General features: G+C 46.5%; 1 protein-coding gene across 5 annotated transcripts; it reads right to left on the bottom strand.

The window, feature by feature from the left end:
- Positions 1–15,619: 15,619 nt before the first annotated feature.
- On the bottom strand, positions 15,620–64,939 carry WT1 (WT1 transcription factor). Of its 5 annotated transcripts, none has more exons than XM_027115692.1 (10): positions 64,099–64,939; positions 58,298–58,420; positions 57,751–57,853; positions 47,732–47,809; positions 46,630–46,680; positions 26,749–26,845; positions 24,207–24,357; positions 20,440–20,529; positions 19,733–19,825; positions 15,620–17,029 (listed from the first exon to the last, which is right to left on the bottom strand). In XM_027115692.1, the coding sequence occupies exons 1-10, from the start codon at positions 64,541–64,543 to the stop codon at positions 16,908–16,910; spliced, it is 1,353 nt and encodes a 450-aa protein (XP_026971493.1). In that variant the 5' UTR covers positions 64,544–64,939; the 3' UTR covers positions 15,620–16,907. The 5 variants fall into 5 exon arrangements, with proteins under 5 accessions (XP_026971493.1, XP_026971494.1, XP_026971496.1 ...); XM_027115693.1 differs by having other exon boundaries at positions 19,742–19,825; XM_027115695.1 differs by lacking the exon at positions 64,099–64,939 and adding an exon at positions 60,198–60,207 and having other exon boundaries at positions 19,742–19,825.
- Positions 64,940–71,694: the final 6,755 nt, after the last annotated feature.

The following is a 71,694-nucleotide window of genomic DNA, read 5'->3' as shown; positions in this document are numbered from 1 at the left end:
CTGCTACAGTAGGAAGAGGGAGAGCAGAAGGCTAGGAGAAAAATAAAGAGGTAATATTCCCAAAATAGCATCCTGCCACGTGTTACTGAGTACATACCATGAGCCAGTCACTGTTCTAGGTGCTAGTGATGTAGAGGGAACAAAATCTGCACAGAGGTTGTGTTTGTTTTCTGTTGCTGTTACAGGAAACTACCACAAACTTAGTGGCTTAAAACAACATAAATATTTTTATATTATACTTCTGAAGATCAGCTGTCCAAAATGGTCCTCACTAGGCTAAAATCAAGGCATCCTCAGGGCTACATTCCTTCTGGGAGCTCTAGGGGAAAATCTGCTTCTGTGCCATTTGCAGCTTCTAGAGGCTGCCCCTTGGCTCATGGCCCTATATCGCTCTGAGCTTTGCTTCCTTTATCGTATCTCCTTTTCTGATTCAGACTCTCCCGTCTCTTTTCCTATTTATATGTAAGGTTCACCTCAAAAATCCATTTTAATCTCCCCATTTAAAAATCCTTAACTTAGGGCTTCCCCGGTGGCGCAGTGGTTGAGAGTCCGCCTGCCGATGCAGGGGACATGGGTTCGTACCCCGGTCCGGGAAGATCCCACATGCCGCGGAGCGGCTGGGCCCGTGAGCCATGGCCGCTGAGCCTGCGCCTCCGGAGCCTGTGCTCCGCAGCGGGAGAGGCCACAACAGTGAGAGGCCCGCGTACCACACACACAAAAAAATCCTTAATCACATCAGCAAAATGTCTTTTGCAAGGAAACATATTCATAGGTTCTAGGGATTGAGACATCTTTGGGGAGCCATTATTCTGCCTACCATAGGACGTTTAAAGTCTAGCGTGGCATGGTAAGTGCAATAATAGGAGAAATGTGGGATTGTGTGAGGGGTCACAGGGGTAGCAGGCTTGGGGAATCAGGGAATGCTTCTCTGTTTAGGCTGAGACCTGGAGGATGAATAAGAGGGGTTTGGGAGAAATGGGAAGAGGAAGCTATAGAGGGAGGGATTCAAACAAAATTTAGAACAAAAGCTCAAAGATGAGAGAGAATAAAGTAGATTATTGGAGCTATGAGTTTTGGGGCAAGGTAAGGTTCAGGTGTTCAAAGCCCTAGTAAACCCCTGGGAAGTTTAGGCTTTATCCTAAGGGAACCAGGTGATGAGGTGAGATGACTTGCATTTTACACAAGTCCCTCTTGGCTGCTGAGCCAGTAGAGATTACAGGGAGCAAGACTGATGACGGAGAGAACAATTATGAGGTTGTTTTGATAATCCAGAGACAGATGATGGGGTTGGGGGCTGGGGACAAGTGGAAGCAGTGGAGAGAGGTTTAGATTTAGATTTAGGGCATCATGATTGATTGGATGTCGGATGGGGGCATAAAGAAGGAGGAGTCCAGGATGACTCCCAGGTTTCTGGCTGGAGCCACGTTGGAGCCACTGAGGAGGAGAAGGAGGAGGGTTGGGGAGGAAGGTGATGGGTTCTATTGTGAACATGTTGATTTGCTGATACCTGTGGGAGATCCAAGTGGAGATGCCTCGGAAGCAGCTGTGTCATTGGACGGTGGGGACTAAACGATCTATGGAAAGCACTTAGCCCAGTGCCTGGCACATAGTTAAGTGCTTAATAAATATGAAGTGTTGTTACTATTTTTTAGTTTTATATTCCGGTCTGCTCTATGTTTCAATAAACCATGCTCTGGGAGCCATCAGAGGGCGGGGTGGGGGGGACAAAAAGAAGGCAAATAAATGAGAGGAGAGCAAGGAAAAGGGTTATTCCATAGCTGTATTCGTGTCCGTGCTCTTATTCCGAATCCCTTGGATTAACAGATAAAGGATGGCAGTTTGCCTGCTGAAGTGGGGTTATCAATTAGCATGAACCAAATACAGAGAAAGCAAAACTACCCTGAGTGCACTTTCAGGAATTTGCCGATATCCCCTGGAGGAGGCAGGAGGGAAACTTGGGTCCATTGCTAGGATTAACTCCAGGCTGGTTTGTTTTTGATGGGGAGCTGGGTGGGCGTCAGAGGTGGGGCAGCCGTTTCTCGGCAATATCATCAGCAGCGACAAAAGCAATGAGTTGATTCTTTTCTTCACTCTGATTTCAATCTCATGTTGTCATCAAAGAGAGTTCTCCGTCTACACATCTGGGCACACAAGTACTTGTAAGAAGACTGGGGCAAATTCTCCTAGGGTTTTAATATTAATACTTTCCCCTCAGAGAGAGGAATTAATTAGTACTTGCCCCTCAGAGAGAGGAATTAATTTTCCTGGGCAAAAGTACCATTTGGTACAAGGGAAAGTATTGATTTATGAGGCACCAGAGGCAATTTATTTCCTTTAAATATTATCATTATGAACATAGCTACTTCATAAGAGAAAAATGGAATTCAAGGGACATTTACCTCCAAATAGTTACAGCATTTCCAATTCCTGTCCTGTCTTCATTGTCAATAGGATAACTTTGAAAGTTGTGAGCACAAGGTCAGACAATGCAATGAGAAATATCCAGGATCCAGCTGGGTGTTGTTTCAATATCTTTTATTTGTTGTTGGACTCCAACACTGGAAAAATATTAAAAGAATGCAGGATTCTACCACGTTTAGAGGTCTTTAAAACTAGACCAGAGACATTTAAATATCTTAAGAATCAAAGAAATGCAAAATCCAGTCAAGTGAAGTAACAGACTGGGAGGTATACAGACTTCTGAAAGTAGAGACAAGGGTTAGGCATTGTGTGACCTGAATCCAGGGGAGCCTGAGATACAGGACCAAAAATAAAGCTCACTGGGTCCCATCAGTCTCATGGAAAGTTCTGTAGTGAGCATCCAGGCTCAAACATACCAAAGGCAACCCCAAAAGTGTTTGGGATAATGAAATTGTTTCCTTGGAGGGTAAAAGCTTCCTTAATTCAAAAACTAGGGGGACTTTGAATACTTAAGTATAGACATGGCAAGAGAATCAAACAAAAAATACCAATATTTTTGTGTTAAGACATCTGTATGTATTTGGTGTTTAAAGTGTAATGCTTAAGAGAATTTGTTCTATCAAATTTGTATTTCAGATACAAGGCACAAATAAAATCCATTCTAGTGAATTTTCTTATATTTTCAGCTGCTGGACTCATTTTGTCTCACTAATCTTTCTTGGGTGCTTTCCTGAGATCAACGAGCTATATAATTATGTACAAATTATATACAAATAAGTGATATTTTGGATATATTTTCCTGTGCATCTTCCTCAATGAAGTATCTGTTCAAAACTTTTCTATTTTAGTATTTTGTGTTATGCCATTATCTCTTGTCTCTATATATCCTTGAATAGTCATTGCCAGTGTTGCCAATTCCTGTTAAATAGCAGTGGTAACGAGGGACATCCTTCCATCATGAAAGAGAATTTCTTGGGTTCTTCTACTTTGGCTTTTGCATTTAATTTTTTAAAAATATTATGGAATTTTTCAGCATGTACAACGGTAGAGAGAGAAGTACACTAAACCGCCACGTACTCAACAACCAGCCTCAACAATCTTTACCACATCTCCATTCTTATTTTATCTACTGACCCTACTCCAAACATTCTTTTCCCTTCCTCCTCCAAAAAGATGATGGGGCAAACTGGAGTATTTTTTTAACTGAGGTAAAATCAATGAAAGGTATTGATTTTAAGTGTACAATTTGATGACTTTTGATAAATGTATAACCCACATAATCAAAAGCTCAATAAAGATATAGAACATTCCTATCACCCTAGAAATTCCCTTATGCCCTCTTCCCCATTCTCCATAGGCAACCACAGTTCTGGTTTCTATCTATGAGTAATTTTGCCTTTTCTTGAACTTCATATAAAAGGAATCATGCAGTACATTCTCTTTTATTTCTGGCTTCTTTCATTCAAAATTTTTTGAGATTCATCCATTTTGCTGCACTGATCATTCATTCATTCTTTTTTTATTACCAAATAGCATTCCACTGTATGAATGTACCACAATTTATTTATTTATCCCTTCTCCTATTGATGAATCAACAGGAATCAAGAGGACAGATTCCATTTACTGAAAGTTACCAGGCATTGTGAGAAAGTTACCAGACATTGTGAGACCATTGTCCTTCCATGGTCTCTTTCATTTAATTTCTCAAACAACTCTTTGAAGTCTTGTTCCAATTTACTTCCTCTCAGCTCCAAATTCACCCTTCAGTACCTGCTTTGCAATGATAGACGGGATTCTTGATGTATTTCTTCTTCACACTAAGCACAGTGTTAAGCTTTGTCAGTAGAGGGCAATGGAGAGACATTACGGGAGGAAGAAGTTTTCCTGGTTTTGATGTGCTGTTTTGCCTTGCTTGTTGCTACTGCTCTGTGCATCTGCCCATGCATGTGTGGAGACGTCTAGTGGTGTTCTAGCCCACCCAGGGTGCCTAGTTCCTCAGCAACCTTGAGCCCTGTCCGGAGCCCAGTGACCACCTTGCTCTGGCCTTCCTGATGCAAGCACTCCAAGTGTTCCCCAGGCTCCCCAATCCCCTGTACATCTGCCCACCAGCCTCTGCTGGCCTGTGCCCCGGACAACTGTTTACCATGGCCTCCCAACATCAACACCATGAATTCCAGGCCAAGTGTCACCTGCCAGGAAGTAGACTCCCAACACCCTACTTCTCTTTGCCCACCCACCTTGGCTCACCTGTACGTGTGCTGTTTCCTACTGCCTGGCCACTGGAACAGCTCTGAGCCAAACAACCCAGCAGACCAGGTGGGCTCCACTCATACCTCCTCCAACGGAGTCTGAACCTCAGCCCCAGGAAGGCCGTGTTTGTCCTTCCTTGGGTAGTTGCCCTCAGCCCTGGGGTCCCCTTTAGGATTCTCTTTATATCTTTGTAATTAAGCACCTATCTGAGTTTAATACGTCTTTAGATTAAACCACCCCTGTTCAAATCACTATGTGGTTTCTGTCTCCTGATTGGACCCAGACTGATACAGGCCAGTTCTATTATTATTTCCTTTTGGAAGATAAGAGAATGAGATTGAGAGAAGCTGCATGACTGCTCAGGATCACATGAGGAGTACGGCGGCAGAGCTGGATACAAACTCGGGACTGTGGGCTCTAAAGCCTTGGATTTTCACCACTCTGCTCCACTAACTAGGAGTCAGTGTAAAGATACTACATGAGACAGAGCGATGGGCTCACATCCCCTCACCCCCTCCTCTCCCAGGCTTATATGTCCTGGGTGTTTCAGATTAAAACAAGAGCAAAAAATGCAAAAATGAGACCAGCTCCTAGAGGAAGATTTTCAAGAGTCAAGAATGTCATCTCGAGCTAATGGCCAAAATAAACACACAAGAATAGAAAAGGGAAAAAAATCTACTTAAAAATCACTTTTACACACTTTACATATGGTCAATATTCTTCTCCAAATACATTGGTTTTGAGGCTATTTGATTTTTGCCAATTTCCCCAGCTTTGTCTTATCTGCTAAAATGCCTCATTTTGCTGAAGAGAGCTGAAACCTCAGTTTCGGGTCTCGTCTGTATTTGTATTTGGCTCAAGGCAGCCAGATTTCTGGATGATGTATGTCCCATAAGCTCTCAGGGACTCTGGTCCCCACTGGGGTTGTGCTCAGAGGCAGCGTGTAACAGCTTCCATATTCCTGGAAATGAAGCCCCAGCCTTCCCTTACAGTTTCTCCCTTGGGGAACACAGCAATGTGAGTCCCAATTAGCCTCAAAATAACAAACCCCAGTACTAATGATCTTCCTTGAGGGCTGTTCTGGTCTTCCAGCTTTGGTAGGAAAAAAAAAAAAAGTCCTGTGCAAGGATTAACCATTTCCTGCTGATTAGATGCAGGGAACTCTAGACTATGAGTTACGATACCTGGATTTGAGTCCTGCCTCTGCCACTCATTATGTGGCCCTTTGTTTGTCTGCAAACAAGAAGATTGGATTCTAAGCTCCCTTCCAGTTCTGTGGTCCTTTGACTCAGAATCCTTTCAAGCCTATTTCATCACAGCAATTTAGATCATACTGGCTTCCATCATTGAGGGCTCTCAATGTGCCAGGCAAATTGCTAAGTACCTTAAATGCACTATCTCTTATGATACTCACAGCAAACCTATTATTATACACATGTTACAGATTCAGAGAGATTAGAGCATAGTGATAATACAGCCACAGCTGTGAGGTCTCTCCCCAGGTGGGTCACTGACTGCTCCCCTAACCTAACCAATGGGGTCCAGCAGAAGAAATGTAGGTAGATCGTCATTGATTTTTTTTTTTAAAGTTAGCATCAGCCTCAATTCTCTAAATGAAGATAAGGCAGGGGTGGGAGTAGTCAGGGCAATAGGGGAGGGAAAAAGACATTAACTAGCAGAGCCAGGTACTTTGTACACATAGTCTAGTTTAATCTTTACAACAACCCTATGAAGTGAGCTCGTTATTCTACTTCCACGACACAGATGAAGAAAACGAGGTTCAGAGAAGTCAAATAACTCGTGTACATTTGCCACCACTGGTCAGCAGCAAAGCTACAGTCTGAACGTGTTTTGTTTGACTCCTTCTATCACACTGCACTGGGACAACTGTTTGTGGCCACCGATTTCAGAGCCTGAGCAACTATACCCACAGTTATCAAGGCCGAGGCTATGGCAACTGACAATGAAATAACTGGTCAATTCCGTGAAAGGAAGAAAAATGTATTTCTTTAAAAAGTCAGTCCTTTCTTGACTTTGGCTGCACTGGGATCTCCAGGGTCTGAGGTCCAGCCCCTGCCCTGCAGGACCTCTTTCTGGACGAGTGCTGTCCCACCGACGAGAGAGGAAATCAAGGGCATGAACTGATCACAGGGGGGACTGACCCTAGGTTCTAAAGTGACAGAGGCTTTCGAATAGGCACATGGGAGGAAGTACAAGAACATAGGCAGGGACACAGGTCTCGCAAACCAAGCCATCTTCAAAACAGAAAGAATCAGATTGTTGTTCTATTTCTCTTTGACCTCATCCTTTAGGAGCAGATGTTGAAGAAGAACCACAAAGCAGGGCCTTCCTGGGAGAAGGGAATAACTGACTCTGAGTACAGAGAGACACGATGCCCAGACTCTACTGGGATGTAACTACACACCTACCACCCAGAGTAGCCTACAGCAGTGTGTATAAACTGGCTCTCTAAAAAACAAACTAACAAGAGCAGTCCTGCTTTGCAGCACTTGCCAATTTCCACGGTATAAACACTCCCAATTCAAGCTACTAATGTTTTGAAAACCAGCTTGCAAAAGTCCTACATATGTAACAGCTGGCTCTCACAAGGCAGTGGAAGCTAGCGCCATGCACCGCTGGGTAGCCAGCTCTGAGGATATACCATCTTGAAAAAGCAGGAGTCTTTTTGGACATGGCCCACTGCCTTCCTTCCCCACTATGGTTCCAGGTGTACCAAGATATTCGCAGTCCTTTTAATTCTTACAGTTCCTTCTGTCTAGGGTGTTCTTCCCCTTCTTTTCCTTCTAAGAAAGGAAGGAATGCATCCTTCATGTCCAGGCTGAAAAATATTGTCTGGTAAGCCTTCCCTAGCCTCTTTAGGCAAAGCTCATTCTCGATCCTCTGCCCACACCTGTATTATCTGCTTAAATTTCTGCTTCTCCTACTAGATTGTGAGGTCCCTTGGGGAGAGGGCCATGCTTGCTTCATCTCTGAACTAGGAGCCAGACACACAGGAGGCTCACAATATATGACTGCTAAATGAATGAAGTTACAAACTGATCTCTGATTTTAAGTTAGGCAGTGAATGACATCACTCCTTAACCTAGTTGAAATGTCCCTGTCTCCGGAAGGCCCATAAAAGCACTTCTACTGGTAGTGGTTGGACAACAGTGGCTAGCAGGGTATGTCTTTTCTCTAGCTGTGGGCAGGAAGTGTCCACTGCAGGGTAAGAGCTCCTTCTGGCCAATCTCAGCTCCGAAGGGATGTTCTGGGAAGACCCAAGCCACTACAGTTGGCCTTAAACTTTTTGGCAATCAGAAAAAGGTGGCGGATGAGGTAGATGTGAAGGCAAGAGCTTGATCCTTCTCTTAAGCTCCCCCCAAACCTATAAGCCTTCCACAAGGATGGACTGTGTCCTCTAAGATGTCCCCTCAGGACTGACACAAGAACCCCAGAGTCAGAAGGAAGAGCTAGACCGACCCTCTCAAACTGGGAGTTTCCAACCTGCAAGAGAGAAGTGGAGGGAGGGAATGAAAAGGGAGAGAGTGAGAGGGGAAGGATAAAGAATAAGAATGACCGCAGAGAGTAGTAACATTCCCTATATACACAGGTGATAAGAGCGGATAACAGCAATGACAACATTAAGAAAATAAAAACACTGCTGTCAAAATTTTTAGACCAGCTAACACAGAACTAAATAGGCAATAACTCGGGCTGATAAAAAGCAACAGGGCATCAACCACATAAACACCGGCCACTTCAATGCTTCTGTCTGTATCATGACGACACTGGTTTGTTGACACCACACCCATCCCCATGACCCCAGGCACCAGGAGCAGTGCCTGACTCACGGAGGGGGGAAGTTGTGCGGGGTTGATGCTGACGAGGAGCTTTTTGGGAAAGACAAGTTATCCTTGACTGGTTGCAGATGGCCCAGTGAAAAATGAAGTCTGCCAGCGGAGGCTGCCTTTATCAGCTGGAGAGGTTCAGCAGGGACGAGACTTCCCCATCCCCGGCCTGCCTGAACGAGCCTCCGGTTTCAGCACCATATCACAGGCTGTCCTAATGAATTCTTCTGACAGGCTGGAGCCTGCACGTATCTGCTTCTAGGACTGCATCCTGGCAGGCTGGGGCGTGGTACGGAACTCGCCTGGTGTTTGCATTCCGCCTCATGGAGTTGGCAAGGAACGCTTGCCACGGGGAAAGAGCTGTCAGATTCACCAGGACTGAATGCCCTGCCTAAACCAGCCATCCTGCCACTATCCTGGGCTCCCCTCACTGACTTCCAGTGGGCAGGGGGGTGCCCAGGAAAGGCCAAGAGGCTGCCCAGGGCATGCTAAGCCAGACACCCAGTGGGTGCCCACAGTATCAAAGACAAAATTATACGAACAAGCTGCTGTTTATTAACTAACTTCCCATTATGTGCCGAGCCCCACACCAAGGCACTTTGCCACATTTATCCTGTACAACTGTCCCATGAGGTCAGTGTTACACTCCCACCTTAGAGATGAGCAAACTGAGGTTTCAGTCCAGCTGTCCAGAGTCATGGGGCTAGTTAAGTGGCAGATCTGGGGAATGAAACTGAGTCTCATCTATCCACACAGCCTGTAATCCTAAAAGGACTAGTGTGGAGGGAAATAGGCAAAATGAAACAAACACCTGGAGATTCTGCAATAGCAGGTCAGATAAACCTGTCCTTTTTCATCCAGGGTTAGTAGCACCGTGATGACCGTAGTAAAATATTGATAAAATATGAATCTATCATTGGGGTTTGAAAAAACCCACACACTATAAATTCGTCTCAGAACCAGGAGTTTTTAATTGCTGCTGCTTTTGGTTTTTTGAGCTATTGTTCTTCTCGTTCAGTATACCAACCAAGGAGTGCGGAGCCAGCAAGGTGTTTCCGAAGACCCGAACTGGCCCCCAGACTGAGACCCACAGCTCTCCCGGTTCCTCGATACTGTACCTCTTGCTGACACACTCCATGTTTCCTACCTGAGCCAAGGCCTCTGAATACTTTCTTCCTCTCCTCTCACTTGGGAAGTTGAAACCAGCAGCAGGCATTTTGATGGGTTCAGAGAGGACCTTTATACGAAAGATGCCTCACGACACCTGGGCACGGGCCTGACATCTGATGAGGGTGGGTCCCAGCTATCCCTGTCTGATAGCCACCAGCTGGCCAGGGTGACTGACAGGTGGCGAGGTGACCTTGTGTCCCAGTCCCTTCAGTCTCCTGGAGGATCACAGAGACAACTGTGGGACAAGTGCAGCTGGGCAGTTGCTGACTACCTGACCCTCCTGGCTTTGCCCAGCGCGGCCCATGTCTCCTCTCTGCAGTGCAGCGGGCCACGGCTTGCTGGTGGGGTGGCCCAGGGCCAGTGCGGGCGAGAACCCAGGGACAGGCTCTGCCTCAGTCCTCCTTGAATGGCTTTGCCCTGCTCGATGCACAACTGGCTACCCTGCCTGAGCGTGTGGACTAAGCCCCTGTGGCATCCCCTTCCGTGGAGGTGAACAGTGCTGTTAATCTGAGCAAAAGCTGAGGTCCAAGTGTTTCAGGCCTCATGGTCTGAGCCTGTATCCCATTGCTGGGATGCTCTTGCCTCCTGGAGGGCATGCCCACCCCAAGGCCTCTTTCAACAATCCTCATGCTTTGCTTCAGGTCCTTCTAGACCTCTCCTGTTAGAGGTGAATGGAGGGACTCGCCAGGGGCGGGATCAGCCAGCTGAACTATTGTATCTTGCCACTAGCGGTTGGAATTTACTAGACACTTACAGGTGCAGGGAGGGTCTTCCAAGAGTCACAGCTCCTCAGCTGCTTCTCCCAGGGCCCAGGAGTCTCTGTCTAAAAACAGTGGCAGCTTGTCTCCATGGGACGGCATCAGGAATCTTCCTCAGAACGTGCTTTGTGCTGCCCACCCAGTGAACTCAAAGGCATCTTCATCAGGAGTCTACGAGAAGGGATGAACTCTGCCTCCCTCGGCCTGGTGCTAGGAGGAGGGCAGGTGCGGCCTCCCTGGACTTCTTTCCCCCATGAGACCTTTGTAAGCCCTTACCAAGGATCACTGTGCCCCTTCGCCCCTGCCAGGGGAGAAGGTCTGCTGCAGTGGGGACTGGAAGGAAGGCTGTGCCCACGGTGAGTGATAAAGGCCACTGAGATGGATCATTATATTTTATAGACCTCAGAAAAATTAGGACAAGAGACATCTGTGACAGGCTCCCTGGCCTTCTTCCTTTGGATGGTGAGGGCCCAGAGACATCTTAGAAAAATGGAGGCTGCCCGCGGAGACAAGGGGATAATCCTACCCATGGGACCCGTCAGGAGCTTCCCTCACCTCCACCGTCACTAGACGCCAGTAGCTTCCTCCTGTACCCGCTCCCTCTGACACCGAGCTCCTGGGGAAAGCAGGATGCTGCTTTTAAAAAGTATTCGTTGACCTTGAACTTTTAGATGTGTTTCTCAATTTTCCCCTTTTATCACTGTCCGGCTAACATTATGCTAGGTCATTTAAGTTCTGGTGTTTAATATAAAATATTGAATGAAAACATACTTTACGGGCTTCCCTGGTGGCGCAGTGGTTGGGAGTCCGCCTGCCGATGCAGGGGACACGGGTTCATGCCCCGGTCCGGGAAGATCCCACATGCCGCGGAGCGGCTGGGCCCGTGAGCCATGGCCGCTGAGCCTGCGCGTCCGGAGCCTGTGCTCCGCAACGGGAGAGGCCGCAACAGTGAGAGGCCCGCGTACCGCAAAAAAAAAAAAAAAAAACAAACCATACTTTACGAACAGGCTCTGCAACTGGAAACGGGAGGAGGGAACATTTTGCCAATCATGCCTATTCTTCCTCTGGACACCTGGCAAACACTCCTAGTATCCGAACAAGCCGGTGGGCAAGAAGGCGCCACTGTTGCCTTCTCTCGGCATTCCTGTTCCTCCTCCAGGCCAACATGCCCTGAGACGAGGGGGATAAATACTGTAAAATGAAGGGGTTGAGAGTGTGGGCTCTGAGTCAGAGTTGGGTTTGAATCTCTGCCATACGTGAGCTGTGAGACCCTGTGTGAGCTACTGCATAGGGTCTCAGTTTCTTTATCTGTAAACTGGGAACATTCTCAATAAGAGAATGCATGTACAATGGCACTGGTCTGTACATAAAGGTCCGAAAAATGGCCCCATTATTATCATTTGCATGTTAGCCCTTGAGCATCTCCCATTTGGGAAGGCCCTGGGTGCGTGTTAACAGAGCTGGGGTGGGTTCACATGGGGTGTCAGGCCCTGTCAGACAGAAGCCCCCTCTTCCTGACAGACCTCCCTGATATCTGCACTCCATCCCTCATCTGTCTCATCTTTCTTCGCAGAGTTGTCCCCCTCTTTCTACCCCTCCTTTCTTTCTCCTGGAGTCCAACTGCCTCCTCAGTGGCCCTCAGAATCCCTGCCGTGTCAGGCAATCCTTCTCGCCCAGTGTCAACGTCAATGCTCCCAGGATGCCGAGAAGGGGAGAAGCCACCTGTTTCAGCCAACCCACCTTCTACACTAATCTTAGCCCCTCCTCCTGGACCATCTCTCAATCATCCCTGCTCCATAAAACTATCTTGTTAACTCCTAAACTCACATTTGCTAACTTGGTCTGCCTTAGCTGCTTGTATCTGAGATCTGTCTGAGACTCCCACTCATAGCTAGCTGATTTTCACAGTGTGCTTAAAGGCACTGACTTCCCTGCATCTGCATCCTCAGGAGTTGTTCCTCATCCCCTCACGAGTCTCTGAAACAAAACTTTATTCAGGAGGTCCTGACTGCGTATGGCTGTCTGCTGGCTGGTCGGGTGGATCTCCAGCCCTCTGAGAGATGACCCTTCCCATGCTGCCTGGCTCGCTCTTTCCTTCTCAAGGCTGCTTGAAAAATGGAGAAAAGCCCAGAGCCCTCCACTGAAGCAGCTGCTTTCTCAGTGTAAGAAATCAGACCATGTGGTCATCAACATTGTATCATTTACATTTATTTATTAAGTTTTGTGTGGATTCCAATCATTTGAAATACAATAAAATAGTCACTAGAAGCAAAGACCTGAATAAAAAGGGCCGAGACCTTCATATTTTCTTGGGGATTTGTTTCCCTTACTGTAGTTCTTATACATTCACCTGTGAGAAGTTCCTATGAGCCACTCTGCCTGCTGCAAGCTTTTGAAGAAAAGTGCCCCTAGCTGGGAACCACTGTTCTGTTTACACACACACACACACACACACACACACCCTACACCTGTTCCTGACACACCTGTTAGTCCAAAATCAGTGATGCAAACACCCTGCAGGGAGGACAGGGCTCTGGAAGACATTGCCTTTTTCCTTTTCCCTTTGGTACCCAAAGAGCTAAGCAAGTGGCTCCTCGTAGGGACAAGACGTGGGGAATTCCTGCCTGGCTCACAGGGAGTAAATCCGCTCCAAGGCCACGAGGTTTCAGTTTGTGGGTGCTGGAAGGCACGCATCAGGGAGGGAGAGGTCTGCTGTGGAGATGTGACCTGAGTGAGGTGTGAGGATTGGATATGCAGGTGGGACCGTGTACCACCTGCTCCTTACCTGGGGGAGGGGGTCTCCCTTGCTTGGGGAAAGTCACTGACAGAGGACGGTCAGGCTGTTTTGGAAACAAAGCTCCTCACGGATGGACTCTCCTGCATACAGCTCTTCTGACTGCATTCAGCACCAATGTCCTGTCCCACAGCCCCGGGGCTCATCGCAGTGGGCCCGGGGCCATCTTCACGGCCGCTCTCTACAGGCTAAAAAGGTTCGGGACAGTCTCAGGAGTGTTAGGTGCAAAACTCATCAGTCACCTTATAGCAAGTATTTCTCGAGCTCAGCCGTTAGGTCTCTGTAAAGTGTCGTCCACAGACCAGCAGGGTGGGCATCGCCTGGGAGCGTGTTAGGAATGCAGTCTCAGGCCCCAGCCCAGAACTTCCGAATAGGAGTCTGTGATTCAACCAATTCCTCAGGGAATGTCCATCGATATTAAAGGTTGAGAAGTCCTCAGGGAAGTAACACAGGAAGGGAGACGATCCACTCCTCTAGAAGCTCACACATGGTTAGGAAGATATGACTTGTAGATATGAAACCATGGAGCAGAGTGCATGTCTATATCATCGAGCACGTTTTGGAAGAAAACTTGGATACAGAACTCCTAGACCAAGTCCTGCCTCAGCCACTACTTTCACTGAGCCTCAGCTTCCTCATCTGTACAGTGGGAATAATACTTGTCCTGTCTACCTTATAGGTAGATGGTCCTAGGTGGGAAAGCAAGATACCCATAAAAAATACTATTGAATGTTATGTACTCTAAGTGCTACAGAGGTACCGGGATGAGACAGTCTGGGAAGATCCACTGGGGGGCTGAAGGTGGCCTTTTAAAGATATTGGACCATACACTTTACTAAAGCAAGATGGAAAAATGTACATTTTGACCTTTGCACCTCATATAGACTCTAGCCTGAGCTACAGAGAGCTCCCTCTGACCAGCTTTCATCCTGACAATCTGCTCGTGGTCAACTCCACGGGTCTCAAAACACACACTCAATGCCACTGGGTGTGTTACAAAAGGCACAAAGCAAATAGATGTGGTCTCTGTGGGGAGACTGACAAGAGCCCTATTGCTGCAAACCTTAACCCTGGTTTGTAGTATATGGAAACGGATTTGTTTGTCATTCTGCATGAAGATGTCTGGACACTGCAAGAGGATGCAGGGGGGGAGGGGGGAGGTAAAGGAAATTAGCATGAGTTCTCAGGTAATCATTTTCCTAGATGATGCCTATGAAGCCTTGGCGATGTACTAGATGCTATCATGCTTTTCCCCCCCATTTAATCCTCACTACAACCCTATCAGACATTTAATCCTCACTACGACCCTATCAGACAGATAGGGACAAAAAGTCCCCGCTTCACACATAAGGAAACTGAGGACTTAGGATCTGAATCCAGGTTGGTCTGCTTTCCAAAGCCCATGACCTTAACTGCAAGCTAACCTGCTAAAGTAGTGTGAGAATCTCTGGGCTTCCTAGCGCAGATGAAACAATGTGACTGCTTTTGTTGTGAAACCTGGCTCGCTCTGACTCGCTGACGTTTGCCATGCTCATCCTGAGCTTCTCCAGAGAAATGCCGTCTTCTGGCAGGAAAAGATAAAAACTGCTGATACAAATGAGTCACTACACTGGCTATAATTAACAGTGATTCAAGAGCCAGATGCTAACCGAGAGGGGCCTCAGGACCTGACTTCTAGGCAGCCCAAACTTTGAGCTGCACTTCAACGCAGGAAAGTCTCTGTTGTGAGCTGCTGTCTGCTCAAGATACATTTTAAATGAAGAAATGAAGCCTGGAATGCACGCAAGCTCCCAGATAACGGAGTTGAGAGAGGCGGCACCAAATTAATCTCCTTATTTACAACTGAAAAACCATCCACCAGAACCAGAAAGAGAGTTTATAGTTTATAGATAACGTAGATCTTTGCCTTTCACACTCGGCTGCCCTGGAAAGTCTTAAGCCGTTTCCAACCTGCTGAGCTAATTTATAGCAACTACGATTGTAAATTGGGTTGTACTAGGTGTTCAGTTTATACTCTCCTGATTGCAGTGTATAGCAGTGAACTTTTCAAAAAAGACCAGTTATCATTTGCATCTCTCTACTCTCTTTTGCTGACCTGGAGCAAGCAGTGATGCAATGAGAGCCCGATGAAAATGACTCTGAAAATACAATTCCCCCCATGCCATCCACGTGGCATGATGACAGGTGAAGGTGGTGCTCTCTGGCTGCTTCTAGGACCAGTAATTACCACCTGAGGTTCAACGGAGAGAAATAACGAGTGGTCAGGACCTGGACAGACTTAAGCGGTCATTGGTGTCAGCGTCAGCATCTTACCTGTTTAAAAGAGGCTCAACTGTCCTCAAGATTTGTACGCAACACAGCTGATAGAATCTTACCACTTTCCTTTTGAATAGACTTTAATTGAGAGCGAAGTGAAAAATGCAGGTTACATTTTTAGTGTTACTTAGTGTTATATGTTGGAAGATCAACACCAAAACAGTGATGCATCTAACATTTATACATTTCCTAACTTTAGTTGTCAAAGAGCAAATCATTATCAGATATATATATTTACACAATAATTTCAAGCAACAGTAAATAATAAACTCCCTCCCTTAAAAAACAGAAACAAAACACACACATACACCCAACCACCTTTAAACAATGGATTTCCTCACACTAGTAAGTCTCATTTTTTTTCACATATACTTGTAGACCCAAAGTTACTTAAGTTACTAAAGAACAGTCTTATCAGTGGAGATCCCGGACCAGCCCTTATTTTCTTTTAGTCACTTTAATTTTTTACAACTTGAAGCCACATAACCAGTGTGGTCTGTATACTCTTAAGGACACCCCAAATGATAAAAATGAATTCCACTTCCTTTGTGTGAGGAGATATGTACATCTCTGAAGATGCATATGATTACAACTCAGGAAAGTCAAAAAGAAACACGAAAACAAAATCTCAGATCCTCAAGCACGGTTTCTTAAGAGCATTGTGCTAATGTTACATTGAATTAACTGAATGATAAAAGATTCTTTTAGATCTCTCTGCAGAGGTACTGGTTAGCTCTGATTCTTTTCTCAGCGGCTTGAAATGCTTGAGTTTTAAAAGTTGCCTGGTGGCGCCACATCCTGCTTTCCAGGTTAGCGGCCTGCCTAAGCTCCGGAATGTCGGACGGGACTCACCCCCAGTGCCTTGCCCTCTGATTTATTTCTTGCTGTTGCTGTTAGTAAATGGAAACCATGACAAAGTTTACATTAGCAGACACATCCACATGCCCTGGCCTATAAATATTCTATGATGGAAAAAGGTACAATGACTCCATTCCCCGTGAAAATGAGCGTAAAGGGAGAAGGGGCGGGGGGACCATTACCATCAACGGCTCTTCTTAACGGTGGAAAATCCAGACCAAATGGCAATGGGCTTTTAACTAACTGGACACTGACAGCCACTTCTCCAGAGCCTTATGAGTCAACTAAAAGTCGGCTAAGTAGAGACCAACTCCTCTGGGCAAACCTGGTAGGATCCAGTAGTACAGGCATCTTTCTCAGAAGCTGGATGAAGAAGATCAACCTCCGTTTCCTTCTTAGAGAGGCGAGTGAGGAGGAATGTTAAAGTCAGCTTTGAAAGTAGTTCACACACTGTCCTGCCCGAGACACAGAACGGTGCCTGGCGTGGACCCCTCAAAGCGCCAGCTGGAGTTTGCTTATGTTTCTCTGGTGCATGTTGTGATGGCGGACTAATTCGTCTGACCGGGCAAACTTTTTCTGACAACTGGGCCACCGACAGCTGAAGGGCTTTTCACCTGTTGACACAATGGCCAGTCAGAGACACTTGCGGTGGAGAGATGGGGCGCAAGTTCAAGCATTAAAGGCCCAAATTAAATCATCACGAGACACCCACTCCAGATTCTCTCTAACTCTTTCCCTAAGCTAACAAATCGGGCCCATCTCACAAGCAGCCTTGAAGTGGCAGCACCTCTGGGGCCTTAAGGATGAAAATACTGTGACAATTATAAAGTGTTATTGAGTCAGAAGGCTTGGGAAATGGGAGAGAAAGAAGGAGTCTAGCTGATGGAAATGTCTGGGCGATTCATATTTAATCAAGGGGGAAAAACATTTGGTAAAACCCCTGCCATTAGACTGTTTTGTGAACTGTGTCAATGTTTCCCCTTTGCTGTTTAAGGAGGGAATTGAGCTTAATTGGGAGGCAAGGGCCTCAGGATCATCACCCTGGATATTGTTGATTGATAGCCACCCAGTAGCGGAGCTGTGACTGTAGCTTTAATATCTCTGTCTGTATAGATATTCTGGATGGGCTGGGTGTTTTTTAAATGAATCACTGACATCAGTGCACATGGTATTTGCTTCTTTCACCTTAAAGGGTTACTCAGCATAATACCCATTATACAGAAGATTCTAACTGAGGCATGGTTTTGAGATTTTTAACAAGCTTGCCAAAAAATCGAGGCTTCTCCACCTAAGGAGGCCTCAGAAGATCCTCCCAAGCCTCATTTTGGAAGATAATCAGCATTTATGAATGCCTAGTACGTGCCGAGCCTTGTGCTGGGATATCACACACACACATATATGCATACACATATATTCAAATATATATATACATACACATATATACATACATATATATTCAAATATATATACATACATATATGCACACACACACATATATACATACACATATATTCAAATATATACATACATACATATATGCACACACACATATATACATACATATATATTCAAATATATACATACATACATATATACACACACACACACATATATATATAATTTCGTGTACTCCTTACAGCAGCCTGTAAGGCCAGCATTATTACCCCCACTCTACAGATGAAGCTGGACCTCTGGTGAGGGCAGACCCAGGCAAGACTTAAATCCAGGTCTGTCTGATTCCAAAGCCCACACACGTTGCTGCATCATACCTCGATGCATTGGACCTCGACATAATGGAAATACAGCCATAGCTTAATCCTAAGTAAAAATGTTGCAGGAGCCTCTTCCCGTACCACCTGGGGATGTTCTCAGGATATGGCTAGTCCCATATTGCGTTCTCTGAGAACTAGTGGATGGGGCAAGCACTGAGAAATGTCCCAGGAGAGGTGCTGTTCCAGGGTCAGAACTGGAGGCCAGTCAAATAGAGCATTAAACAATCTGCTGGTGACATAGGTCACTTTGTACATATACAGATATGCACTGGGTAGGGGGCAGGGTACAAGCGACGATAACTCTTTCCCACCAAGTTATGAGCTCAGGACGAAGGCAAAGAAGTAACACCAAAGGCACGTGAGTAAGGGAATGAGATGCCCATCCCACCAACTCTGGGGCACAGGTGCCTTGACTGTCAGTACGTACAGCCTGTTGGGGCTGAGAATCCAGGACTTCACAGGGGCTCATGACCTCCCATTTCCCTCACCTCCTACTCACTGTTCCTCTGCTCTTTCTGATCTGGTTCCTGTCCCCACCCCCGCCAACCGCCAGCCATGCTGTCAAAGAACACCTCCTGATGGACAAATCCCAACCTCTCCTCCTGTCAGTCATCATTCTCCTCAGTCTCTCAATGGAATTCAACTCTGCTGAACTTGGGTCTCTTCTTTATTCTCTATCCTCCCTGGGCTGCAAGGTGAACCCAGGCTCTTTCACCAACAAAGAAGGCAGTGGGTAGGTGGGCTGGGAGAAGACAGAACTGGGTTTGCTACTTACTAGCTTTGGGACTTTAGACAAAGTCATTTTATCACGTGCCTCAGCCTCCTCATCTGTAAAATGGGGATAAGACGTGCCTACCTCCTCTTCTTCCAAGGATGTTGCGAAGATAAAATGAGATAACCTAAGCATTGGCCCTCCCTCCAAAGCTAGAAAACACACAACAAAGATGGTGCTATTTTCATTATGAATCACACCAGCCTTGTGGAGAAGCAAAAACTTGCAGCAGCCAGTGAATTGATGTCCTATTCTCCTCTCTATTCTAGTACGAAGGAAATAATACCCACACGCTGATATGGGTCTGGCAGAAGCCATGAGTGCTCCTGCAACACTAAGTTTTAGCAGAGCAAAGATTCAGTCCTCTGAAAATAGTGTTGTGAAACGCAAACTTTCAGGAAAATAAGTGTTGGGCTTGCTAGAATTTTTGCTGTTTTTCTGTAAGGTTGATTATCCTATCAAACTGAGTTGATAAAAATGTGAAGCAACAAATTGGGAACAGCAGGGACCTAGCTTATCTCTTCACTTCATTCTGGACACTCATGAAAAGAGTTCTTTTCACATCTCTTATGCTCTGTGTCCCCCACTCTCATTCCTTCTTAAACAATGTTGTTATTTAAAGATAGCCATGCACTGTGCTTTCTCTCCACTGAATCTAAACCTGCTTAGCACTTTTACACTTGTTTTTTCCAGTCTCTCTCATCACAAGCAACTCCATTCAACAGTAGTTTAAAAAAATAATGAAAAATAAATGTGAAGAAAAGTTTACGCACTTGTTTTACCTGTATGAGTCCTGGTGTGGGTCTTCAGATGGTCAGACCGGGAGAACTTTCGCTGACAAGTTTTACACTGGAATGGTTTCACACCTAAACGGACAGAGAAGGTCTAGCCGTGGCCCTAACCATGTGGGGCAAAGCAAGGCCCACGAGGCCTGCTTCCCGGCGGCCCGAGGAGCCAGGCATCTCCAGCCATGCCTACAGTATCTGCCTCGCCCTCAGATTTCCCCAGTACCCCAGGCCCAGCAGGAACCACCTGATTCTACACAGTAATCCTTGAAGACCTGTGGTCTTGGGAACAACTACTGCTTAACCACATATGTCCAGCTTCTCACCAAGTTCTCAGCTGTGTCTGAGACTGAAAAAGTGAATCACACACTACAAATGGGATTTTGCTCTCCACCACACATGTTCTTTACCGACACTCAGTGTATCAACAGCAAATTGCTAATGGGAATATCATGGCTCTGTGGTTTTCAGGGGAAATACGGGATGTTTCTTTTTCTTTCCATTCTTCTTCTTCTTTTTTTTTCCCCCTTTAAGGGAAGGTAAATCCTCAGAGATTAGGGGGAAAAAATTATTGGAGAAACTAAACAAACAAATGGCTGACCCTCTCACATCCATATTGAACAATAAAGAGAATCACAAAATCAACCATGACCCGAGGGAACACACTGCCAGCAACGAGAAGGGAGCCTACAAACCTGTGTGTCTCCTTTGGTGTCTTTTGAGCTGGTCTGAACGAGAAAACCTTCGCTCACAGTCCTTGAAGTCACACTGGTATGGCTTCTCACCTTGGGGAAGACACATATTCCGTTTGAAAATGATACTGGAAATGAGGATCTCATTAGAGGCAACTTCTCTTCCTGGGACTGAAGGGATCCCAAAATGCTGAAGGCACCTGGGTGGAAGGTTTCAGGGATGGGCTGCCAACCGCAGTGTGAGGTTAAAGACCCGCCTACACATACACTCATGGGCAGGAGGCATAGAAGGGGGTTGCGTGAATAAGGATGCGTTAGTAGTGAATGGAGGGGGACTTCCCTGGTGGTGCAGTGGTTAAGAATCCACCTGCCAATGCAGGGCACACGGGTTCGATCCCTGGTTCGGGAAAATCCCACATGCCGCGGAGCAACTAAGCCCGGGCGCCACAACTACTGAGCTCGCGTGCTACAACTACTGAAGCCCGTGCTCCGCAACAAGAGAAGCCACGGCAGTGAGAAGCCCGCGTACCGCAACAAAGAGTAGCCCCCGCTCGCTGCAGCTAGAGAAAGCCCGCACACAGCAACACAAGACCCAACGCAGCCAAAAATAAATAAATTAAAAAAAAAGAATTGAAGGGAATTCAGGTTCTGGAGTCTGACGCTGGGGTCACATCCAGCTCTTCCACTTAAAGGGCTGGTTGAGGTATCATTTCCTCACTGTGAAATGGAGCCAATAATCCGACAACTTCCAAGGATTTATAAGCAGATTACAACAGACCATCCACATAAGGGTCTTAGTCCAGTGCCTAGCACAGAGACAGTGCTCAAAAAGTACTGGCAGAGAATATTTAAACAAATAATAAACCAAAGCAGTCTTAAGTCCTAGGCTGAGTCTGAGGCAGAATTCTGGGACGGATGTGCCTCGGAGCCAGCCCCGTGAAGTAAGTGTTTTATGTTTTATGGCCTGAAGATGTGGTGTTCTCTGCTACTGACTTCCCATTCCTGAGTCAGGCATACACAGCTGCATGGTTGTGAGGTGCTCAAGTTAAACCAGGAGCCAGAGCCTTTAGAGTTTTTGGTATCCCTTTACCCAAGAGAAGTCAGGAGTGGGATTACACAACCTCCTGCCTCAGAATGGCGAAGCCTCACCCCTGTCCTCACTGGAGAAAGTTCAGCCAGATCCTGGGAACTGCGCCCTCTGACTGCACTGAGCGACCCTGGGCCATCCCATCTTCTTATGAGAATTCTGAGTCACCAGCATTCTGGGATGGAGAGCAAGCCCTCCCAGGGTCAGCTGGCTCTTTCTGTTGCTGGGCAGTGCCTGGTTACCCTTCCAGCCTCATGACCCCCTCTGTTTCCCTGATTAATCTATATTCCTGCTATACAGAGCTCACCATTCCCAAAAACTGCCTTGTACTTTGCTCACACTAAACATCCTCCACCCCTATCTCCGGATTCCTAACCCATCCAAAACTCTACTGCACGTCCCTCATAAACGCCGCTTCCTCTGCGATGCCTTCTTGGAAACTTCATGTTCACACAGAAAGCCCTTCCTTCCCTCATTACAGAACTTATTACAGAACGTCTAACATGGGGCTGTGTCCAGGTCTAGTTCTGCCGCGAGCTGGAAAATCCTGAGGGCAGGAGCCTTTCCTTAACTTTCTGTTGATATCCAGCCCAGCAACTCAAGCTTCACCTCTTCAACCTGGGAAAAGCAACACTCCTGTTCAGTCTCATGTCTTTTCTCTGCCTTTCTCCTTCGGCTCATCCTTTACTTCCTCTGCCCAACCTTGCCAACCCTTTGATGGTTAACCCAAGCCCTTCCTCCTCCAAGAAACGAATGACGCTCACTCGAGCAAGTCTTCTCAGCACCTCCAGATTCACACACTCTCTGTCCCTTTTCATTTGTGTATGTCTTGGCTCCAAAACAGACCACAGACTCTTTGAGAAGGGGGCCTGTGACTTGGAGTTGAAAGTCATGAGTTTAAGTCCCGCTTCCCTATATCCTACCACCAGATAATTGTGCGTGAGGATTAAATGAAATAATGCATGTAGAGAATTTGGCACATAGAAAGTATTTAATATAAAAAAATTTAACATAATAGTCTGTACTATTATTATAAATAAATACAAAAAGATGGCACTCTTTTAAGAAGGGGACTTCAGCGTTGTTAAATATCCCGCCCTTTTTGCGGTACGCGGGCCTCTCACTGTTGTGGCCTCTCCCGTTGCAGAGCACAGGCTCTTGGACGCGCAGGCTCAGCGGCCATGGCTCACGGGCCCAGCCGCTCCGCGGCATGTGGGAATCTTCCCGGACCAGGGCACGAACCCGCATCCCCTGCAACGGCAGGCGGACTCTCAACCACTGCGCCACCAGGGAAGCCCAAGGAAGCGTTTCTTAAAGGTTCCAGCGGGTCTGGGGGTCATGACTATCTTGCCCACTGCCTTCCCTTCCCACAGACATCTAACCCTCACTGTTTTCTAAGTGCCTCTTTCCCATTAAAATTTCTACAACCACATTGCCTTCAATGTATTACATCCGTCTAGGCAGAACTTTACCTTATCATTTTCCTTATAATCTTAACAGATAGTTTTCAAATGATCCCATTTGGGGAAATATGTAAAAATATAACATGCAACTGGTTCTCTCATCTTCAGCTTCAAAGCAAGGGGTTTACTGAGTGCAAACTCAGGTCTATGCCAGAATTGCATCCTCCAGACGCAATGGCTTAGCAAAGACCAATGGTCTAAAGAGATCTGAATGCAGCTCACTTTCTTCTCCAGCTTCTCCGAAGCAAAGTCCACAGTAACAATAAAATAATAATGGTAATCATAACAATGTATCTTCCCTTCTGTCGTGGAAAGAACGGTACCAACTCCCCAGCAGGAAAGCCTGTGCTTTGCCCGGCTTTTCTGTAGGGGAAACCTAGCCACACTCCTATCTAGTGCCCACAAGGCCAGGAGCAGACATTTGTGAAATGGCTGTTCACATTCAAGGCAGCCAACAACAGCACATGGCCAATTCTCTCTTTCCCAGAGGCAGGCCCCTTGACCTGTGGGAAAATCAGTTTTCTTTAAAACATCATCAAAACTCATCATCCCTTTTTTTAAAGATTGAAATCAAAAACTAAACCTACAGCCATTTTCCCGTTCCTATCTGGTTGGTTATTACTAGCCCAAGCAGTTAAGTTCTTCTTTGGACCATCTTTTCCTAAGTCTTATGATGACCTTGCATATCAAGCTCTCAAAATCATCTGATTACCAAGCTCCCAGGCCAGCTCCTCTCCCTTAAGAGATACTAATAGAATTATAAAAGTAACACTATCATCTATTCAGACCTATTAACATAGGAACTGTATGTTTCATATCTCTAACTACTATAATTCAATTTGATTTTAGAAGTTAATCTAGTCTCAACCATTGTATAAGGTAGGTGAGGTAAGTGAAATTTGAAGAACAGTTAGGTAACTTGCTCACGGTCACACCACCTGGTGGTGAAGCCAGAATTCAAACACAGTTCTCTTTAATTCTGTGGGATTCTCTCTCCACCTACTCTGCTCTGCCCTTCTTTAATAAAGGATGGACAATCAGGATACAAAATGACCTGGCATCCTTTTCCCATCACCTGGGCCAGATCTTTGAAAGCAGCACCTACTTTCCATCCCAGAGATCACCTGTGTCCCGGCAGCACAGGAGCCAGGAGCAGGGGCTCCTGGGACACCGCTGCCCAAAGGCCACCAGAGCCAAGGCTGGACAGTGGACGCACTTACCAGTGTGCTTCCGGCTGTGCATCTGTAAGTGAGACAGCTTAAAATATCTCTTATTGCAGCCCGGATAAGCACACATGAAGGGGCGTTTCTCACTGGTCTCAGATGCCGACCGAACAAGAGTCGGGGCTACTCCGGGCACTCGCCGCACGTCCTGCAAGCAGAGTGTAAGAGAAACGGAGGTTTTAAGGCACATGTGAACATTCACGTTGGTCCCAAGGAAAGTGAGCGTTGAAGTATTCCCAAAGAAGGGATGGCGGATGTGAGGCCTAAGCCACTCCCCACCACACCCGAGGCGCCCGCAGCAGATGTCACTAATGGGTGACAGAGCAGAATATTCTACAATGCGGTGCTCTAACATCATCATGGCTATCAACCAGAACGGGGGTTTGAAATAAAGTTTGTTTGGTGCTGTTGATCTGGGGCATCTGGAAAAGAAACACTGGTGACTGGAAGAGCTCCCCATCCATACTGTCTCTCAGCTTCTCCTCTTGAGGCAGTGAGGTCTGGAAGTCCAAAGCTCCAGGTTCTATTCTATTCCCTCCCACTCGGGACACCCAGCCACATGCCCTTGGGCCCAATCTGCAATGGGTTGGGAAGTCCTTAGTAGAGAAAAACAAAGGATGTTAAATGAACCCCCAACTGAGCAGACCTTCCACATATGAGTAAATGACAAGGAAGAAGGAGCTCCTGGGATATGGAGGTTCTGTCTGCTAAGGGAGCTGAAACTCCAGGAGGGCCATGGTGTAGCCAATCCTTTACTAGAGACACTCAGAAACACTGTGTCCGCCTTCCATCCACTTCACGTGTCCATCTCAGGGCATTCTTCTGATCCCCCTTACCTTGTGCGAGTGAGTGTGTGCATGGCTGGTCCTCCATGAAAAGGAGCTACAGGGAAACAGTGAGGCAAAAGCCCCTTAGGCTCCTGGAACCAATGAGTCAAAGACAGGAAGAGTGGAAGAGCCTGAGGGATCACTGTATCCCTTGTGCTCTCACAGATGTGCAGTCAAGGCCCAAGAGCACGGCCATAGTTTGTGTTAAGACCTGGAAACACTTCTGCGCTTAACGCACTCCTGCCCTGTGCACTTCCCACAACACCCCCAAGCTCCTGTTTGCGTTCCTATTTCACACTGCCTTGCACCGTGAAATCTTTTTGAAGAAAACGTACAGTAGTCTCATACACAGTGCCTCAAGGCAAAATGTGGCATAAGTTGAAATGGTGAGCCAGCTGTGTCCGATTGGTCTACTCTAGCAGAAAATGAACACCCGACTGGTCTGGAGTGTATCAGAGGCCATGACAGCGAGTCTGACAAACTGCGCTTGGTGGAAAGGAAGGCAAAAGGAGCTTTTTACATTTCCTTTAATTCATCCTGAAGGCGGCACACACGGCAATAGGCTATAAATCTGAGTTGTCAATGTCAGTCCTGGTGGAAAAGAGTCTGACGGTACTTGTCTAATTTCCATCTGATTTCCATCATATTTCTGTAACCCTTGCCTTTATTCCCACCATTGGAAGGCCTGAGATGAGGGAGCACACTGTTCTATCACCATGATGCTTCTGGAAACATTAATCAGGACATCTCAGAGCACTTGCCCCACACATCACGTGAGGACTTGGCCCACACACAATTTGTTTCTAGTGTGCTGACTAGGCCAGTGAAAGTATCTCAGCCGTTCCTCATGTTGCAGACACTGAGTCACATGCCACAGTCACAAACACAAACCCTGGTAGCTGCGCATGGTTCTGAGCAACGAAAAGAGATTCCCTGGAGGTGGCCTTCCATCGAGTTTCCTGAATTCTCGGAAAACGTCAGCCTTTTTACTTTACTTTCTTTACTCTCCCTTAGAACTGCACAACACACAAAGTGAACCCTAATGTAAACTATGGACTTCAGTTAATAATGGATCAATATTGGCTCATCATTGTAACAAATGTACCACCAATACAAGATGTTAATAACAGGGGAGACCAAGGGATGGGGTGAGGGGTGGATATGGGAACTCTCTGTACTTTCTGTTTTTCCTTAAACCTAAAAACTGCTCGAAAAAAATGAATTCTATCTTTAAAAGAAAGTCCATGTATAAAACTTAGCACAATGCCTGGCATATAGAAAGTGTCCAGCCATACACGGTGCTGTTACCATTGTTATTGTTATTATTAGCAATGATAGACTGTAACTTCGGGCACTTTACCTTGCAGACCAAGTCTCCTTACAAGTCAAGAGTCCAGGTCATTAATTCAAGCTCATTTACCCCCCGATACAAGATGTGCGCGGCCCACCCAGGAGAAGGTGAGTTAGGCAGTGAAGGAGGAAGGGAAGGGGTTCTGCAGGAAGCATCCTGGTCTGAGTCAGGGAGGCGGTCACACCCACACTGGCCTCTGGAGAGGAGGAGGCCCCCAACCTGCCCCAGTGGAAGAGGAGGGGTCCCTGCTGTCACAGGAGCCTACAACTAGGAACAGACTTGCCAGGGTCAAACGGCCTTCAGCAAGGAAGTGAAAGACTGTCGGGAAGGAAAGAGGCATCTGGGGCCCATGCATACTCACCTGAATGCCCCTGAAGACGCCGTGGGTGTGTATCCTGTACTGGGCACCACAGAGGATGGGAGTGGTGTGGTTATCACTATCGTATCCCGTGCCGTGGCTGCAAACACAAAGAAGGGAGAGCAAGACTCAGGCTGGTTCACAGGAACCCTTTGGAAACGCACATCTGCAGCGGAAGGAATGTTCTTTAAAAGCTCCTGGGATGATACGGTTGGTTTCTGTCTTCCTCCACTGGGGCTGCTTTGGAAACAGGGCTCTGTGAAAGGCGGGGTTGCTCAATCCTCGGGTCACCCTCACGCTCAGATTCTCAAGGGCACACCACCTGGGTCTATGCCTCTCTCAGACAAGCGGGGGAAAGTCACAGTGCAGGATTTCATCCGCAGCAAATTGTTTACCATCAAAACGGGGCTGACAGCTGTGAGTATCTCAGGAATGAGCAGATGCCTCAAGTTTCACATTGAGTGCAAGGAATTTTTCTCGGCACCTCATGACTCAGTTTTTACCAGATAGCACCAACTAAGTGATGACACTTACAAGAAGAGATGTCACATCCTCAGAAGTGGGGATTACACATCTGTGGCTCTGCTCCACTTAACCCACAGATCAGTTTTCCAGATCAGCTTAACTCTTTGCAGCCAACCCGTACCCTAGGTGGACATTGCATAGGTAATCTTCCTCCTTCCTTCCTCTGACCAGTCCTCTAGTCAGAGCTCAGTTGACCTTGGACTACTATCAAGAGCTGAGGGATGGAGAAGGTTGAAAAGAACACCTTGGAAGGGGTGGATGTTCTGCTCTGAAAGTATTCTCCCCTTCGGGTACAAGCTGATCTCTGTTCTGCAGTTATCTTACTTCCAGATGAGGCAGAGAGAGGGTTCCAGCCCACATGGGCAGCACAGTATAATCGTATCTAGACTCACCACGGGGAGCTTTTATGAAACGCCTCTGTAAAATGGTACAGCTGCTTGGACAATGTCTGGCCGTTCCTCAAAAGGTTAGACATAAAGTTATCATATGGCCCAGAAATTCCACTTCTAGGTATATTCCCAGAAGAAATGAAGATATATTTCTCCACAAAAACTTGTATACATTGTTTATTGGCAGCATTATTCACAACAGCCAAAAAGTGGAATCAACCCAAACGTCCATTGGCTGATGGTGGATAAAGAAAATATAGTATATTCCTAAAATGGAATATTATTTGACAATAAAAGGAACGAAGTACTGGTACACGACAAGGGACAAACCTTGAAAACATTATGCTAAGAAAAAGAAGTCCGTCACAAAGGACCGCCTGTAGTGTGACTCTTTATAAGAAGCGTACAGAACAGGCAAATTTATAGAGACAGAAAGGAGATGGGTGGTTGGTTGCCTAGGACTGAGGATTTTGAGGGGAAATGGAGAGTGACTGGTAAAAATGTCCTCAAATTGTGGTACTAGTCATACAACTCTGTGAATATACTAAAACCATTGAACTGTACGCTGCAAATGGGTGAATGGTATAGTATGTGAAATATATAAATCTGCTTAAAAAATTACCTTGGGGGTGGGGGAGGGATAAATTGAGAGACTGAGACTGACATATACACACTACTATATATAAAATGGATAACTAATAAGGACCTACAGTGTAACACAGCGAACTCTTCCCAATTCTCTGTAATGACCTATATGGGAAAAGAATCTAAAAAAGAGTATATACGTGTATGTATAACTGATACACTTTGCTGTACAGCAGAAAGTAACGCAACGTTGTAAATCAACTATACTCTAGGGCGTCCCTGGTGGCGCAGTGGTTGAGAGTCCGCCTGCCGATGCAGGGGACGCGGGTTCGTGCCCCGGTCCGGGAGGATCCCACATGCCGCGGAGCGGCTGGGCCCGTGAGCCATGGCCGCTGAGCCTGCGCGTCCGGAGCCTGTGCTCCGCAACGGGAGAGGCCACAACAGTGAGAGGCCCGTGAACCGCAAAAAAAATAAAGAATGGTGCTGCCAGATTTTGCCTCAAAGGCTGTGAAGAGATGCTGCCTTTGCTTGGTTTAGCCTTCTGCATGGAGCCAAAACGTGACTTACATGTTCTGTAGGGCTGAGGGAGTTTTAGGGACCCGACGATAGAAGTCTGACTTATTTTAAAGTTCCACCATCAAAGAGGAAGAACTTGGAATCTCCTGTCTTGGGAGCTAATCTCTGGATGTTATCTGGATTCCTGGAGCGGGGTGGGGACGGGACATAGGAAATAGACTTCTCTCAGGATACTTGTCCCAGTAAATGAAGGGTTGCACCACTCAAAGGGGATGTCATAATCCTCACAGCCAGATGCAACCAACAAACAAAAGAAGCAACAAGACTGTACCTGCCAAATACGCCACTAGATTCTTCTACCAGGTCCGTGAACAAGAAAACCAGCCAGGTCCCTGCTTATCGGCTCTTGTGTCTCCAAACTCACCAGTGCAATTCCACCCAGTAGAAACCCTGCAACCGCACACTCTTCCCAGCGCGGTCTGCCTAAAACACTGAGTACAACCCGTGGGCATCCAGTATGGTAATAACTCCCTTTGGGTAAGTAAAGGAAAGCAAGTCAGGGGACTCGGAACCATAGATTAATAAAGGCAGAAAAATCATCTACTCTGACCCCCATTCAAAGCTTCTCCAGCTCCTCCTCATGAGCTGGACAACAGGACTGGTGACTAGTTTTGAAGGCAGCCCACTCCACTTGGAGGGAGCTCTAATTGTTAGGAAAGGGCTTTCTAAACTGAGCAGAAATCTGCCTCCTCATTTCTGTCTTCTGGAGAACCAGAGAGTATTACTAATTTACAGCCGTCTCTGTGTATCTCCTCCACTGTATGGTAAACTTGGCCTTGAAGACAGACAGACTGACTTGCTCCCGTCTGTATCCTCTCAACTTTGTGACTGAAGTGAGGTGCGTAGTTCTGAAAAATTCCCAGAGATGGACTGAATCTAACTCCTCTTCCACATGACAATCCTTCAGGTACCTGAAGACAGCTCTCCAGACTACAGAGCGGTGGCTCTCACAACTACAACAACGTGAACTGGCATCTAATTTCCGTGCTTTCCAGATCATCCTCTCCTTCATCCCCTTCATTTTATGAAGTCCCTCTCAAAGCGTAGGCTTAGGATGGACCCCGGTACCCGTGAACAGTATTTAAATAAGGGACTGAGAAAGGAGGATCACAAGAGTCTTTAGAGGGACTTCGCCAGTGGCACAGTGGTTAAGAACCCACCCGCCAATGCAGGGGACACGGGTTCCATCGCTGGTCCGGGAAGATCCCACATGTCACGGAGCAACTAAGCCCGTGAGTCACAATTACTGAGCCTGCACTCTAAAGCCCGTGGGCCACAACTACTGAAGCCCGAGCACCCTAGAGCCCGTGCTCTGCAACAAGAGAAGCCACCACAATGAGAAGCCCGCGCACTGCAACGAAGAGCAGCCCCTGCTCGCTGCAACTAAAGAAAGCCCACACGCAGCAACGAAGACCCAAAGCAGCCAAAAATAAAATTTTTTAAAAAGTCTTTAGAAACAGAGAAATAACATAAATACCTAACACCGGAGAGTATATGCCTTACCCAAAGAGATTCCATTCCGAATTTTTCAGAATCAGTATGCTAGTCAATACAATGTGTTGTGCCCACAGGCTGCCAGAGCTCAACCCCTGGGCAGAGGGTCTGGGGCTTCCCTTCTCAACCTGGACAGAGTACTGCTAACACATCGAAGAGCACACGCCGTCTTAGTACTCAGGTCAGAGTGGTCTTCCTTAGTCAAATAAAATCTCCAACTCCCACCCTAGCACCAACCACAATTAAGGCAGGTATTCCAACCTTGAACTTGAAGGCGTGATTTTTTTTTTTAACTGCAATTCAGGACTACACATTTATCCTTCAAATCCCATTCTATTTCTTTTAGCAAGCTATCCTCAACTATTGAAATCTTTTTGATTTGGCTTCCAAAGCATTTGCTTCCCATCCCATTTCATGTTATCTCAACATTTGAAAAGCACCTTTTCTGTTTTCATAAGAGGAAAAACTCTTCCTTGCTGTTGTTGGGAACTATTATATTAACAGTATGTATACTTATTCTCTGGTATCCAAGGCAGTGACAAGATCCTAGAAGGTCTCGCCATAGGGCAACCTGAGGGAAGCCATCATAAAGAATCTGGTCATTTAGATGGGGTCCAGTCCAACAGAGCACAAGCAGGAATTAATCTGAGACAGAAAAGCTCAGGAAGATGGCAGCTGTCTTTGGGTCAATAGCTATTAAGACCCAGCTGCGAGCTTAAATGGTGAAGTGAAACAAAGCTTTACCCCCAAAGAGATCAGACTTTAAAAGTTCCAATAAGTATGCTGTGGATGAACCAAACAGGAATGAAGGCAGGATTCCTAGAGGTCTGAAACTATTAAAGGGCAAGGAGCTATCAGCCTAGAGAAGAGATTTCTGGGGCCAATGATACACTCTTCAAATAAAGGAATCACAGAGCCCCGGATAGTTGTGGGGTAAAAATTGGTCATGACCCAGAGACAAGGGTGTTATCATTCATGAAGCTGATATCAGAAAGCAGGTTCTAGAGCACAGCATGAATCCCACCAGACCAAGCAGCTGAGAGACCCCGTATCTCCCTTAGGGTAGAAATGCATGCAGTGACTGGGTCTACCTTCCAAGCCAGGTAATGAGGGGAAAGTAAAGGAACCTTGGCACTACACACATGCACCAAGCCTGAGTGAGGCTGGAATTTCTTAGGGAAAAAAATTGGTGCTTTATAAAAAGTTTTCATGTTTTTCTGTTCTGTTGCCTCATAAATTTCTCTTTGACAGATAAGATACTGGACTTGGCTGAATGACAGGGGAAATGGATTTGTTGACTCTTTGGCCAAGATAATCAGGGAGAGCACAATGGGGTACAGTTAGGTGTAATGAGGGCAGCCATGGGTCCAGCAGGTGGGGAGAAGAGCTAGTGGTAACATGAGGAGGCTGAGTAATGCAACTGCTTCTTCCTTCGTGCCCCGGAGCACTGCATGAGAAACCACTCACCAGCTCGATAAAGACACTTAAGACAGATCCTTTGGTTTTATTGTTCAACTAGGCACAAATCGTTCATTTAAGCACTTGGCCCATAATGATCTTATCCACAAGGACATCAAAAAATAACTAAGCTATATGGGGAGCAAAAGTTAACTTTCAAATGTCTTTTTGCAATAAAGATCCATTACATTATTGACCTTCCACTGAGACTAATTCTAGAATAGACTTGAGCACTGCCTTGCATATGATTAACATACCTTCGTTCTTTTTTTTTTTTTTTTACATCTTTATTGGAGTATAATTGCTTTACAATGGTGTGTTAGTTTCTGCTTTATAACAAAGTGAATCAGTTATACATATACATATGTTCCCATATCTCTTCCCTCTGGCGTCTCCCTCCCTCCCACCCTCCCTATCCCACCCCTCCAGGTGGTCACAAAGCACCGAACTGATCTCCCTGTGCTATGCAGCTGCTTCCCACTAGCTATCTACCTTACGTTTGGTAGCGTATATATGTCCATGCCTCTCTCTCGCTTTGTCACAGCTTACCCTTCCCCCTCCCCATATCCTCAAGTCCATTCTCCAGTAGGTCTGTGTCTTTATTCCTGTCTTACCCCTAGGTTCTTCATGACATTTTTTTCCTTAAATTCCATATATATGTGTTAGCATACGGTATTTGTCTTTCTCTTTCTGACTTACTTCACTCTGTATGACAGACTCTAGGTCTATCCACCTCATTACAAATAGCTCAATTTCGTTTCTTTTATACGTTCTTAATCTCTCTTTTCTTCCCCATGTGCTTTCCAAAATCCAGCTTAATAGCTTTACCAACAACTCATGCTAATCTCACTGCTCTATGGGTTCCAGAATCCACTGGAGTTTTTTTTTTTCCCTACTTTAAGATATTTGCCTCATTTAAGACTAAAACTAAGACAAAAGTCTAATTCTCCATGAATTTCCAGATTATTGGCCAAGGGTCAATAATTTTGCTAAACTGGTCAGAATACAGATTTGGGTTTTTTTCCTTAAAGCAAAGTCACAAACTCAGGTACCTACAGGGACCAAGTAAGTGAGAAAAATAAATGACAAAGGCCCTGGAGAGAAAGACGGCACCGAACTGGCAGGGACAGCCACCCCACCCCCTGCTCAAAGGAGGCAGCCAGGACCCCACTCTACCAGCCAAGTGCTGTCGATCACATAAACTCAGTGTTGTCAGATCTTTCCAGTCTCCAGAAACGTCAGAAATCAGGACTTTTATATGAGATCACCTGAGTTTTAAATTCTGGCAAATTATTGAAATTTTAAAGAATCACTGTCAGGTCAAACAAAACGTACCCCTGGCCTAAGGGCCACCAATTTGCAACCTCTGCTTTAAAGGTTGGGCAGTGAAGTTTAAGCCGCAAACTGGAAAATTCCACCTGGATTCTGTTGCTTCCTCCTACAGGGCAACAAAGTGAAGGTGGGGATGTGCCTGATTCTTTGAGAACTGAGTATTAGAATCTTCCAAGCCCTTGAAAGCTTGAAAGGATGCTGTACTTGAACAGCAGGAATGGCCAGTGTTGCTAGAGCAAAATCCATAAGTTACCATCTACAGGGGTCAGCGGTTTACCTCTAAAATGTCACTGGTCCATTTGAAAGTAGGCTTAAGCACTGAGGTTACAGACAGAAAAATGCAGTTGCTGTGCAATAAGTTGAAGTGTATCTATTTCCTACAGTTACTGTAACAAATTACCACAGATTTGGTGGCTTATAGGACACAAATTTATGCTCTTACAATTCTGGAGACCAGAAGTCTAAAGTCAGCCTCACTGCTCTAAAGTCCAGGTGTTGGCGGGGCTGTTTGCTTCTGGAGGCCGAGGGGAGAATCTCTTTCATTGCCTTTTTCAGTTTCTAGAACTCACCTGCATTCCTTGGGCCCTTCTTCACTTCACTACATCACTCTGACCTCTTGCTCCCTGCATCACATCTCCTACTTGTCTTCTAGGGTCAAATCTCCCTCTGCCTTCCTTTTTTTTTTTTGTGGTACGCGGGCCTCTCACTGCTGTGGCCTCTCCCGTTGTGGAGCACAGGCTCCGGACGCGCAGGCTCAGCGGCCATGGCTCACGGGTCCAGCTTCTCTGTGGCATGTGGGATCTTCCCGGACCGGGGCACGAACCCGTGTCCCCTGCATCGGCAGACGGACTCTCAACCACTGCGCCACCAGGGAAGCCCTGCCTTCCTTTTATAAGGACACTTATTATACTTAGGACCCACTCAGATATTTAGTATATCTCCCCATCTCAAGGTCCTTAACTTAGTCACATTTGCAAAGTCCCTTTTTGCCATATAAGGCAACATTCGCAGGTTCCAAGGATGAGGACGTGGATATCCTGGGGGGTCATTATCCAGCCACCAAAGGAACTGGATTTATTTGGTTTCTTCCAGATACACTTGCCAGAGCTAAATTAACCTGGATCCTTTATCTCCAGATTAATCTGCAAAACTAGTCTGAAAGAACATGGGTTCTGCATCTGAAGGCATGTGTTCCAGGCCCACTTCCATCATTTATTTGCTCTGTGGTCATGGGTGAGTCATCTAAACTCTCTGTGACTGAGATTCATCCTCTACAAAATGAAGCAATGACCTATTTTATACATGTGTTTGAAAACCAAAGAGCTAAGCTATATGGGGAGCAAAAGTTAAATATCACTCAGTAACTTTATCCTAACAAAATGTTCAGGTCGGGGTTCCCTGGTGGCGCAGTGGTTGAGAGTCCGCCTGCCGATGCAGGGGACGCAGGTTCGTGCCCCAGTCCGGGAAGATCCCACATGCCGCGGAGCAGCTGGTCCTGTGAGCCATGGCTGCTGAGCCTGCGCGTCCGGAGCCTGTGCTCCGCAACGGGAGAGGCCACAACAGTGAGAGGCCCGCGTACCGCAAAAAACAAAGAAAGTTCAGGTCTATGGTTATACGCATTAGGTGACTAACAACCACAGAAATTATTTCTTGTATGCTTCTTATAAGCCTGCTGATTGAGATCTATAAAACATATACTTTTATCCTTATCACAACACTAGAAGTCATTAAGGGTATCACTCTAGGCAAATGACTTAGCCTCCCTGGCCTCAGCTTCACGTAAAATGAGAAAAACAGTACCCCAGCCATTAGACTGTTATAAGGTCAAATGAGGTTAGGTAAGTAAAGCACAATGCTTGTTACATGGTATGCCCTCAATAAATGTTACTCAATAGTATTATCCCCATTTTACAGCAAAGAATACTGAGGTTTAAGGAGAGATTGAGTTATTTGCCTAAAGTCAGATAGATGGCAAGTGGCAGAAATGGGGTTTGCGTCCAGGTCAGTGTAGCTCTTCTTCCTTTGAAACCAGCTAGACAATTCTGGTGGTGCAAGCCCATCCTGGGTTCACTTCTATCAGCATGACATTTGGATAATTCCCAGCTCTTTTCTCCAGGGGTGTGAATGAAATTAGCTACATGTGAAGGTTTGAAAAATGCAGTAGGAGTGGGTAGGACAGGAGGATGGGGACCGGGAGGAGGAGCAAGTTCAAAATATGCACTCAGCATACTTCAGCTTCTGCTCAGAGGCACAATATTTATTTGGTATAAGAGAGCGCCAGGTAAACTGCAGGAAGTGGCCTGCTTATGTGCGATAGAGCAGTTGAAACTGAGGACAATTTTTACAAGAAAATTTCTTTCTACCTAACTGGGAAAATAAACTAAGCAGAAGCAGTTATCAGAAGAGCGTACATCTCGCCACGTCATTTCTGGTGGTGGCATGGACGGTACATTTTCCTAAACAGCTTGAAAACGCATTAAAATGTATCTTGAGAAAGTGTGCTCTTCCTAGACAGCTTTAAAATACCTAAACATGTGACCTTAGAAAGTTTGTAAAAAGAGAAAAATGTCCCTCATCTAACACAAATTATGAGCCCTATTCATGCTAGAAACTTGTACATTGAGGTTCGGCCCAGAAAAAACTTAATGTTTAAAGAGTAGCTTCTTTAGAAATGATTAATTTTGAGATTTCACAGGCACGAGAAGATTAATAAAAAGGAATTGAGGTTTTACACGTGAGGAAAACCAGAGCTGCCCTGAAATCCCTTATCAACAGAAGAGGTTTTTTTTTTTTTAAAAAAAAGAGCCTTTTGAGGGCAACTAGCATTTGATAAGAATATTCAAAAAGGGGAAACCACCACCTGTGATTTCTCTCTCCCACCTCTAACCCTTGGCCAGGTGGGCATCCCCCCATCTTCACCTCTGTCTTCTCACCTCTGCAGAATTAATCAGATTTAAACGGAAGCACATGGGAAAACTTCATACTCTTGTGTATCCAGAAAATGGAATTTACCCATCAACCCTTCTTCTCTCTCCACCTTTGCTCCACCAGGCTTATATATGAGATGCTTAGGTGCCTGATTCCTTTTGGTGCTGAAAATACACTTTGCAAAAAAAAAAAGAAAATACACTTTGCTGCCTGCCTTGAGAACCATCATCCCTGTCTAGTGTGCCAGTTTTGAGGGAAAAGATCAATGGAACCATGTTTAAAAAGTGTGCTTCCTTAAAGTTTAAACACAAGAGATGAGACTGAACACACCACCACTCCTCAATTATTCTTGCCAAAAAAAAAAAAAAAAAGGAACCCAAAATCTAATCAAGCCTCCAGATCTAACTACTTACTTATAGGAAATACAGGGCATGGACATCCAAAGTTAAAAGACTATAAGAGGAAGTGATCTGCCAAATCCTGACTGTGAGATATTCTACTGACCAATTGACCTGCCATCTTCAACAAATCATAGCATGAGAAAAAAAGAGGAAGTGGAGGCAGGGAGGGCAGTTACAGCATAAAAGAGACTTAAGAGAGGACAATCAACAAAATAAAAACGAACGAAACAATAAGCCCCTGCACAAATGCTCACCATGCACAAGGATGAGCCAGAGACAACCGGACTTGAACCGTTCAGTTCTAGAGGCCTTAGAGTCAAGAAGTCCCCGCGGAAGCCTCAGTGGTCACATCAGAATGCTTGGGTTTAAAGCTTTACTTTAAAGCAAATGTAATTTCCCTACAGCCAGAGTAATTTCATCACTTTCATATCCATTTATAAAATCTGACTTGGGAAAATGAATAGATATAGAATTATCTTTTTGTACATATTCAGAGCTGGTGTCAACCTAGCACAACTACCTCTAGTTCAATACAAATGCTGTTATTCTCATATACAGGCAATATTTAAATAAAATTCTGCACAAATATTATCAGCAATGCCATCGAGCCATCCTCTTTTATTTGTGTGATTTAATCTTTTATAGTGGAAGCATAACAGCTCAATGTATATAAATATATGTGATATATAATGTATACATATATGTATGCATAATATAACACATAAATACATAAGATAATACATATAAAGTATATATCAATACAAAAAACAAAGGATTACCCTGCTACTGAGAACATAAAAGGAAAGGCTGAAAGATGCAGTTTCTTTTACTAATCCAGCATAGAAAGTAGAATCTAAAAATGAAACGACCAAGTAAAATTTGACTGAGTTTAAAAAAATCACAAGTAATATCTGTAATCTGATAACTTATGAGTATAAAATTTCCTCAGTAGCCTACAGAAAACAATCAGCCATATTTTTACTTGAAATATTTACTTTCCTCCTGCCCTCAGGTGTCTCATTTCAGTTCAGACCTCAAGAAAAAGACACGTTTTTTACTTTTAATTTAAATATATTTTATGTCACTTTTCATTAAAAATTATACTATGGTAATAATTCTAACTATTGTACTTTTTAATGAACACTTTTCCCATGAGCATTAGAAAGAAGGCTCCTCCCGCCCACTCCATCCTTCATTTATTTTCTATCCAGGTCTTGTACATCCCTGCAATATCCAGCTCCACATCATATCTGGAGGGGAAGAGGACTCACTCCACTTTCACTAACTCTGACTTTTTAAATTCTCTATTGAGTATCTTTTTTTCTTTTTGCTCACCATCCTCTGGTAACACAGCCTCTTCTCCTTTCAGGGAACCACCTCTCTCTAATCCCACCCTCAGGCTCCAGGGGTGAGTACATGCCTATGGCCTGGCCAATCAGACCACTGCATTCTCTAGCTACCCAATCCAGGCCAATCAGAGGCTTCCCTGGGTCTTTTGGTGGAGAAGAACCAATAGGGAGGCAGTCTTCTTGTGAAGCTGTAGGTTCCAAAAAATAGCTATTTTTGCCACAGTGAATAGAGCCTTTCTGAGAGGACAGCCAGCACAGAGGAGAGCAAAGAGAAGGGACAATGAAATCGTGTTCTAAAGACACTGTCTCAGTCCCTGAATCCACACATGGGGTTTTAAAACACAATACAATAAGCCGCTAAATTTAAATTCCCTCTTTGACCTATGCCAGTTACAACTAGGGTTCTGCCACTTGCTGTAGAAAAAGTCCTGATAATACATAATCTAACAGTTATCTAGAAGCAATTGGATTTATTTTTCAGCAAATATATCAAAACACAATACCTATAAGTGAGTACTGCAAAAGGTCCCTTCAAAGTATTACCTTTTGGGTACTCTGCTCAATGTTAGGTGGCAGTCTGGATGGGAGGGGAGTCTGGGGGAGAATGGATACATGCATATGTATGGCTGAGTCCCTTTGCTGTGCACCTGAAACTATCACAACATTATTAATTGGCTATACTCCAATAAAAATTAAAAGTTAAAAAAGTAAATAAATAAAAATAGCCCTCCATCCACATTTCATGATAGACACAAAACTCAGTGAAATGACATCAAGAAAAAGGTAAAAAATAAAAATTAATGTATTCATTTAAAAAAATATATTCCCTTTGGAAGATGCTCACTTGTTCCAATCATGCTAGCTATTATTGCTAAAACTTGTTTGTATTCCTCTTTTGAAAGTTTCTTTATAGTCACAGCTCATATGTTTTCACTTCCATGCAGGCTAGTCATTAGCCACTATTTAATAGGGAATACAGGCTGAGTGGTTAATAACCTGATAACAACCATCAAGCTTTCCTCACCACTGGAAGTGGTACACAAACCTCCTCCAACTGACTTTTTTCTCTTATTTCACACTCAGAGCAGAGCTAGAAGCTATTTTAAATCTAGTTTCCCATAACAGTTTGGGGAGAATACAGCTCCCCTCCAAAAATAAAACTCCACACTATTTACTGGCTCCTACTGCTGGGAAGAATATTTTTAGGCATGACTTTCCTTCCTACTTCAACACATACAAACATAGGAACGCACGTCCTCATAGATCACCTCATCAGACCATACGGAATATCTGGATCTCCCCTTACATGTATCTGGTATTGAAGTGCTACTTCATCAGAATCCCAGTTTCATCTAACTCACTGGGTTCTATAATATCAATGCTTTGGCTCTATGGCCAGAGGCTGCTGCTAGATTCACCCCAAGAACAGCTGTCGCAAATTCACGATAGACAAATTCTACACAGGGAAAATGAGCAGGATCTTTTCAGCCTGGGTTCTCAAAGGCTCCCACCCAGCTTGCTCACACACTCCTAAATCTGAAAAATTTTACTCAACCATTCTCAATTACTTAAAAAAAAAAAAAAAAGTCCTCCCTAAAACCCCAGAATCAAGCACAGTGCTCTTAAGACTAAGCCCTTCTCTGCTTCTCCAGTTGAAATGGAGGTTTGTACATGTGAAGGGCACGTGCATAATCATCTCTACCAAAGGCACAACCTTTCAGCTGACACTAGTAACACAACAAAGTGTTTCAAGGTGAAGAAACAAAAGAAATACCTTGTAATACATTCACAGGAATCACAGGCATTCCCAAAGAGATTTATGAAGCCAGAGGCATTACTGTTAAAATTCCTGAAAAGGAGAAATTCAAAATAGAGACATCTGACATACAAGACTTGAAAAAGAGTTGAGAAATGCCATTCAAGTTCTTGAAGAAAGGACTAGCAATTTTTCAAAGGTCAAAATTCTCCAAAATTAATTTTTAAACCTGATGCAATTCATTCAAAATTCCAATTAAGAGTTTTAAAAAATAAACTTGTTATTTTAGAATGGGTCTTTATTTCTAAAGATAATATAGACAGTTGTCATGTACTCTGCACTGTTTCCTCTATTCTTTTTTTTTTTTTTTTTTTTTGCGGTATGCGGGCCTCTCACTGCCGTGGCCTCTCCAGTTGCGGAGCACAGGCTCCGGACGCGCAGACTCAGCGGCCATGGCTCACAGGCCCAGCCGCTCCGCGACATGTGGGATCCTCCCAGACCGGGACACAAACCTGTGTCCCCTGCATCGGCAGGCGGACTCTTAACCACTGCTGTCACCAGGGAAGCTCTGTTTCCTCTATTCTTAACATCTCACATTAGTATGGTGTATTTGTCACAATTAATGAACCAATATTGATAAAGACTTTCTTTGAAATTAACAAAATGAATCTAAAGTTCATCTTGAAGAATAAACAAGAGATAATAGCCAGAAATAGGTTGAAAAAAAGAAATACAATGCTAGGGAAATTTCCTATCAGGAAATTTAAAATTTAACAGACTATAAAATTATAGCAAAGAAAACAGTCTGATGCTTGACAAAAAGAGCCGGACTGATCAAAAGAAGAGAATAACGAGTCTAGAAATGGATCCAAGGAATCTGATAGGATTCAAGAATTGATAAAGGTAATATACGAAGTTAATGAGAAAAGGATAGATTATTCAAAGCAGTTTGGGGATACTGGCTAGTCATCTAGAAACAAATCAAGGTGGAATCCAATTGCAAAATAAATTCAGAATAAATTAAATGTTTAAGTGTTAAGAAGTCAATCAAAAAATATACCAAAATACAATAAGTAAATGTTTTAAAAATGAGGGGACTCCCCTGGTGGTGCAGTGGTTAAGAATCCACCTGCCAATGCAGGGGACATGGATTCCATCCCTGGTCCGGGAAGATCCCACATGCCGCGGAGCAACGAAGCCCATGCACCACAACTACTAAATCTGCCCTCTAGAGCCCCTGAGCCACAACTACTGAGCCCGCGAGCCACAACTACTGAGCCTGTGTGCCACAACTGCTGAAGCCCACGTGCGTAGAGCCTGTGCTCCACAACAAGAGAAGCCACCGCAATGAGAAGACCGCGCACCACAACGAAGAGTAGCCCTTGCTCGCTGCAACTAGAGAAAGCATGCACGCACTAACGAAGACCCAATGCAGCCAAAAATAAAATTTAAAAAAAAATGGGATTGGAGAAATCTTTTCTATATAAAAGCCAAAAACTTGTAACTATGAAACATAAACTGATAATTTTTACTATGAAAATAAAAATTTCTGACAGGAAAAAAAACATTAATAGTTAAAATACAAACCAGATAAAACATTTGCAGTACATATGACAAGCAAAGGGTTAATATCCTTAGAAACAAAGATCTCTTGTAAACCAATTTACTAATAGATGAACTATCCCAGCTCCTAGCTAACCAACCCCAGTTGCCCACGGAGCCTCTTCTCTCTCAAGGACCCTGTTCCAGCAATTCTATCCCCTCCCATCATTAATTTTTTTCCCTCTTCTTGAACATTCTCAACAGCAAACATGCAGGTACTTCCATCTAAATATAAATAAATCAAAGCAATAAAAAACCACCTTCTCCTGACCCTCTTTCCCCATTGAGCTAGAACCCCATTTCTTTGCTCCCTTTTGCTGCAAAACTCCATGGAAGTGTGTTAACTTAATACAATGTCTCCAGCTTATCTCCTATGATCTCTTAAACCCATCTCTATTAGGCTTTTGCCCTTTCCCTCTAATCTTTTCAGAGGCAACTACAGTTAATAGTTCATGTTAATGTTTCCAGAATTTCTTCTCTGCAGATACAAATATGCCCCGATATGTTTAAAAACTAGTTATCTCTGTGTGGTGAGATAACAGATGACTTTTCTTTTTTTCCTTTATAAAGTTTTGGTACTGTCTGAATTTTTTCAATATATAATAAGTCTGTGTTACTTTTATAATCAAGGGGAAAAAAGTTCTTTTCATTTTGATAAAGTCACTATCTTAGCCTTAAGAACACTACATCTGTGGCTTTGCTTTTAAAATGAAGAGTTAGAAATAAAACTAGAATAAATGAAATTGTTCACTTTTAAGAGGGAAAAAAACCCTACTAAAAATAAGCAGTAACCCCTCATTCCAGAGATGCATTTATTTGGATGACTTTTTATGAGTGCAGCTTCTATATTGACGTCTTTCTAGCTGGAGGTTATGATTTTTTTTCCTTGGCTAGATGACAGGGAGAAGGATAAATGGTGAGCAGAGGGTCTCAGAAGGGCCTAGGATGGGATCACAGACATGAGAGGTCCAAAAGACACCTTGAGGTCATGAAAGAGATCCTCCACTCATCTGATATACCTTCTCGCCCTCCAAAACACACACACACACACACACACACACATACACACACACCCCATTATCAACAGTCTGGAGCCCTCATTAACCCCACCCTGCACCGAATCCACCATGATCCTCATTCCCAGCTTGACCCCCTTCATCACCACCTTCCTTTGCTATCTTTCCTGCTTGGCTTCTTTCTTCTCCTGACCTGAACAAACCTGTTATTCATCCTCCCGTTTATGAGATAAAACTAATTCCTTGCTTTAAAACAGAACAGTTAGAAACACAGTGTGGAGATGGTAAGTCTATAAAGCCCAAAATACTTTTTAAAGTGAAGTATTTTTAAGAGGTTGAGAATATTTTCAAAAACACTCCCATGAAGGTCGAAACACAGAACTCTGCAATGGCCTATAGAAGTGCATGTGCTGAATTAGATCTAAGCCGAAGCCAATCATTTGTTATAAAAAAGAAAAGGACACAAATGTATACCTATGCATGGAAAAAGGTCTGAAAGTGTATGCGGCATAATAGTAACAGTAGTTTCATCTGGGCTAGTGGGGGGAGTGTTAATTTCCTTTCCTATAAAGTTGTATTTTCTAACTGTTCTATAATTTATACATATTACTTACATCATAAAAAAAATTAAATACATGAATTGAATATAAGCCCAAAGAGAAAAGAAGGGGAAAGACAAAAAGCTAGGGAGGGGAAAGTAGCAGCAGGGAAGTGGCAAAGAAACCGCTGAATTAGTCCACGTTGAGAGGTACGGGGCAGACAGCTCTAAATCACAGTCCCCATCTTTATCCTGCAAACCCAGGAGAGTCCCCTGCTTTGTTCTCGTAAGTATGGCTAGCAGACTCTAGCCAAGTCCAACACAGTTGAAATGCATAAATGTAACCATATAAAAGAAGAAATTAACAGCTTCATCCTGGGAGTGGAGGAGTACCCTCAGGAATGCTGGTATATTCCCAGAGCTGCCTCTCTCCACCTTTGTGTTTGCATCACAAGCTCCAGGAGCCCCTGAAAAGCAAGCTATCCATTTTCAAGAAGTAAATCTCTTGGACGAATACCTTCTGTTCACTAGCTGGAGAGGAAAGGTGCTGGGCTGTGTATTGGAACTCCAGCTATCGCTTCTGGCACAGGTTCTCAGGGATGAGACCATGTCTAGTGGGGATTTTCTCCAGATTCGACAGCCTTGGCCCTACCAAAACACGCAGCTTTGTTTTCACCATACATCACTCAACCTGAGTCTTTCATTTTTCCTTTCAAGCATCCACAGGTCAAATACTGTGTGTTCCCAATGGTCTGAACTTCTTGGACCAGCAAAGGGACATTCATTTTGCTCAGCACTCCTTTCACATTTCTATTGTGTTCGATTTCCCACTCCCCCTACCCAAGTCCCCAGAGAATAACTTCTTCCTTGTTTTAATAACCTGGACCGCAGTCAAGGTTGACGTGTTTCTCCATTTTGCAGGATATTTCCTTCAGAAGAGACAAAACAGAGGCTGACAGAGTAGCCGGGCTTGGGAGCAGCGTTAGGAAATCAGCAGGCATTAGGAACACACAGAAAATGATTCTAAAGAAATACAAAGCAGACAGCAATGCGAGGCACCGTACACAGAATAATTCATAATTATTCATAAAGGTGGACTAGTGCTTAGAAAAATTCCCCTGCAATTTTTTTCTCCCAATGACCCACTTAGAAAATATAATTTCATTTGTTGGTAAGGAAAAGGGTCAGAGTTAAGAAAGTGGCTTCATAAAGGACCTTCTCTTTGACTTAAATTGAAACACAATATTCTCCCATTTGAGGTCATAAAAGTAGCTCTGATCCCTATGGGCACGCAGAGATTAGAAAATGAGTAAAGGGAGGAGGAGAGAGGAGTAAATCAGTGGTAAGATTCCCTCCTCGCCACCCCGTTTCATGTTTTCATCTCGTCTTGCCCATGTCCCCCCTACAATCCTATCCGCAACCAGTATAATAACACTGCTCCCCAACATCTAATGAAAGATGTCTCTGTGGACTTGCTTAAGCAAGGAAACAAGCTCACTCTTTTTTTAAAAAGTAAAATTCTCAAGGAAAGACGACGTGAACAAATATTTAGTGGGCGTTAGTGGGAGGCACGTGATCTTTTAATAAAAACGTTATAATGCCTCTTTTTTATGAGTGATTTAGAAACTATATCCTTTTTCTCCAAAACATGACTCAAACCTCCAGTATTCATGTTACAGATCTACCTTGTCACCATGATTTTTCTTACTACTGATTTCAGATAGTGTCCAGACACTGGTAACAGATACATGCAAAAACACAGTTATTTCTCTTTGTCTTTCTTCATGGAATATCTTTTCGTAAATGTATTTTCCGTATTAACAGCATTTTCATACCATGGCAAAGGAAAGCAAATTTGGTACAGAGAATAAAGATACCTACCCAGATTATGTACCCCCTGGGGAAAAACCACTTTCTACTGGGATATCAGCTTCAATTGAATCCAGTTCTCAGCTGTTCATGGGCTTGGAGGAAAGAGCTAAGGAGTTGCTATTTTTAGGGCTAGGAGAGGCAAACTGTGGGTAATGATGTATTAGTGAGCTGTAAAATCAATCTACACATCTCAACCAGCATTTTTTTAAATGATATGGAATAAAGTAGAAATCATCAGTATGCACAGCATGTAGTAAGTATTGTTTTGTGAAAACTTCTATGTGTGTGTGTACATCTGATCTCAGTGTAAAAGGTATTTCTAACTGTGGTCACAGTCTAGAAAGTTTAAGAAACTCTAATCTAGGGCCCAGATACTGGAGTCAGACAGAAGTGGGTTCCAACGTGCCTCTGACCCTTACTTGCTAAGTGAACTCGGTTAGGTGGCTTAACCTCTCAGGCTCCTCATGTGAAAGATGGGTGTGAACATAATACCCTAGGATTGTCGTGAGATCAAAAGAGGAGAGGTATATAATGCCCTTCACACCCTGCCCAATAATGTTAACATCCATCTTCAGGTAAATGTTCAGCTCACACTCGGAAGCAGACATTTAGTTGACTTACAAAAGAGAGAAAAACACAGTGTGAGAGAAGATATTAGGAAATTAGACAATTGTAATGTTTTGCTCTCCAAAGAGTTACTCTTCTATGGGACTATCTACTGGAGGAGCCCTTGATGCTTTTTATACAACTCTCTGAAGAGAGTATTCAAGAAATACATTTTAATTTCAGGAATCCTTTTCCAAAATGTAAGCACCAGATCAATGAAAACACTTCTAGTTTTTGTTTCTTACACAGGATTGAACAAAACAAATTATTTGCATTTTGTGCTTCATCTTTATAATATAGCCTCTGACTCCCTAGCAAGTGACTATTATCATGTGTCTAAAGATCTTAAAAGGTTCCAAAATTATCTCACCTACGGAAAGACCCAGATTCAAATCCACGCCAAGATTCCTTATATGTAATTTTTGTAATTAAGCAAATAAACTAACCCTGTACTCCAGCATGAAGAAATTTAAAAAACTGAAAACACACCGCTCACTTCACAATCATGTTCTATCTATTCTTGGCATGTAGTTTGGGGAGAGTTACTGAATTCTGATTACAGTAGAGAGAAGAAAAGCAAGGGATCCAGAAAGAAAGGCTGGGACCACGAAACATAGGACAAGTTTTGAGTAGGTGTAAAGATACAGTCCTAAAACTGTCAGCAGCCCCTTGGATGGAAGTGGGGAGAGAAAAAAATCCAAGTCCATAGCAGGCTTTTTTACTTTTGGGTCTAGAGAGACGAAGTGGAGATTTGGTTAAAATAGAAAAATTTGGGGGCTGGGGGTGGAAAGAAGGATCTAATAGTGAGTCTAAGAAGATGAAAAACAACTTCACTAATCACTGAAGGATGATCCAACAAACAGGACTGAACCAACGAAAGAAAGATGAGAAGAGGAAGGCTGGTTTTGGTGTTTAAGCAGAGAAAATAAAATCAAAAGAAACAGTTACAGAAATGTCCTAGGGTGCAGGCTCTAAGGCTGGGGAAAACACAGATGTTTAGGAATTTTAAAAAGTTTTTGCAGAAAGTCTGGCCATAGACTTGGGGTAAAAATTAAGTTCTCCCTGAGAGATTTAAAGGTAAATAGAGAAAAGGCAAGTTAAGTATGCCTGAAAGATTTGACCGATCTAACAGGAATATGTGTAATGCCACAAATTTAATATTTTTTTGAAACGTTCACCAGGAAATGAGCAGGGTTGCTACAGCATCGTTTTTAAAATTTTTTTCAGGAGTATGTTGATGAAAAATGTCACCACCTCCATTTTTACCCACAGTATACCTACAATAAATAAGAGCAGGCAGAGAGAGACAGAGGGAAAAAATGAATAGATTCTTCCCATCCCTGTGCACCAACTGCTACCCTGATTACCCATCATCAGTCCTAACTCCTGCATCACCCCAGGTGCCAGTCAACAAGGCCTATGTCATTTGCTTTGCCATCATCGCATTGTCCACTCACTTGCTCTGCCCTTCTGTCCATTTCACTGAGCTGGAGCTCCCAGCAGCAACTCTAGAAGAGAAGAAGAGGTGGGGAATGGGGACTGGAGCATGTGTGGCTCTAGCAAGCCCCCCAGATCCCACAGTCCAGTGAGAAGCCACTAAATACACAGAGATGTAAAGCCAGCTGTCTAGTCAAGAGTGCTGAACTGAGGACTCGATCCCACTGGGGCTGATAGAGTGGGGGTGTGGAAGGCATCACTGGGAGGCTGGAAAGAGCCTTTGCTTTGGAATCAGATCTGGACTTGGAATCCCAGCTCTACCACATAGTATGATGTGAACTTGGGAAGTTACTTAATTCTCTGAGCTTGACTGACTTATTTGGAAAACAGGATAACAGTCCCTAGGCATCATAATGCCATCAGGAAGATTAGATGAGGTGACCTAGACGAGTACCTGATACACCACAGACGCTTCATGACTGTCACATCCTACTGCCCACCAACTCAGATTCGAAACTAAAAGTGAGTTCTTTTACGGTTTAAAGCAAGTCCCACCTGCTTTGTTTTTTCAGTTCCAGGTGCAAAGCATTGCCCCTACCTATGTTTGATTGCTATGTTCTCCCTATTCTGGTTGTGTATCAAGTGTGATAAAAGCCTGTTCAGGCAACCAGGTGTGAACACATCTGACTTTGGATGGTCCAAATCATCTTCACTCAAATAGAAGTGTGGATCCTGGACTTTGTAAACTCTAAGCATTTCTTGATAAGATAATGTAATGATTAACCTCTGTGATATCACTAGCAAAACACAAACATTAAACAAGCTTGAATGGACAAAAGTTCGAAGAACTCTAAAACATTCAATAAGGAAAGGCCATGTTAAATTTCCCCAGTATTCTCAACCCCCTTGTTCTAGACAAGAACATCCCCTGTTTATATTCCTAAAAATTTAATACTGAACACCACTGACCAACTGGGAGAGGGAGGAAAGCATCTTAATTCTACAGACGGCCATGCCTATTCTTCTAAAACTGTACTCTCTTCATATGGTATAAGGACCTTTAAAATGGTTCAAACAAGTGTAAGTTACTGTTTAAGGGAAATGGAGTAGAGAAGACCTTACCCCTTTAACGTGGCTCCTAAGTTCATCTGATTCCAGGTCATGCATTCAAGTTGGGAGGTCATTTGGTATAAATTGTCACTGTTAGAGAAAAACATTCAGAGTTAGAAATGCATAATACAAAAGACACATACACTTGCAACTGTTTCTCCAAAAAGCAATCCACTTTTAACTTTTCTTTACAATGAAAGCCTCCACACTTTCCAGAATGACAGAATTCAGGAGTCTGAAATGATTTTCATTTCATCCCACTGATCTCTGCACGTCATTCACTTCACACACAGCAGAAAGGATGTGAGAATAATTTGGAAGCCTTTAAAAAACCTTAGTAGAGCAAACACTGAAGTTTCTAAAGAGGTATTAAACCTCTGAAGGGAAGAGGCTGAAGGGAGTGAAACTTTGAAAGGCAACACAGGCTGGACAGCTCAACATTAAAGTTAAAAGCCTGGAGCTGAAAGTAAAAAGACAGCAGATTAATTATTCGTGAAAAGGCCATTAAGTTGTTTTAATCAAAAGGATAAGTATCATGTGGATTATGAGGGCTGAAAAGTCAAAGAGTGATGGGTGATGGATGGTCTAATACTCAAGGATGTGACAAGCGAAAGAAAGAGGATGATAAACTCTAGATACAACTGAAGGAATCATTCTCTATAAATTGTATAGTCACGGAGTGTTTTTTTAAAGCCCCCAACTCAGTTCTAGATTATATGAGGGAAAACAATGGCTGATCACTTACATTAAGACCCCAAAGGAAAAATATCCCACCATATAAACCAACCAAAAGTTTTTCTCTCCCTTTTTTTTTGCACATACAACTCTTAAAAATATCATTATTACATATGCTTTAAAACACATCTCTAAATGCATTATAGAAGAGCTATCACATCTATTTCCCGAAACAACATCCTTCTCAAAGTATCCCTCATGCACAACTCATGAACATCTTTATTATATGCTTTTATGTTTATTAATTTATTAATTTTATATTTATCTCCTTCCTAAAAAACTAGCACATAACTCAATTACCAGAAATCTCCTAAGTAACCAAGCTCAACTAGGAATAAATGTAGTTCTGAACTGAAATGGTTAATTATGAAATTTGAGACCCAAGAGATTAATGGTTTGTCTGGGAACGCTTGGTCTAAACACATTACAGAAGAACATTTCCACTCCACCTTCATGGCAGAAGGGAAAGAAGGTAAGAAGCTTTCAGTATGTAATGTATGATACCAGACTGCAAATTCTGGACAATATCCACCTTGTCACGGCATTCCTTTGGACTGCTTCATCCATCGGGCAGAGGTAACACCAAAGTTTAATTAAGAGAAGGTTTTGTAAGGCCAGCCAAACTGGGGACTTGTAGAGGGGTGAGGGAAATTACAGTATTTATCCCTTGGAATAAATGAACACCATGCTTTCTCTCAGCATAGCTTGATAAATCATGGTGGAGTCCATCTGCCTCTCATATAATCACTGAAAATTATTTGGAACTCCTTAGTGGTGGGTACACAGGATAAGGAGGAAATCAGATTCCAGGAGGGAATTTTACGTATGAAATGTGAAGTGACTTCAAACTCGAAGTACGTGTAGTTTCATTAGTCAGTGCATATCTGGACCCCATCATTCATCCCTGTGTCTGACTGGCTATTATGCTACCACAATATCCTACATATCAATGAAAAAAAAAATGATTAGTTTCTCCTGCAGCTTCCCTGTTCACAGCAGCGGCCGGTGCTGGTCTGTGCCACTACGTTTCGCAATTCCACGAATTCTTGCTGTAAGGCCAGTGTAATTAATTCCTGAAGGACCCCAATTTTTATTAGAAGTGCCAGCCTGCTGCATTTAACATGGGAGAGTTTCTTGAACTTTCTTTGGGCTGACAGTTCATTAATAAGCGGCCTCCTCCACAATCTCTACTGGTTTTTGTTCTCCTGCGCCTTTTCATCAGGCAATCCATTTATTAATCTTGCCATTAATCTCAGCCAACAGGCATTGTATTCCCCAGGCAGCTCTCTATTTTTGTCACTGATTTTTAAAAAATTGTTCACCAACTAAAATCACTCAGCCCCAGTTGACAATTTTCCTAGGTCCTATTGGGATGTGGGATCTTTCTGAAATTATTTCCTCCTTGCATGAGACTAAGAACACTGTAATTTTCAAGAGGTCTGAGAAGCAAGATGAGTGACAGAAGTTTACACACATGGGTCAACGAGTCCCAAATATCTAACTTTATGATTTAGGAATTTTCTCACAGACTTAAAGAATAGTCCAGCAGATTCCTAAAGAGAAAATAATTTTAAGGACATTTTCTTGGCCCCCAGAAAGAAAACCTTCTAAACTACAGAATCTATGTCTTATATATGTATCTTCCTAGTGGGTGCTTGATAAATACTCTCTACCACACCGCCCAATATGGTAGCCACTAGTCAGACATGGCTATTGAGCGCTTGAAATATGGAGAGTACCACACGTTGAAATAAGATTTGGGCTTTTGAGGTTAGATAGAATATTTTAAAAATTAATTTTCTGTTTCTTATTTTTTTTAATGTGGCTATTAGAAAATTTCAAATTACATAGATGACTTGCATTACGTTTCTATCGAACAGTGCTACTCGGTAAATGTTAAGACCTTGAGCATATCAGTTCAGCTCTCTGCACCTCAGTTTTCTCATCTGTTAAATGGGAATATTAATCTCAATCAGTCTAACTTTACCAGGATGTTGTGAAGCTCTAATACTGGCTCTTTCAAGACTATACAGATAATATATTTTAACTTTTTCTAATCCATCAAATTTTGTATAGTACATTCACACATCACCAATACTCCTCACAACAACTCTGTGAGGCAGGTGTAATTATGATCCCCATTTATCGGAGGAGGACGGGGGCTCAGAGAAGTGCCTAGTGCTGACTTGCCTGATGCCCCCACCTCTACCCTGCTAGGCCCCTTTAAAGGCTTCCTGGCATTACTTAACGTCTGAACCTTGTCCTCTCACTACCTTTTAAATGATAGTAAAAATAATATAATAATACAAACAGGAGTCTGGAGGTGAAACAGAACATACTCAAGGGAGCATCATGACCTTCTCTGTCTCCAAGATGTGGTGCCCAACCACATCCTCTTCACCTGATTAAGAACAGTGTGCCAAGATCCCAGTAGGACCCTCACTTCGATTTCAGTGGTCCTGATAGCTCAGCTTGCAAATCCTCAAAAGGGGAGAGAAGGTGGAAAGGGCCAGTGGGGAAGGACTTTCAGAAAATCCCCAAGCAAAAACCAACCAAACAACAACCACCACCAGATAGGTTTCCTGAGGCTGGCCATAGGATCAGAGCACAGCCTTAACCACATCCTGCCTTCTGTTGGCTGCAACTCCTCAGCGGCTCAGTCAGTCGGCTTGGCTGGCACCATCTTTCAGCTGGATGACAATGACAGTAGTGACAATAGCTGCTGCTGGGAGAGGACAAAATGCGAATTTGAACTAAAAATACTGGTCCCAAGCATGCTCAAAATATGATCTCTCTGGGAAGTTGGTCAACACCCAGCTCTCATCATGAAAACCCACGAAAAGAGGCAGCACCAGTAGAGGAAAATATGATCCCTGGCAAATAAAGCATCTAATTACTAAATAACCACTGGAGGTGTCGACCACCTCATTCCCAGAGGAGATCAGATAAGCAGGTGGTTTGGCTCACAGTGGCCACAGTGGTCATGTAGGCATTTCTGCTCCCCATCTAACTCTGTCTGTTTGGAAGTGAACTCTGAAATTGCTGGCTGCCAAAATATATTCCAAAAGTCATGGTATCTTTTATATTTTTAAGTAGATCTTTAAACAGAAAAAGTCACTGGTTTCCTATTTAAGAAATGTTTGAAGTTGGAAGCAAGGGAGAGAGGAAAGAAACTTCTATAACTGGGATTAATGCAAGTTGGAGTGAAATAAAAGGAAGTCAGTCCTAGCAAAAAGGGGAACTTAAAAGGAAATCAGTAGTAGATCATATAGAGTTTGCTTTGGCCTGGACTGCAGTATTACTGAGTTCTTGACCTCTGCACAAAAAGAAAGGAAGAGAAAAGCTCTCGGCTATTATCTGGACCAGAACTCCCCCACTCTTCAAATGCATGTGTAATTCAAGTACATTTTCATCTTTAAGTGTGTTTAAGTATATCCAGCAGAACAAAGTAGAAAAGTCCTTATTACCACTGGAATGGAACTGTTGAACCTGATTAAGACTGGAGTTACCTCTGCCAGACGGTTGCTGGCTGGCAAACCAGCATCTTGGTAGAAGAAAAGTATTTCCCGAGATCAAGGAAAAAAATTCCTCATAAGAAAAAGGCACATGTAACTGGCATCTGTGATCAGAATTCATGATGTTTCCAGGGTTTGCTGTAATAGCTCTGCCCCACGCCTCTACCTGACGACCCAACGCTCATGCACAGAGGCTGCAGCCAAACTTCCATGCAGACTCTTTCCTGCGTTCTTCCCTCCAAGGCGCCACGGAGGCTGCCTGTTCAGAAATTTCTGCTCAGCAGGCCATGGTGAATAATCATTTTACAGTCAATCTCTTGGTATTGTAATTTCTCTCTAGCTCACCAGTTAACCAAAGAAAAACCCACAGGGGATTCCACTTCTATTAATAAACACTTGGTCAGCACAAATGTTGCAGGAATAATTGAAACTAGATTTTTCCCGCTCCCTGGAGACAAGTCCAATTCAAGCCTTTCTTTGGCTTTGATAACACTGCCCACCACCCTGGAAACCATTTCAGACTTTCTGCCTTCATGCCTACCTATATGGGAAACAAATATCAGTATTGTCTTAAATGAAACTTGGACACCATGTACAGTGTTTGTAGACGACACGTAGGAAGAGGCATTATTAATTATGATTTTATTTCTTTGGTGACAGATGTCCTCCGATTTAATTCTACATTGAAGGCTAACCTAAATGGTAGATCATGTACTTCCCACTGACTGGATTCCCCAGAAGCTCTATGGCTGCTAAGGAAGCTTCTCTCACATGGAAGACAGTCTACCGGTAACAGGCTCCACTGTCAACTTCATCATTGGATTGAATTGTCAACATTCAATTAAAAATATTCAAATTAGCAATGACTGCTTCTGAATTGGAATAGTTTTACCTGCTAGGGGGCCAAAGGAAACATGCATTCTCATTTAAATTAGTAGCACAGTTGCTAAAAATGAATATGTAAACCTAATAAGAGTGCAAAAAGAAAAGGAAACTAGAATGTCTAAAAAAAAGTGTATGGGGGAATATTTTTCAAACACAGGGCACAGAACTCCTTTTCAAAGTAGCTGTGAGAATCAACCCGTGAAATGGGCATGGTCAGGGACTGTGGGCTCCAAGGAGCTCAGCAAGCTGACGGAGAGAGGGGGACTTGTGGAAGAGGATTCAAGGGAAGTGAGCAGAGAAGGCCCAGCTAGCTGCCTGTTCTAGGTCAAAATCGGGGGAAAACTGTGCTTAGTGTGGTTGGACTTCACTACTTTTTCCCCTCAGGGTAGCATGGGGTCCCTCCTTCCCTGGGACCTTGCCTCTGAGCAAGCACAGACCAGGGTGGCCCTGGAAGCTGTCGCTCCCCCTGGGTCTGGATGGAAGGGAGAAAGGTCTCTGCCACTTCTGCCTGTTTCTTTAGGAGCCTGGACTGAACTTCAGTAGTTCACGCCCAGGGAGTGGTAAAGGGAAAGCTGGAGGAGTCTGGAGCTTGACAGACAGCTGCTTTGTGAGTTAAGACTTCAGGAGAAAGTTCCAGTTGGCTCCTACAATACTCACCCACAAAAATACCGCCTCGGATCCACTGAGCGATTTCAATTGAAAACTGTGGGTAAAACTAATGGATAACGGGGTTTCTTTCACAAATGCGAGGAATAAAGACCTTCCTCTAGCAAGACCTAAGGCAGATGCCACGTTTGGAAAGGAATGGCCTTAACCATCAGGAGAGGCAGCAGCGTGCAGAGGGTGGGAAGATGGATTCTGGAGCCTCGCACTTGCTCTGTCCCTTACTGTGTCACACTGGGCAAATTCACCTCCAAGGGCTTCAGTTTCCCCCTCTGTAAAATGGGGGTGATAACCTATTGCCTACCTCAAAGAGTTTCAGATTAAATGTAAATAAGTCAATACTTGTGAAGCGCTCAGAATGGTTTCTGGAAGTAGTAAGCTTATATAAGCATTTGTTCTTACTATTCATTAGCAAAGGTGCTGGCACAGACTGTATAAGGGGAATATTCCAGGTGGAGGACACTGAGTGGCTTGGAATCCCTCAGCGATTCAGAGCACACATGAGTTTTGAAGGCAGAGAGACTAAGAATCAAATCTTGGTTCTGATTCTCACTCGCTGTGTAACTTGAGCAGGTTACTTGGAGTCTCTGAACCTACCTCCTCTTCAGTAGAGTGCGGATGACCGTACCAACCTCGTAGGTAATCAGAAGAACTAAATGAGTAAACTGAGGGAAGCACGCAGTGCAGTGCCCAGCAGCACGCAATATGCAGTAAAGCCTAGTGATTACGTAATAAGGGCTATGACTGCTGGGCTCCAGAAGGGCTGGAATCTGTTCCAGAATTCTTTAGACAAAATTCTACCCACTCTCAATACGGTGGGGAGAGAGTATGGAGAAAACTATCTCCTAACACTTCCCGTATGTTGATTGGGGTGTCATTTTCTATTCACTACTAATCACATCTGTGTATAGCTGTAACTCCTCCGATCTGTAACCTGAAAGAGAGGAGAGAATCACTTTACAGTTCTCTCAGAATAGGGAGAGAATTTTGAGAATTTCCTCAAAGCAAATTCACATTGTGCAGTGCTTATTTAACGTCAGTGTATGTACCATTACCTTTAGGTCATGTGGGAAGGGAGACCAAATCCAAGAATGGGGAGACAGAAGCTTTGGAAGGGCAGGGCAAAGAAGCTGGGCAGGCTGCCTTAGGGGGTCAAGTGCAACAAGTCAAACAAAATACAGGCAAGCCTTTCACAGGAGGTCCCAGGTTTAGACAGAAAAGGGAACAGAGCCAGGGATCAGAAGAACCACTGAATATCTAAAATCTAAAAGTTTAGCCGTTAAGTGATTAAAGTTTAGTTGTACTTCCTATGCTTTTTCAAACACTGTGTTCACAAAAGCATTTAAATATCCTTCAAACATGTTTAGGAGTAGGGAAGAAGGAAATGACATAACCATAATGGTAGTAATGTTAATGCACAGATCCAATTTTAAAACATCCCTACAAATGTCCATCCATCATTACTGCAGGGCAAGTACCTGATCTTTGAAAAGTGATTAGAAATGCTGTCAATTTAGAGTGGATGGAGCTTCAAAGACTCAGCACAAACTTCAAGGAAGCAAACTTTTCCTACGGGGTCACAAATTTTGTTTCAGGAGATATTACTTAGAGATTTTCCTGTAACAAGAGAAAATGGTATTTTTATGACATTCATATAAAAATGAGCAAAGAAGTTCCAATTATGTAGAAAGAAGAAAGGGATGAGCAAATATCTCTGAAAGATGAACCTGACAAAATTGCTTTATACAGTGGCCAGTTAGAAGATGGATTAGAAAATGTGAACTTTTTATGTATAAAATGCAATCCAAGTGATTTTTCCTGCTTCCATAGCAACCACTCATTCAGCCCTAAGTCAAAATCCACCACAGGGACTCAGTTTGGAGAACTGCTGCTAAGACAGAAGTTGTGATCACTTTATCCCCTACTCATTTTTAGGCTGTTCAGTCCCTTCTTAGGGACCCACAGGGTGGATCTAGGCTTGAAGAGGGCAGAGTAAGGAATGTGTGTAACTGTGTCACTACTGAACCAGACTCCAAAGCCTCCCAGTCCCCACCTCCAAGCAGGTAGCCGGACCCACCTAAATAGCACCCATTCCAGCATCAAGGTCTTCCTCTCTGCTTGGGGTGAGGCATCAGCCAGGAGCCAAGGGAGAATGACTGGGTCAAGGTCATCTCACTGGGAACCATTCCATCTGTTCCCCCAATGGCTAGAATAAGAGCAATGCTACTCTGGCAACAGGCAGGAGCAGCTCCTTAAAAAGGATGGCAACGACCCTACCATCTCAGTTTTGCTTGGAGAGGGGGTTCACAACAGAGATTTCACATCCTGTACCTATTCCAGTGAGTTGACCCACCAAGGGATGGTGCAAAGATGGCTGCTCGGGACAGATCACTGGGCCTGAGGTGCCAAAGAACAGAACTGGGTTCTAACTAGAGAGGGAGAAAAGGAGGGTGAGAAGGTGTGACCATTCAATACCTCTATCTGGGCAAAATGCATGTCTTTCCCCCCCACCCTCTAAAATTAAAAAAAAAAAAAAGGCGGGGGGAGTAGGGAGGAAAAAAAGTTATCTTGAATCCAAGATCAGATTAGATATGCCGGATTTCCCGATCAAAAGGAAAGGTTTCCAAAATCTGTGTACTGTAGGCGTACAGAAGTAGACGGGCTCCACCCTGTCCCTCCCCGGGATGGGAGAATCAGACCAGTCCTAGGCTCGGTTTCATAAACACGTCGGAACATTGGCATGAGCCGCCTGCGGGCTCAGGAGCGAACATTCCTTCCCCTCCTCCACCTGTGGGGCTGCAGGTCCCCCAGGCGCGGCCATTCCTTCCACCAATCTCCCAGGGCAGACGCTTTTCCTTCCTTTATTACCTCACTACCTCCTTCCCTTGACGTCAGTCCCGGGTCTTCCAACAGAGGGGAGGGAGGATGGAGATGAGTCTGGGGCAGTCGGTATCAGGATCCCCGCAGCACCGGGTGGGGGGTAGGGATGGAATATGAGGTAATGCGCGCCCAATCCCCGGCATCCAAGGCCGCGATCTGCCACTTCCCTCCCTCCGCCCCACCATCCCGCCCAGCTCCAGCCGGTATAGTTACTAGGCAACCCTATCGGTGACGCGGGATGCCGGCCAAGTTCACCCAAAGTTGAAGAGTAAATTTGGGGGAGAGAAGGTGGAGGGTGGAGCAAGAACCTAGAGAAGGCACGAGGAGCTGGAAAAGAGTCTGCAAGTAAAAGAAGCTGGTCTTCGGCCTCACGGGAACAGGAAGAACGGCGGGCGCGGGCTGGAGCGGTCTCCCCGCAGGTACCGCTGCCGCCCGACCACAGTCCCGCACACAGTCCGGGGTAGCTGGGCGCTGGGGACGACGCCCACAGAGTGGTGCTGCAGCCCGAGACTCTGGGGGACAGGGGTGGGGAGAAGGCTGTGGCTCGAGTGTACGCGCCCTCGAATTCGTCCCAGAGAAGGCTGGCGGGTGTGGCCAGTGCGCGAGGAGAGGCTTGAGGAGTGAGAAGAAACGAGTGGGAGTGGACCCCGTGTTTAATCTTTGATCCCTAGGAAGCTGAAGTCCTCCCAGCAAAGATCCCTTTTAAAATATACTCCTCAATATCGGCTCGGTGCTTTGTGACCGCCTGGAGGGGTGGGATAGGGACGGTGGGAGGGAGGGAGACGCAAGAGGGAAGAGATATGGGAACATATGTATATGTATAACTGATTCACTTTGTTATAAAGCAGAAACTAACACACCATTGTAAAGCAATTATACCCCAATAAAGTGGTTAAAAAAAAATACTCCTTAAAGCGCCGCTCTTTCTTCTTCATCTCCAAACAGTAATCGCCCTCATTTATATTCCAAGTAAGAACACAGTGTGTGGGGGGGGACTTCCCTGGCGGTCCAGTGATTAAGACTCCGCGCTTCCGCTGCAGGGGACGCGGGTTCGAGCCCTAGTCGCGGAGCTAAGATCGCGCATACCGCGCGGCGCGACCAAAACCAAAAACCAACGTACACACACAAAGTAAGAACGCCGGGAGACGGGGAAAGCTACTTCTTTCAAATAGGAGCCAGGAGAGAGGCTTTCACTTGCTTTATGGAGACGAGTGGGCTAGAGGCGTACTTTGCCTCCAGGACCCTGCACGGCCGCATCCGGGCTGCCCCGCGTCGGACGTTCCCGTGCCCGCTGGCTCGAGCGCCCCCTCCGAGGTCGCGAGGACCTAGATGAGGTGCCGAGCGCCTTCCTACCTGCTGTAGGGCGTCCTCAGCAGCAGGGCCTGGCTGCCTGTGCAGCTGTCGGTGGGCGTGTGGCAGCCGTAGACTGGGGGCGGCACGGAGTACTGCTGTTCACCTGCAGAGAGCCAGGAGAGCGGGGTGAGAGCAGCACACCAAGGGCAGGGGGTGCGAGGCCGCGGTCAAGGGCTGGGGCAGAGCGTCCTGAGCTGGGCTCCCAGGCTGCACTGGGGGCCCTAGGGCCTGGATGCCGGGGCGTGCAGAGAGACGGCCTACAGGTCACAGCGAGCTAAGCCTCTCACTTCACATTCCCTTAGCAGTCACGGCACAGAGCACCGAAAAGACCCTCTGGACATTCGCGGTCTCGGCTGAGCGGAGTTAACATACTTGGGGTGGGGGGAAACAATCTTTTCTTTTGAGTGAGATTAGGCTAATTATTTCTAAAATTCTTTTAGCTATCCTCTCCTCCCTTCCCCAATTTGCTGTGGGTTGGAAATTCCTGGGGAGTGAGGGGTAGCATGGAAGAAGGGGAGAAAGACCCCACATCATTCCCTCCTCTTACCCAGCGAGCCCTGCTGGCCCATGGGATCCTCGTGCTTGAAGGAGTGATTGGGGAACTGTGCCGCGTGGTGCGAGGGCGTGTGACCGTAGCTGGGCGTCCCGTCGAAGGTGACCGTGCTGTATCCTGCGGGCGCGGCCGAGAGAGAAACAGTGTCGGCGGGGAGTCAGGGACCGTGTGTCTGAACCAGAACCCGGGCGAGGAGCGCCCAGCCCCTCATTCGGATCCCGCTGCCTCAGCCCCCAGGGCTTGCAGAGAAAAGCCGGGCCCAATGCGACCTCGCGACAGGCTCCCCGTCCTTTCCCGAGTAAAACCCAGGCCTCCCCACCATTTCCCAATTTATTTACGCCCTTGTCTTTCACGGTGTCCGCCGCTTCTGCACCGAACACCTCGCAAGTATGAAAGCCGACAACCGCTCGGCGGAGAAAGTTGTTCTCCCCCCAAAACTGGGCAGCGCGGGCGACCGAAATGAATCTGCTCGCCTGACCCGGCGCTGACTCGCAGCCGTAAATCAGAGGCCCGCGCACCAACTTTCATTAATTACTCGGGGCCAGTTAAACGGCATGGGCTTTAAATGGGGAGAGTAATTACAGAGTAATGTTATCTGTCTGAGGCTGCGCGAGCGACCCGACACCATTGACACCCAAGGCCCTCGGGAAAGCTGGTGAGGGGGAAAAAAGAAGGGGCCTTTCAAGTTGGGCCCACGGGCCTCGACCCTGCGCCCTCCTCCTTCCTACTTCGGACCCACCTCGCGCCCAGAGGGTCGGACTGTGACCACCATTGCCAGGGCGGACTTCCTCGCGCACCAGTCCAGGAAGCCTGTTTGTTTCAGTGTGCCTGAGACGCTACCTCCCTTTCCCTCCATGGTATGCACTGGTCCTCTGCCTCAGTTTCCCTGCCGAGAAACCGAGGGCAATACCGCCCGTATTCTTCCCCAGCTCTCCGAAAGTGAGGGGGGAAAAAAAACCCAAAAACGTGTTGGTTGAGAAACGTAGTCTCTTTCTGTGACTATTGTCACTAAATTACTTTAAACATTTACCCAACTAGCTTCCGCAAAGCTGTAGCTGCCTCTGGGGAAAAAGTATCCTCCAGCTAAGATAAAGATCAGTTCTGAGCCCTGAACCCAATGGTGGGGTCCCTGACTATGCGCAGGCTCAGTAGTCTCTGGCCTGAGGTCCTGACCAAGTGACGAATCAGATTGGTCCAGACGCTCACATCGGCTCCCTGCAGGGCCACTGGGCCAGACCCAGTCCCCCCACCCTCAGCCCCGCCTCTGGGCACTGAGCTGAGTCTCCAAACCCCGCTCGATTCTTGGGAGTGGGATAAGTCAAATGAACCCCATTCCCCCACTCTCGCCCCAGACATGGTCAAGACTCTACAACAGGTGTCCAGTGAAGACTCAGATTGAACAGTGAAAGGTGGCCATTACCCACATCTTTCAAATACACATCTCCCAAAAAAAAAACAAAAACCGACCTTCTACAGTCCACTTCGGGGAATGTGGTGTGTCAGTGTGGGAGGGAGGGTTTGAACAGGTCTTCATTACCGGATTGTACAGGGGAGTCCAAGTCTCACGCACCAATTGGCGCCACAGGTTGACAACTTAAGAAGCCACCAGCTTTTATAATTTACATGACCCCAGAGGCCTCCATTTCTGGCCTGCTAAGTGGGCAAAGATAACCCCCGCCCCGTTAGCTGTCAGGAGTGGGTGAGCGCGCTTGGGCTTCCAGGCACTTCACTTTGGGAGCGGAGGCCAGGCTGTGTTTAAGGCCTACCAGGCCGCTGACAAACGAAATTTGGCTCCAAGCACCCAGTTTTGCAGAGGGAAGGCCGAATTTTCAAAGACCATTTTTTAAATAAAGAGGAGAAACAGAAGCAATAAAGGAGTTGTCTCTAGACGAACCCTTCTCCATTCCTGAACCGATGAGAAGGCAGTGGCCCGGGCACCGTGCTGTCCTCGGAGGCAGGCTCCGCAACCTTCGGTGCGCGGCTAGTGCCACGGGTTGTGGGCTGCAGCTCCTGCGCCGGCCGCGTCGCCTCCGCGCCCCGCGAGGCTCCCAAGGACCCGTCCCAGACCGGACACCGGACCGCTGGGCAGAGGCTGGCCTCCAACCCCCTCTCGCAGTCCCCCTCCCCGGAGAGGGGATGGGCTTCGGTGAAAGGGCCCTCAGAGAGGAGGGAGAGCTCTTTAAATTAGAAACTTATCGGATGCGGAACTGATCAGAGCGTGCTGTCCCGGGGCCTAGCGCTGAGCCAGGCGCGGAGGGCGCGGGGGCGGAGGCCGGGGAGGGACAGCTGCCGGCAGAAAGGGGCAGCGTGTTCAAAGGCTCCTTGTACAGGCCTTAGAGGGAGAGGCTCGAGGGGCCAAGGTAGCGCCTTTCCCACGATTAGTCTCGGCCGGGGAAGGGAATGCAACCTTGACCGCGGGGAGAGGCGAGACACGCTGTGCGCTTCTCTCCCCCGCCCGACGCAGCGGAGGAGCCCGGGAACCGCCTGGCCGGGCCAGGCCCCTCGGGAGCTGAGGGATGAAGTGGACAGCAGGCTCAGTCAGGAAGGTGGTCCCAAGGCTGAAAATCATGACTCCGCAGCTGCCGCAGCATACGGGGAAATTTGTCCCGCAACCAAATACCCTCTCCAATGCGACCCAAGGGGGGCGCCCTTGGCCCTAGGGCTGAGCTGGTGTCCCCACGTGACACTAGGGTGGCCCGGTGATAACAAGGCCTCCTGTAGGTATAGGGTGCTGCGCGCCAGCCGGTCTGGGGGAATCGGGCAGACTGTCAAGCAGTCTTTGTCTTCCCTTCCCAAACCCTGCACTTAGTCTAGGCCTATCGAAGTCCTCGCCCTTCTTCTGCCCTGGCAAATTCCCCACCCCTCACACAGACTACAGTGGGTTGGGTGCCCATCCAGCAGGCAAGAGAAAATCCATCTCAACAGCGGGGCCTAGATCCCTGGGAAAGGAGGTAGAAATAACCTAGAATGGTCTGGGTTTGAGTCCAAGTTCTGCCACAGAGAGATCTCCTGCACACATTATCTCTTAGAGCCTAGATTTCCTCATCCAAAAATAAGGGGCTCCTCCAGTGTTAGGCTGTGAGCTTCCTGCAAAGGTTGAGGCACTTTAATTGTCTTAACATTCAATCCCCAGTGCCTGGCACAGAGTAGGTGCTCAATAAATGTTTCCTGAATTAATATTTAGAAGCAAGATTAGAATACCAGCTATAATATTTAAGCAATTGGAAAAAAATGAGGTGTGATACCTTGGGGTGGGGGGAGGTTCAAGAGTGCCAGCAATTGTCCCCACCCCTGGGCCATTGCTAGGTTGCCCTGCCTGGGGACAGGGATCTCGAAGCTTGATTCCTCTCCGCCTCGGCCTGCTGATGGCCATTCCCACACTTTGGGGAAGGAATTGATGCCCTTGCTTTCCCCTGGTTAAGCCTCCTGCCAAGACTCTACATTGCTGGGAGAGCTGCAGGAAGCCCAGAAGTCGAGAGAATAAATCTGAAATCTCAGGGCCCCAGGGCCCACTCTGGTTGCCAATGCCAGGGTTGAGGCACAAGTGGCTTCTGACATCCGACCCCAGCTCCCAGCTGCTGACTGAGTCCCAAGGACTGGTCAAGTGTGATCCCTTTATGTTTTGATTACAAGAGAGAACCTAAGCCCGAAGAAGACAGGAACCCGCTTACAGGCTGTGGCCTGGATCTGGGGCCGCCTCTCTACTGGGCTATTTCCCAGGATGGGACTCCTTTACCTGCTAGTCGGTCTCCAGCTCCCAAGCCCCTTTTCTCTTTAACATCCTGGGCCTATCCTCTAGAAAAGAATTGGGATTTTTCCTTTTAGCATATTGCCCACTGGCTAGGACACCCACAGTCTCACTCCTGAGGCTGAGTTGATGAAATTCTGGGCACCAGCACCCTGTAGAAGGATGGACCCAGGGATCCAATCAAAGCCACAGAGTCCAGGTTCCAAAACCCCCGACAGAACCTAGATGGTTTCAAATAAATGATAATGGTAGTATTTTGCACAGGGGGTACTTAGATCAAATAGCTTCTCAGGTGTCTTCAAATAGCAAGCATCCATACAGAGACTCACTCATGTCACACACCTGCCTGCCAGTCTTGCCGTTTCTGGTCCAACCAAGTTTACGTGGCTGCTGCCTTCTGTGTTTAGAACCCCTGCGGGGGGAGGGTCGGACTTCTGCTTCTGTGGCATAGAACTTCAAACCTGAGCCAAACACCAGGTTGCCCATCTTGGCTCTCCTCTTACAGATGGGGAAACTGAGACCCGGAGATTTGCCAGAGGTAACACCAGCCTGCTAATTAGAGGTGGTACGATCAGAGGAAAAGAATCTGTAATAGTCACTGAGCTGTTCCAATACTCCCTGAGTTTGAAACACGAATTTCCTTTAGGAAAGACCTAGAGTGGAGGGACCCCATGGATGGGCTTGAGGTTCTTCCACAGAACATGGATCCCAGGTTCCCCGAACGAAAAGAGGAGGGCGGTTTCGGTTTTGCCAGGGCTTCGGGTGGGCTAGGTGCTCAGGGCTGGGGTAAGATACGAACAGCCTAGAAATACGGTTTTAGAATGTGCGTGAGAAGGCGGGAAGAACAGGGCCCTTCTTCTGAGCCTCGGGAGCCGCTGCACCTCCTGCAAACAGTACACACTCTGTTCCTCCTAGCCCACGCATTCTAGAAACATCCCAGTCCCTAGGCCCGAGGGAATTTTTGCTCTAGGAAAAGCATCCACGCCTTTTTTAAAGCATTTCCTAAAATATCAAATCAACCCGAATTGGTTTAGGTTCCCAACAGCGCACAAGTCTAATTAGAATAAACTTAGAAACGAAAATACAAAGGTTCGGCATGATTGGTTCCGCGCTGGTCCCTGAGAAAGAGAAGTGAGAGGGCGCCGGCGCGGGATGAGAAAACCACCGGCTGTGTCCGTCGATGTACAATGACTGAAAAGGGAAAATAAACCTGTCCTTGTTCTAACCTCCAAGTCTTGCAAAAATCTTTCTCCAGCTAAGTCCCGTGTTCAACAACAAGGAGGCACCAGAGGCGGGCTGGAAGGAAGGCCGACGCTCGGGCCTCATTCCACCGCCTGTGGTAGGACCCGGTCCCGCAGAGATTGGAATCAGATAAACGGGGTTCTCTTCCAGCCCTGGAGCCCGCGTGGCCGCCACCTGAGCTGAAACCCAGGAGAGATCCACTTATACACTACCATACGCTGGAGCCACAGGCGAACACGGACACGGGTCCAGGAAAGCCACTGTTGTCTCTAGCTCATTCATTTACGCATTCTAGTGCTCCAAGGTGCTTACTGTGCCCCCCTTAGGTCTAGAGTGGCTCCTGGACATTTTGCCGTGGCAGAGGCAGCAAAGGCTGCTCACCCTGCGCTGGTCCCGCTCTGAATCCAGGGTCTAAAAAGTCCAATGCCTGGCGACAGTTTGGTGGTGCCTTGAGCGACAAAACCTCTTCCCGAGGCAGAGCCAGGCATTGCACCGGTTCCCGCTTCCCACTCCCACGGGGAATAGTCTTAGAATCTCCCGAGGTCCGAGGAGCCCCAGATGACCTCCCGGCTCATGCGAAGAGTCCGGTTCCCCGCTCTGGAGGATGTCAGGGGCCCATGCCCTGGACTCCCTCGTCTTGCCCTCCTCTCCCCCAGCTGCTGCTTCCTCTACCCTCACAGTCCTTGGGGAGGCAGCCGAGTAAGAGCTGTGGCCAGGTAAGGGGTAGGACAGGGGAGTGCCCGCGCGCAGCCACAGCCCCGTCGCCACCGCCCCGCATGTAGGGGGCGCTCCCCAGTCTGCTTACCCTGGTTGCGAATAGCGGGCTGGCTCTCGAGGCAGCTGGGCAGGTAGGGCGCGTTGGGGAACATCCTGGCCTGGCCGGACGACGCCTGGCTGGGCGGAGGAGGACCGAAGGGTCCGTAGCGACAGGCTCCAGCCGTGCCGGTGAACTGGCCCGAGAAGTGGACGGTGAAGGCGCTCAAGCACTGCTCCTCGTGCGGCTCCGCGCCACCCCAGCTCGGCTCCTGTTTGATGAACGAGTGAGGCGGCGGCGGCGGAGGTGGTGGCGGCGGAGCAGGCGGCGGCGCAGGACCGCCCAAGGAACCGTAAGCCGAGGCGCCCGGGGGCGCAAAGTCCAGCACCGGCGCCCACTGCGCCGCGCCGCTCACGGGCAGGGCGCAACCGCCGCCACCACCCAGCGAGGGTACCGCCGGGAGCAGCGCGTTCAGGTCCCGCACGTCGGAGCCCATTTGCTGTGGCTCAGCCCCGGACGCTCCGCGGCCCCACCGGCTTTGCAGACGCTCGGCGCTCGATTCCGCCGCGCCTAACTTGGCCCAGATGCTTTCCGGGCCCTGGATCCCCGGCTGCTCGGTCTGCTGGAGGCACCCAGGCCCGGAGCGGAGCGTGTGCTTAGACGCTGGCTCCGGGGCACACGTGGATGCCGGCTCTTGCGGCAGGGGGAAGTCCAGGATCGCGGCGAGGAGGCGGCGGGGCCCCGGCTCCTGGGCTGCAGTCCCGGCTATGGGTGGGTGGGTGGGTGGGTGAATGAGTGGGAGGGAGGGCGGGAAGGGGGGAGCGGATAGGCGGTCGAGTTGCGAGAGCCCCCGGGTGTGGGCGCTGCCTTGAACTCCTTACCCCAGCTGCCTGGCTACCCCCAGCTTCCCAAAGCTCAAATAAGAGGGGCCGGCGGCGGGGGAGGAGGAGGAGTCAGGAGTCTCGGCGGCTCCATTCACACCGCAGCCCTAGCAGATTAGGCAGGGCGCGCGACTCCTTGGGGGCGTCCTCGCAGTGGGGGTGGGGGGCGGGCCCGAGGGAGCGTCCCTCTCGGAGACACCCTCCTCTCCTACCCGCCACGCGCTCTCCGCAGGCCTGTGGGACACAATCCTCCCCCCACCTCCCCTTCTCGGCCTTCGCGAGTGTGGGCGCGTTGGGGCACTGGCGAGCCTCTCCAGGTGAGCACTGAATGTCCCCTCTGCATCCCTGTGTGATGGGGGTAGGGAAGGGGTTGTTAATCAGGGAGGGCAGGTTGGAGGGAGGGGCAGGGGGCTCCACGAGGGCGGGAACTTCAGGATAACGCAGAGAACTTTACCGGACTTCAAAGAGGCGGCGGCTCTTGCTTCTAGAGCCGTCAGACTGGACCGGTTGTCATAATCTTGGGGTCACTGGGGAGCGGGGTGGCTTTTTGTGGATTCCAGAGGCCAGACTCAGGCGAACGTGGGTCATCTGGAGGTTGCATCATTTGTGATAAACGGGGCGTATATCCACCGTCTGGTAGTTGGCGACATGGTGAGGTTTGCGCCCAGAGAAGGGCGGTTGCCGCCTACCTAAAATCGGTGTCAGCGGCACTTAATCTCCCTTTCTCATGAGGAGCACCTAACTCTTCTAGGGGGAAACCGGGAAAACAAAACGGCGGCTAGTTTGGGAGGGAAGAAAACCCTTAGGGAAATGCCCAGATTCCGGTCGGAGAATCCAGGCGTCGAGTTTGGAGGTTAGCGGGTGGGGAAGGTTTAAGATACGAAGTCCTTGGGGCGAGGTTGGCTCTTGGAGCCGCTCCTGCTGAGCTCTGCCTCCGCTCACTCCAGTCGGGAGTACCATTCTGCATGCGTAGTGACAGATCAGGAGGCGCAAGCCAGGGTACGCGGACGGAAGAGAGCCTCCAGCGGCCCAAGGTCCAAGGCAGGGTTCTTACTGTTCAGAGCTCCCAGCGCCTGGCATCGCCAAATCAGATTCCTCCCTCCACCCATTCATTCTTTGGGAGCCCCGCGCCCCAGAGCAGGTGCTTGAGGTTTTGTTTTGTTTCTTTTGGTTCTTCCAAAAGAGTCGGCTTCTATCGGGAAACAGACCCTAGGCTAGAAGAGCCGTGAACCTGAATGGGAATGCGCTTCAGGGGCGCGTGGAAACGCCCAAGAGGCAGCGGCGACGGCGCAGCCTGGGACTGCCAGGAGCGCCGGGCGGGAAGCGGCCTGTGGCCGCCTGGCCTCTGACACGAGGCTGGCCGGGGATGGGGCCCGAAGCTTTTCAGCCAAGCCCATGTGAAGCAACAATCAAGGTAGTTGCAGTTTTATAAAGAAGCCGGAAGTTCTAAAGCCTTGATTCACTCACAATTTCTTACGCGTTGGTTTTAGTTAATTTCCACGAAGTAAACGGTAGCCAGGAGTTCTCGCTGCGGACCAGAAGCGTGTGCCAGCTCAAGACCTACACGCTAAGTGCATTTCCCTCCTCTTGGGGTCGCTTGTCTTGGAGGCGCAGGAAACCGTGAGGGCAAAGGTCAGGAACAAGCTCTACCCGTTTGATCGCCGGACCGCTTTCACGGTGGTGGACACTTATCTGCGCTACTTTGGTGCCTGACTTTGCGAAGTCTTCACTCAGAAACTTTTTCTTTTTAAAAAAAGAAGTGAAAAGGCACTCGAGGCCAGCTGCTTCTCCCCTACACTCCCTGTGGGCCGCCCACTCCTCGCCCGCATGTCCCATCTCTAAACCTGCACGGGGCTCCAGGGCTGGGCAGAGGACAGACTCTTTTTGTATTTTCGGTGGAGAAAGGCCCAGCGAGATAAAACTTCTCAGGCCAAGTTGTCCCTAGGACGCCCCAGACCACTGTCTCACACCTTTCACTTTTATTTCTACTTCGAAGTCGTTTTTCTTAACTAGGACTCACTCAAGCGCTACGAGGAAAGGCGGCGAGCCCTTTATGAAAGCCCGGGATTTCCACTTCTAAGTGAAAAAGGTCGAGATTGTTTCTTTTTTAATCCTTCTTTGCAGTTTTGGGGGGGAGGGTATTTGGAGGAAGGTGGCTTGATTGTGAGCTTTTGCGGTTTTGAATCCCAGATAGGGCAAGGGCTCTTAACTCTGAGTTAAAAAAAAAATTTTGTTTTTTTTTTTTTGCCTGGGGGTGGGGTGAGAGGAAAGGAGGGGGCTAGCAAATTTAGCACTCCTCTCTCACCCGCCATTTGTTGGCTGAGAACTCTTTTTTTTAGATGTTGGGGTTAGGAGTTTATTAATTAATTTATTTATTTTTGCTGTGTTGGGTCTGAGTTTCTGTGCGAGGGCTTTCTCTAGTGTGGCAAGCAGGGGGCCACTCTTCATCGCGGTGCGCGGACCTCTCACTATCGCGGCCTCTCTTGTTGCGGAGCACAGACGCGCAGGCTCAGTAGTTGTAGCTCAGGGGCCTAGTTGCTCCGCGGCATGTGGGATCCTCCCAGACCAGGGCTCGAACCCGTGTCCCCTGCATTAGCAGGCAGATTCTCAACCACTGCGCCACCAGGGAAGCCCCCGCCTGAGAACTCTTGAGGGAGGGAAGAGCAGTGGTGCGATCCCCATTTCAACCCTGGGGTACCCCCTCTCCCAGACCTTGTAGTCCGAAGCGGTGGGAGGAGTTCCCTGCAACCCTCAGGGCAGAGAAGTAAGTGCTACGCGTCCGAAGCCGAAGCCAGAGGGCCTCACCCGAGACGAGGTCTTTGAACGCCCCTAGCCCGTGCCTATGCCCGGGAGCCCAGGTGCCCCGGGGCCAACCCTGGGGAACCCGCACACTACTGCGCTCACGGGGTGCCCTACGCTCCCCACTTGTCCCTGCACTAGGTGACGTTCTCTGCGGGAGATCTGCAGTTACCCAGGCGGACGCGCCCGCTCTGCTGGCCTCGGCGCCCTGAGCTGGGCAGAGGGGGAGACAGTCTGGCCGGGAAGAAGGTCCAACCTCCGCCCGCCCCAGCAGGTAGAGCGCGCTCTGCTGCACCTCCTGTGGCTCGAGACCGGCCCAAGGTCCCAGGGATCTGAGGGCTGCGGAGAACTGGCCGCTCCTTTCTCTCAATCACCTTCCCACCCTCGATAGTACTGAGACCTGTGGCAGTGGATGTGGTCTGAATCACCGATTGGCAGAGCTGGAAATTAAACTCCTTGTTCTACAGAAAAGGAAACTGAGGCCCAGGCAGAGGGAGGAAAGGCAGCTGTGGAGTGCACTGGTTAAGAGCAAGAGATTGGTGGCCAGAGAAAGGAATCTCAGCTCCACCAGGTAACCAGCAGCTGTGCAACCATGGACGAGCTCCGCAGCCGCTGCGAGTCTCAGTTTCCTTATTGGTCACATGGAATAATGGGATATTAGTACCCACCTCAAGGGGTCCTGAGGATTAGACGGAAGAGAGTGTTGGCCTATGCCCTCAATGTACGTTACAATTTTTGTTACTATTGTTCAAGGACACGTAACAAATTAGTGGCAAAACCGAGCTGAACCCTGGTCTCTCTCTGGGCTTAACCCACCACACCTCGCTTCTTTAGAGCTAATGGAATGGAGAGGAAAGGAAAGGAGGAGGAGAGACGCTGGAAACCCATGTAGCTTTGTATCACTGGTAAAGTTCATCCTGGCCTGGAAGGGGCTTAATTATTGCAAGCTTTAAAAATGGTAGCTGAGTGGGAGGGGGCAGTGAGGTCCTCTACCCCCCGCCCCCCACTTTGACCCCGGCGCCGTCAACTGCATCTGACCGAGAGCCCAGCCCGGCCCTGCAGCCGCGGCCCCAGGGACCAGCGCGTACTCCCGAGCCGCGCTCCGGGCGTCACCCCGCGGGCGCCGACAACTGAATAAACACACCGTAGCGCTGTGATCTGTCAAGGGCTGGGGCCGCCTGCCCGCGCCCGGGGCCGTAGACAGCAAAAAGTGCTGGGCCGCCCGGGAGAAACCAGCGCTCGATTAGCGCCCGCGCAGAAGCCAGTGTCCGAGCTCCACGCTCCCGACCGCTGCTCCTCTGCCCCCCGCCGCCTCCGGCTCTTAGCATTCTGCCTACCTCGGGCTGCTGGGCAGCCGCTTAGGCTGGTTTCCATCCCCGCGCAGGTGGTAGAAATCCCAGTTTCATTTATCTAAACTAAAAAAAAAAAAGTAAGAGAAGGGCTTTTGGTATAGTCTACCCCCGGCTTCCTCTGTTCGTTTGAAAATTAACTCTACTTTTTGGCCAATCCCCCATCTACGGTTCAAACTCAGTTGGTTTGGGGGCCAGGACCGGTGCGCACTAGCAGGTGCGCAGAGCAAAACTCCCCCTTTCCCCCAGCTCTCAGTGCCTAGAGCGGTCAGGGTTAACCTCCTGTTCTGATGCCACCGCGAGATGGTCCCCGAGCTCCGAGAGAGTCCCCAAAGAAAGGATTGCGCGGCGCTGCCTCTATTATTATACCGTAAATCTTTTTAAATTCTGGAACTAATTATATAGAGGATATGTCTCAATTTGTTCTGCATTAATGCCACGGTGGGGATGGAGGCCGGGCTGTGGCCAGAGCAGATACGCAGGCCCATGAAATTGATGAGCTGAGAGTTGCTTCCAGTCCTGAGCGCACCATCTGGAATTCCAGTCTGAGGTTACAATTAGAACTACTGACCCCAGATTCAACTTTGCAAACAACAGGAGAAAAAAATGGGGAAAAGAAAGAACCAAGAGGAAAAAAAAACCAAAAAACAAAAAAAACCCCACGAACTTATTCTGCACCTGTTAAAAAAAAAAATCCTCGCACAACCTTAAAATCTTCCCATCTTAGAAGATTCTTTCCAAGTATTTCTTTTGTGTTTTTTAAACCTATAAAAGATAATGGAATATATTTTATAGATTGGATTTTATCTTATCCCCTTTCCCTCTCCCGAGTGCACTCAGTTTAATTGTTGTCAGTTTTTCCTCAGTGTTGGATTTAATTATGTAGGACCAAAACATTCCTCAGTAAATTAGCTTGCTAAATATTGTTACTTTTGTGATTCTGTCTTTGAGAAACAGCTTAATTACTGAAATCTATCTGGATCTAGGAACTTTTTTTTTTTCTTTTTGACGGTTGCTCCTCCTTAACTGTAATCAGAGATGTTATGTGTATTGTAATTTTATTTGTGTTCTAAATGGGTTGTGCCAGTTTCTTCTTTCTTTAGTTGCATGCTGCTTTATTTTCCTCTCACTTTGACCCCCTGAAGAAAACGAAGGACCAGGCAGTACTGGGGAATCTGTTAAATTTATTAGCATAAATGCTTAGACAAAACGAGATATAAATCATTCAGATGTATTAAGCCATAAAGTATCCCAATGAAGTCAGTCCCTTGCCAGGGTCCTGCTGTATAAATGTTCATATAAACCAAGGTATCAGTATTATCTTTCAAACTGAATATATGTTGTAAAAATATCCAAATGTTAAGCTAGGAATATGGGGGCAGTGGCAGGGCAGGAAGGGAATATTTTTAGAGCAGCCTATTAGCATTGTAGTGCTCAGAAAGTGTGACAGAAAGGAAAAATATGAACAGTTTGCATTTGGAATATTCAGTAAACAGTTTTTTTAAGGATATATTTGACTGGAAGCACAGGAATGAGGAAGGAAGAGATAAATAAAGAACAAAAGTCATTGCTTTCTATAGAATGCATTTTTTTTTCTCCGAAGGTCAATTTAGCTTCAAAAAAAAAAATCTGCTCAGAAAAGCACTGGCTCTTCATACAGAACAGATAACGGATGAGCCATTAGTGAAGAGCCACCTGGGCCTTCATCTGGTAACCCGGATATGCAGCTGGTCCGCAGGAGAAGGATGTGTATTCACTGGAGGTGGACTGGGAGAAGAGGGGTTGGGGGAGTGAGGGAGGGGAATTGCCAGAATTCCTAGCAGAGGTTTACTAAGACAAAAATCAGATAAAATGTTTCAGGAGCAATGGCTCGCATAGCTCATAACTGCAGCTCTCCGTAAATCTTGGCAAATCAGGGCTTTTTTTTTTTTTTACCTTTTAGAAATGATTACTCTGAAGCTTTTTTTTTAAAATCAAGGAGTCAACCAGAAAAAGGGAATAGTCCCCCTTTTTTTCCCAGCAGGGTCATCCTTACCCTTTCATTTCCATTCATTCATTGGCCATGCAGCAACTATTCATTGGCACGTCCTATGTGCCAGGCATTGTGGCAGGGACAGAGAATACAGCAGCGTGGGGACAGGCTCTGCCATGCTCCCATGGATCTTACATTCCAGTAGGAATGACAAACTACAAGAAACAAGTCAGGTGCTTTCAGATAGTGGTTAACTGCTGAAGGAACAAGGAGGTCTGCTGGTCTGAGAATGGCTTAAGGCGAGATGGGGATGGGAACAACATACTACCCTCACTTCATTCCGCCCTCAACCCACACTGCCACATTTTAATGTGTTTAGTAAGTATCCCACCCTACAGTCGAGATGCAGGGAAAGTTTGAAGGATTTGGAATGGTTGGTCTAGATAAGTCTCTGCCTACAAGGCAGCTGAACTTTTCAGTGGGGCAGCTGTTCAGGTAAAGCTGGATTAAAATTACCAGCACAAGCTGAGTGACTGAAAGTGACTTAAACTCTGAAAAACTTGATTTTCTCCTCTTCAAGGTAACAATAACGGTGCCTATTCAAGTTGCAAGAACTAGATAAGGTAAGGCATGTACATTTTTTAGC

Source organism: Aethalodelphis obliquidens, unplaced genomic scaffold (genome assembly GCF_003676395.1).
Source record: "Aethalodelphis obliquidens isolate GAN/ISIS:26980383/991018 unplaced genomic scaffold, ASM367639v1 scaffold14, whole genome shotgun sequence".
Taxonomy (NCBI): domain Eukaryota; kingdom Metazoa; phylum Chordata; class Mammalia; order Artiodactyla; family Delphinidae; genus Aethalodelphis; species Aethalodelphis obliquidens.
The sequence above is the reverse complement of the archived record's forward strand: the minus strand, read 5'-3'. Positions and strand labels throughout refer to the sequence as shown.

Excerpts from the sequence above, each read along its gene's own strand:
- WT1 (XM_027115692.1), bottom strand. The coding sequence starts at position 64,543 with ATGGGCTCCGACGTGCGGGACCTGAACGCGCTGCTCCCGGCGGTACCC. Across the intron at positions 58,421-64,098 it reads GCCCGCTATTCGCAACCAGG|GATACAGCACGGTCACCTTC; the intron begins GTAAGCAGACTG and ends CCGCGCCCGCAG. Across the intron at positions 26,846-46,629 it reads TGGACAGAAGGGCAGAGCAA|CCACGGCACGGGATACGATA; the intron begins GTGAGTGGACAA and ends TTGTGTTTGCAG.